Raw genomic sequence first — 72,089 nt, forward strand, 5'->3', positions numbered from 1 at the left:
TAATATTTCGACAGTATTCATTAGTGCCCCTCCCTGATTTTTAGGGTTTTGTTAAGTTTCCTGAGTAATTTTATTTTTATGTTTATTTTTCATGTTCCTTTTAACACCCATTTTTTGGTTTTTCTTAGGGGTTGTGGACTTCTCATAAGAATGTGATTTTGTAGATCAAGACACACTTGTTGGGGCTTGAAATGTAACAATCAATTTCCCAATTTGAGCAACAAGTTGGCTTATAGAATTAGAAATGGACCCAATCACACCATCAACATGTGGGTTAGGAGGAGGTTTGGGTGGTTCAATGGAAGGCATAGGAACATTAGGCAGTGCTTCAGAAATGTGTACTTGACTATGACTAAATAAAATCTAGTTGTTGGGAAGCTAAGATAGCTTTCTCCTTGGTGACAACCCTAAACATAGACACATATTTGAAAATCTGAGGTCATAAGGATTGAACGAACCATTTGTGCAAGATCTCATCAAGAATATTGGTTCTCACCAACCTCTTGTGATGAAGCCACTCATGAATATAATTAGAAATCAACATGGCATTATCTTGTTTAAAGTTAGACAAGAGGTCATAATTGATATCATACCTCTAAGTAAATCAAAGTGCATTAGGAAGGTTTGAACTAAGGAGGAAAAGTCACCATAGGATGTTGTGTCTAATTCAATGTACCATTTGGTAGTATTCCTAGTTAAGGTACATTGGAACAAGTTTAGATTAATCAATTTGTCCACTAAAGAGTTGGATGAACACTGTAGGTGATAAATGGTGTATGAGTAGATAGATTCTCTCTCGACTTTCCTTCAAATTTGCATATATCGGAAGGTAATTTTGTGAGCATAGGTGGCCATTAGGGGTCATGGAAAATGGTGTTTTTTGGTTAGCTTAGGCAAATCCAGTAAATCAAGAGAAGATATAAATGGATTATGAAGTTTACTGAATGCGTCATAGGCAGGAGAGATGTCAGACCAACTATGAGGTCCCCCTATATAAGGATTATGATGTAACAGTTGTTGGCTCTGGTAAGGGTTCACCCTAACATATATACTATGTGGGCCAACATGACTAGTGAGAGGAGTTCCCCCCGGGGTAAATCACCCCAAAGAGTGTAGGACCCCCGAGGGCATGGTTGATAATGAGGTTGTACTTGAAAGGTACAGATGGACCATCTTGAGAAGTAGCACAGAAATAAGGAGGATAACTCATAGAAATGGTAGTACTAGGAGCAAGGTTTCCCCCACGTAAATTAGACATTCGAGAAATAGTACTGGAAGTTGGCATCCCTCCAAACAACAAATTGTACCATGATTGTGATATATTTGAAGCAACCTTTCCCCCATGCTGACTAGGAGCAACAAAAGACCCCGACCCCCCACACATTTTTAAGAGTAACCACACCTAATTGAGGAACAAGAATCTTGGTTTAGAGAAGCTAGGTGAAAAGGCTCTTGATCCTACCCACTAACTAGGATTAAAGAACATGGTCACCATATATGAAAAAGTAGGCATGGAAGTAGATGGGAAATTTGTAGGAGTGTTATCTAGATAATCCCTTCTATGAATAGAAGCGATATCTCTAGTCCAATGAGTGGATATAGTAACAAATGAAACCAGTACATGCAAAACACTCCTAATTTAAATCAGGATGACATGAGAGAGGAAAGATGGCATACCTCACTCCTATGCATTCACTTTTAAATGTCAATATCGATCTCCTAACTTCCAAATTTGATCCTTGATATTACATGAGAATGAATACCTGCAAAAGAGATCAAACAAAGACAACAAAGGAAAAAAATAGCATATGGATTCTAATGTAAACCATATGACATATCAAGGAGAATCATACTAAGCAACTAGTCATTTACATACTTATGGAAAGTAAACATGCATTGTATTAATAATAAACATAAGAGGGAAGCATACAACCACTGCCTTGATGTTGGAAGCCTCCTTTGCAATGGGTTTCCAATTCCAAGACAAGACTTCTCAAGCTCTCATTTCTCCTTCACAAATTGGTAGCAATTAGGCACAATTTAGAAGCAACATGACCAATCTCGTCTGACCCACCATTTGAGAGTGTAAGGGAATGCATTTATAGGGAAGGAGAGGGAGTTAGGGATCCAAAAAAGGGGGAAGAAGGTCCACATCTTAAGGGGAAGATCCCTAAAGGTAGGATCAAAGAATAAAAAAGGGAGAACTCAACCATATCCTTATTCAACAATAAACATGTCATCATTCTCGAGGCTTCTAGTAGGAGAAACTCCTGCTCCATTTTTGGAGAAAATTTCCTGAAGAGGGTCAATGTGGATTTTCCTATCCAAAGTCATGCTACTAGTGCTAGTCACTAGTTAGACCAAAGGGTAACAACAGGGATTTTCCTTCTAAAAGTACTGGTGGTCTTGAAAATAGGGTTTTTTGAAAAGCTTTTCTAGAATTACTTCAAGGAATTTATTTTTCTTTTCTTCAAGGATTCTCTGATCAATGTTTTTCATGGTGAATTCATTGACAATTTTTTTCACTTTGTGACATTTTGGGCAAAGTTCGACAACTCAGGGTATGAGACAGGGAGTGCGACAAATTACTGTATAACAGATGCCCCCTAAAGAATGAAGTCAAAACATGAAGTGATCTACAAGTCAAGGAAAGGACTTTGGAGAACTACCATCAAGAGACCTGTAAATCAAACGTAATACAATATATATGACATCATTGAGTAGGCACAGTACATGAATCCACAACATGGGCACAACCATCCGACTAGAAAGGATCATGTGCATGGATCCATGACATAGATGCAACCATCCAACTAGAAATGACCATATGTATGGATCCATGACATGGATGTAGCCATCCGACTAGAAAGGATCATATGTATGGATCCAAGAAATGGACATAGCCATCTAACTAGAAGGGATCATGTATACAATCATGAATACTAAATAAATCCACGTAGCCTAGATTTATCAGATGAAATCCAGGGTCTTTATCTTTGTCCCGATCTAACCAAAGTACTAATCTAACCATGCAAATAGACGTGTTGAAATCGAACAATGTAGAAACCACTTGATTACCAGTCAATGATGTGAACTGTTAGCAAGCGTAAGAGAAACCACCAATAATGACAATGGATCTTGTTGGGTAGTGGAGGTCTCGCGTAACCATTTTGGGTCTAAGAGTCTAGAAGTTAGAATAAAAATATTGCAAAACTCCGAAATATGCGGAGCGCGAAATGTAAAAGGTCGAGTTGAAGGGTTGTCCGCCCAAGAAATAATGTAGAATAATAGGAAGTAAGTTGGCCTACCCATGGTTCGCGGACCATGGGAAGGTATAAATAGAGCGGGGCTCTAAGGGTAGAAGTCAGTTTTTTTGGGAGGAGAAGAAATGAGCTGAATTGTAATGGGTTCATGAGCTAGAGGTTTTGGAGCATCTGTAAGTCCGAGTCAAGGGTTTTGGGTAATAGAGGCTCTGCAACTATGCGCAGAGGCTTGGTAGAGTCCGCAGCTGTGTGTGTGCACCCCTACAGCTAAGTGCGTAGGGTAGATCTGGATGTATCGAGGATAAAGTGGAAATAAAGATAAGTTGATATTGAAACTCTGTGTTAATCTGGGTTGTTGCAGATCTGGTTAATTTATGATTGATGTTTCTATTGATTCCTTATGCGCATGATTATGTTCTGGGTGAATGCAAATCTATATTTTTGTGAAGTACGCGCACCGGGTATCTTGATTAAATGCTTGCTTAAAGACCATCACAATTAAATCTGATCTATAATAACATTCTAAGTAATTAACATTGCGAAGTAGTCCTGTTCTGGACCTGCGCAGAAGTAGAGCAGTGTGAAGCTGCAGAACGGGGCACGAAGTCTCCAAACCACATCTAGACGTCCCAAGGGTGCGGAAACCTGGTTCCAGCACCCTCCCCTACTACCTCGGGTGAGACCTCAGTCCGCGCTCCGCTGGCTATTGCTGAAAGGGCTGGTAGTTCTGGGATTTGTTTAGCTAAATAACTCTTCTGAACCTGGGTCAAGCCCATATAAGCGAACAAATGGTTCTGTTACTAGGACCGAAATTTGGCTAAGGGGTGTCTAATGTGGGAACACTAGAACGTGATAGAGAATAAATTTGAAGATCGAAGAGATTAGGAGCAGTGGTATTACATAGATGCGCAAGCCGGAGGTTGAAAATGACGAGTGCGATCCAGTTGCCGGTATTCAAAGGAGGAGGAAATGAAGATCCAAAAAAATTTTGGTTCATGGTAACATCGGTATGGGATGCATGCAGAATTACGGATGACAATATCAGAAAGGCTACCTTAGTTAGTGCACTGCAGGACCGAGCACTGACTTGGGACATAAAGTACTCAAGTGATCATCCGACTGCGGGAACAACAGAGATCCAGACTGAGCTGAAGAAAGAATTTGGTCGGCCGAAGTCGAAAACACAGTTAATCATAGGGTTCAAGGAGATTGTGATGATTCCTGGTGAAACACCATGGGATCTAGATCAAAGGCTGAAAAGTACCATCCACAAAGCAAACCTGACATTGTCAGATGTGCAACACTGCGCTTGGTCTGTAGCATCATTAACACCACATCTGAGGATGGCATTGTCACAACAAAAGATCTCAACCTAGGCCAAAGCATTGGAAACAACAATGAGGTTCCACGAGACCCCGTTACAGGACCCGGAGTTGGGAGTTTAGCAGATCCAAGCGCAGATACAAAGCTTGTGTTTGGAAATGAAGAAAATAAAACAGGACCAGGCATTTCACCTAGAAGTCCGAGAGGAAGTCTAGTGTGTAAAGTGCAGAAGCCAAGGTCATGATAAAGATCACTACCTAGTCTTTATGAATTATGTGGCAATGGGGGGACCAACACTGTTGCAACCAGAAGCACAAGCAAGGCTAAGTGTGACGACTCCGCTCTGGTGCGCAATCTGTCAGGTGGGAGAAAAGCATAACACAGTTAACTGTCACCTATTGCCAAAATTTAACCAGACCCCCCAGCAGCTCTTTTGCAACTTTTGTAGATTGGTGGGCCATGAGGAATGGGACTGTCGTAGCTATCAATTTTTGATGGACCAGTCCCCTGCCTACAGAATGCAGACTGAGGCGCGAGGTCAGGATCCAGCCATGGCGATCACGTGTGGTGGGTTTTAGGGGCACGAATGAGGACGGGGCGGAATGGGGCTAGGAAGGGGTCGCGGACAACTAATCTATTACAACTGTGGAGGACCAGGACATTATGTGTAGGATTGTACCAACCCAACAAAATATCATGCACTTACTATGAGCAGTTCGATCATGCTGATAGATTGCCCCACATTGATAGCACAGATTTGGGAAAAAAGGGCAGCGCCACCCACGACGACGCAAAATGTGCAGATGATGAGGTCCGAACCCTGCGATGAAGACCCCAAAGTTAACATGGTACTGAGAAGTGGTGCGACCACAGGAGAAGAAAGAGGGAATTTAGCTAAGGAAGATGCAGGGGTTGGCAGGGAGACATATCTGGAAGCTAGGGAGAGCTTCGTGGAGGTCTCTACCCCGGGAAGTAGGGATTGGCCTGAGCCGGGCAGGGATCCCTCGATGCTAACTACCTTCTTAGAGACATGCATAAAGTTGCTTCGCGACAACAGGGTAGTGAAAGGTTTACAAGAATTGATAAATAGATGCGCTGGGTGGAGTGAACCTCGCGTAGTTCGAAAATTGGGAAGAAATGTGTCATGGACTGGGCGGGAAGTGCACTTAACAGTGAAAATTGGCGATTATGAGATGTATCAGATCATTTTAGACTTGGGCTCAGATGCAAACGTACTGCCTAAATAGACCTGAGAGTGAATGAGTAAGTTGACACTATAATGGTCTCCTATTCAATTGATGATAACAAACCAGAAAAAAATCCTGCCCATGGGAAGGCTGCAAGGAATCACGGTAGATATCGAAAGTGTGAGTACTCGGATAGATTTTGAAGTTATTGGAATCGTGGACAAAAATATCCCTTACCCTGCGCTGTTAGGGATAGACAGGGCCACTGACATGAATAGGGTTATTAATTTAAAGTAGTGGAAGATGATATTTGAGAAGAAGTCACTTCGCGAAGTTGTTCTGCTAGATTTGACTGAGAAACAACGCTACATGGAACCGGTGCACAACGAAGAAGAAGATGGTGAATTGGATTGTATCTACAAGATCACTGCATATAGGCCACAAGGGGACAAGCCAACGGAGGAGAGGAGACTATCACAAAGCTATGCAAATTCTTGCACCAGCGATTCAGATGAAGAAGACGAGTGGTGGCATACTAGGTTGAATGGAGTAACCACGCTACACTGCAATATGATGACCAAATCCCTGTATTGTGTTTGAGCTCAGGACTGTGACTTATGATGTATGATGGGCTGACAATAGTAGAGGAATTCCTGACTAAGTTTGAAAGCACGGTACGAGAGCACCAATGGTTTGATGCATTAAAATGGACACTGTGCGTGACACCTGTGCGATGGTGGGGCACCCATGAGGGAACTTTCGAAGACTGGCGCAACTACAGGCGCATGATGAAGATAAGATTTGGGAAGCCAGAACTACAAATGACAGAGAAGTACGATGGATGTGATAATCCGCCCATGCACCTTACTAGATGGACCAAAGCGTGTGACGAGGAGCCTCAACCAGAGTGGGTCCACTTATTTTATCATACCCTGGAGGACATCTTAAGAAACTGGTATACTGAAACAGAGCTCCAACATGGCACAAGCGAATGGGATATCTTGCGTGAAGGGTTTCTCGCAACGTTCCTCTTTGAACACCAATGGATGGATACCATGGATGATGTGTTACAACTGGTGAAAGCTACTATTTTCAAAATGTCACCGGAACCATAAGAAATTGGGCAGCTGGACTGGTCGTGACAACTAAGCCACGCCTTGGAATGTTACAATGTACAGGTAGAAGATGATGAGGACGACCCGCGAAACATCAATATTCTAGAATCAGAAGGAAGCCGTGAGGTGCGTAGACCCGAAATCGAAGATCCAGACATCACGGTGCCGTTGAAAACAAAACAAGTAAATATCGGAATAGAAGAAGAGCCGAAGTATGCAATGCTTGGGGACTATTGGGATGACGCCATGGTGGAAAAGGTCGTCGAGTTGCTTTGGGAATATCAAGATTTATTCCCAATGAAAATCACGGAGTTAAAAGGGATCCTTGGAGACCTGGGAGTGATGAAGATAACGTTGAAGCTGGATGTGAAGCTAGTTAAGCAGCGACCCTACTGATTGAATCCAAAATACAAAGCAAAGGTCCGCGAAGAATTGGACAAGATGCTGGTGGCGGGAATCATTGAACCTGTCAAGGAATCCGACTGGGTGAGTCCCATGGTTGTGCATGAAAAGAAACAAAAGGGTGGGATTCACATCTGCGTGGATCTCAGGAAGCTCAAAGATGCCTGTGTTAACGATCCGTTTCCAATGCCCTTTACAGATGAAGTACTAGAAAATGTGGGTGGGCAGGAAGCGTACTCCTTCACAGATGGGTCACCAGATACCACAAAATCAAGATCGTGCCAAAGGACAGGAGTAAAAAAACATTTGCCGCTAAATGAGGTTGTTTTCAATATATGGTGATGCCTTTTGGACTGAAGAATGCGCTGGCGATATTCTCGCGCATTATGGTAGCTGCATTCAAGGAATTTATACATAAGTTCTTAGAGGCCTATATTGATGACTGGACTACATTCAGACTGGTTAAGAAACATATCGTGAGCCTAAGGTTAATGCTGGATACTTGTTGATGACACTAGTTTGTGCTAAACCTGAAGAAGTGTACTTTCCTCATCCCCTTCGGGAACCTGCTTGGCCATGTGGTTTGTAAGTAGGGTCTGATGGTAGATCCTACAAATATCGTTGTCATACTCAATCTTCAAGTTTCACAAAGTGTCAAACAACTACACACTACATTGGGAGACACAAGCTACTATTGGAAGTTCATAAAAAGCTATGCCCAGATCACGGCTCCAATGGAACAGTTGCTAAAGAAGGATGCTACTTATTGCTGGAATGAGGAGTGCAACAAAAGTCTAGAAACGCTTAAGGAAAAGATGGCATCTGCCCCTATATTGGTCTTTCCGAAATGGGATGTCAAATTTCATGTGCAGGTCGACGCCTCGTATATTGCGTTGGGGATGGTACTTACTCAACTAGGAGCAGAGGGAATTGATCACCCGATTGCGTTCGCAAGTCATCGGTTATTAAAAGCTGAGAAGAATTACTCCACTACTAAGCGAGAGGGACTAGCAATGGTATATGCGCTTCAAAAATATCGCGACTATCTGCTCGGAGGCCATTTTAAGATGTATACTGATTACTTTGCGCTCAAGTACCTAGTGAATAAGCCTGTGTTGGGGGGGTGCACTTGTAGATGGTTGCTGTTATTCCAAGAATATGACTTCGAGGTCATCATAAAGCTGGGGCATCTAAACGCAGGCTTGGATCACCTATCCTAAATTGAGACTGACGAAGAGCCCACAAATTTAGAGGACGGAATCCCGGATGCATAGCTATATGCAGTGCGCATAGCGGATGGCCACTTTTAGGATATAATCCATTTCTTAACTACAGGAACCACGCTGTAGGGGTATTCAGTTCAACAGAAGAAGGAATTAGTGATACGCACGGCAGACTTTACCGTGATTGCAGGGCACCTCTACAAAATGGGCAATGACGAAATATTACGCAGGTATGTCCGAGAGTTCGAGCGAGGACAAATCCTAGCTGAAGCAGATGGAGGGGTTGCTGGCGGAAATTATGCGTGTTGTGCCACAACCCAGAATATTCTTCACGTAGGATTATGGTGGCCTACTCTGCATCAAGATTCGAAAGCATATTTCCGAGCCTGCGACATATGTCAATGGACGGGGAAACCATCGCGGAGAGATGAAATGCCTCTCAAGCCACAGATGACGCTGCAACCATTCGAGAAGTGGGAAATCGACTTCATAGGACCTATCATGCCACGACGGAAGACAGGCATGCGCTATATCATCACCATGACAGAATATTTAATTAGGTGGGCAGAAGCACAACTAGTTAAGGACTGCACGGCTGCGACAACTATGAAGTTTTTGTTCAAGAACGTGCTAACAAGGTTTGGCTATCCCAAAGTTCTCATGAGTGATTGGGGAACGCACTTCCTAAATGAAACGATCAACACACTTACTGAGGAATTCCAGATATATCATCACCAGAGTACGCCTTATCACCCATAAGCAAATGAGACCATTGAGGCATTCAACAAAATTTTGGAGACTATGTTGACGAAGGTCTGTAATGCGCAGCGAAACGACTGGGACTTGCTCATCCCTGCTGTGCTATGGGCATACCGCACCACGTGTAAGAAGTTGATGGGCCAGACACATTTTCGGTTAGTCTATGGCAAGGAGGCCATGATGCCTATGGAATACATTGTGCTTAGTCTGCGGATAGCAGCAATAATAGGTATGGCAGATCGCGGAGCTTTGGAGGAATGGCTCGCGTAGCTAGAAGAACTGGAGGAGGAAAGGTTTTTGGTTGGATTTCATCAGCAAGTACAAAAACAACGGGAAAAAGCGTGGTATGATCACCATATCAAGGTGCACATTTTCAAGGAGAATGATCTAGTATTACTATATGACAGCAAGTTCGAGAAATTCTCTTGCAAACTTCGAATGCATTGGTTGGGACCCTATGTCATCAAATAATTTACCGATGGGGGCGTGGTTCAGCTTGTTAAACTCAATGGAGACCCCTTCCTGGGAAGAGTGAATGGCAGTCGCCTGAAGCTGTACATGGGTGGGCCGACTGCCTGACTAGCTGTCCGAAGGATAGTCTCACCGCTCCATCCAGTTGAAAGGGAGCGCGGGATGATAAAGTAGGCACGGGGATGGATGTGTGATTGCAAGGGTGCACGTAGATTTGGCCAAGCACAAGGATCGCAGCTGCATGGAAAGGATTGCGTTGTTGCAATAATAAGAGGGGATGTGACCATTGCTGTCACTATTCATGACAATATGTCCGCACTATGGCAATAGGGAGCGGGCGGCGGGAAATTAAGAGAAAAGGTACGAGCCTGATATGAAATGATCTACCACATGTTTAACACAAGGCTACTAGAACAGGCGATAGCTTGCAAATTTGAAATTTGGAATGAATATAAATCACAGGGTGGCATCCACCAGGAGAGCTATGCTTCTAAAGAAAACAAGTGGGTTATCGATATGGAACTGTTCTTTATGTCTGCTCTAGGAGTAAGCCCAAGGGTCGTGATATGGCCGATGGAGGGGCAGGGTTCTCTGAAGAAAAGGGTGTTGACCACTGCAGGCACCATGCAGAGTTCAGCATCACCAGGAGGGGATGTGCCAGAAAATGGGAGACACGAAGCAGAATTGGTCCGGATGCCGATGCCTCGCTCGGGGGCAGGCTGGTGAAACATAACAAGAAGGAGAAAACATGGAAAGATGGAGACCACTGGTAGAAATATAGTTATTACAACCTCTCTAATGAACATTGAGGATTGGGATCTCACGGACAGCAGCAAGGGTCTTGCAAAATTGCAACACAAGCTACAGCAGATAGTGCGAAGAGCAGATATGAAAGTTGGAAGTAGCTGTGGTGGTATAAGGAGGTCCTGTATGTGGCTCGCCTACTAGAGCTAAAATCCTATGGGGGGGTGTTCTATGTTAACTGAGAAGAGCAAAATGAGCATTATCGGTTAGGTGATTTGGTAGAAACAACAAAGCTGGAGCCAGACGAAGCATTGCAGGAGACAACGAAGGGGCAGCAGGATGACGAGCGTCACTCAAAGGGAGGTGAACTGTGAAGCCAAGGCAGCGCGTCTCGCCACATCGACGAGTGACTCGGGATGAGTCACGATGATTGTGTTGGGGGAATGTTGGGTAGCGAAGGTCCCACATAACCGTTTTGGGTCTAAGAGTCTAGAAGTTAGAATAAAAATATTGTAAAACTCCGAAATATGCAGAGTGTGAAATGTAAAAGGTCAAGTTGAAGGGCTGTCCACCCAAGAAATAATGTAGAATAATAAGAACTAAGTTGGCCCACCCATGGTTCGTGGACCATGGGAAGGTATAAATAGAAACGGGCTCTAAGGGTAGAAGTCAATTTTTTTGGGAGGAGAAGAAATGAGCTAAATTGTAATGGGTTCATGAGCTAGAGGTTTTGGAGTGTCTGTAAGTCCATGTCAAGGGTTTTGGGTAATAGAGGCTCTGTAGCTGTGTGCACAGAGGCCTAGTAGAGTTCATAGTTGTGTGCGCGGACCCCTGCAGCGGAGTGCGCAAGGTAAATTTGGATGTATTGAGGATAAAATGGATATAAAGATAAGTTGATATTGAAACTATGTGTTAATCTGGGTTGTTGCAAATCTGGTTAATTTATGATTGATGTTTTTATTGATTCCTTATGCGCATGATTATGTTCTGGGTGAATGCAAATCTATATTTTTGTGAAGTACACGCACTGAGTATCTTGATTAGATTCTTGCTTAAATACCATCACAATTAAATTTGATCTATAACAACATTCTAAGTAATTAACATTGCGAAGTAGTCCTGTTTTGGCCCTGCGCAGAAGTAGAGCAGCGCAAAGCTGCAGAACGAGGCACAAAGTTTTCAGACCACATCTAGACATCCCAAGGGTGTGGAAACCTGGTTCTAGCACCCTCCCCTGTTACCTTAGGTGAGACCTTAGTCCACACTCCGCGAGCTATTGCTGAAAGGGCTAGTAGTTGCGAGATTTGTTTAGCTAAATAACTATTTCAAACCTGGGTCAGGCCCTGTTAGTTCTGCTATGCAGCACTGAATTTCTAAGGTCAGAAAGAAGCATGGTTCGTTTGGTTGTGTCTAGAGGGGGCTTACATTGGTCACTTTTCTATTTTTTCCTTCACCCCGCTCACCTTTAAACCTTTCCCATTCCCTAAATGAACCTTCTAAAATCCGACAAAGTCCCTTTTGGCCCCAGCTCCAAGCACAAAGCCAAACCAACCATAAAACCTTACCCATACGCCCTCATGTTCTCATAAACCCCTCATCGCTTTCCCGCCATTGATCATTCCCTAACAATCTAACAGCCCACATCGCACCCGATAAAGGTGATCTGTTCAACCAATTTTCACCGTCAGATTCATCTCCGCCAGATATGATGGTCTTCGCACACATCGCGCAGACAACTTGATGGAGTGACAGCGCGTAATGAGAGCGGATTTTCTCTCTCATCCACTGCTATGTGTCGATCATTGAGTGGAATTGCTCGGCCCTGGGCATTTACCACCTAGTGCGTGAAAGTGGTGTGATAAAAACCGTTACTGCCCAACCAAACCGCCCTTGCCCATTAAATGCCCGTGCAACTCCATTTCCCAAGGACCGTCCGATCTATCCACTGAAGGTCCAACGGCCCTAACACACCCCACTCCCATCTCGGCCGATAGCCTCTGCCAGGCCATTTGCGCCGTCCATTTCCCCGATCTGACGGTCATCTCTCCCTCTCATCCCAACTGTCCACTTGCTCATGCGTCCCCGCTATGCTCGACTGACAATAGTCGGACCCCCAACAACCATATTTAACATAAAGCATGGCCAAAAGAGAAAAGGACATAGCACGACTCTATAACTAAATTTATCAATCATGGACTCCACTGGTACGAGCACTCCGATTGCCTAAAGGACAGGACAACACCTAAATAGGTCAAATTCACCCACTAAAACAAGCAACCTCATTCAGAGACTCCATCAGGTAGTTAAATGCAGTTGGTGGTCAATTATGACCCCTCCATACCTAAATGGCCAAGTGCCATTGTAACGAAAACTTATAAATATCTAGGAGCAAGATGTAATCAAGGTTGGCATTTGATGTAAGGTTCAACTTCTGGAGACCGTAGACATTTTGTCACTTGCAGCGTCTCATCTTCATTTTTAGCAAATACAAGCTTTTTTTGTTGTTAACTGCTCACTGTCTATTTTCCTCTGTTCTAAGCTTATACCTAATATGCTGTGTTCTTGATATCTTGATGTTTAGCACTAGATAACTATCATCTTATCTCTGTGTTAGAATCTTGAATGCATCACTGAATAGGTTGCTCAGGTTTCTTTCTATCTAATGTAGGAGAGCTATCATCCTATCTTTACATTAATAGATTAGATTTTCAAGTTTCTGTACTAGTTGCAGCCAGCCATCACATGGTCTTGTGTATCTGCTGGTGTGGTTAGTATTCTCCATATTAACCCAACATCTAAACTGTGAGCATTGGTGGTCTAAAGCGTTGTAGTCTGAGGGTGTTCATGCATGTCTGGAGTGAAACAAAGTAGAAGTGGTTATCTGGCTTAAACCAAATCATCATTCTTTCCATTAAACCTTGCAACAATAGTTGAATTTATATGTTACCGGGCATCTCCAAGCTACATCCTAGGAGAGTTTCTTGGAATCCTAACATAATTTGCACTGTTGTCGAGGAGAGGTGTTATGAAACCAACTCACAAAAAGATAGAAAAGAGAGATCCACGCCTTAGAATTCAGCCTCTTCGAGGGGGCAACCTCCTTTACATTACATAAATGAACAATTCTTGGATGATTCAAATGAAAAAACCTCCCTTCTATATATAGGAGTCTAAGGAGTCACAATATAATCCAGTCGACCTAACAATAATAATATAAAGCCACAAAAATAACAATAGAGGGATTCTATGGGGCACAGAAATAACAATAAGGGGGTAATAGGGGCACAACAATCTAAATAAGGGGTATAACTATAATAGTAATGGGGTAATCACTAGTATTATAGGGACCCAACATGCCCCTCTCCTTCAAAAAAGTGTTGTCCTCAACGCTTGAGTAATTCTGGATACTTCTGCATAAAATTCTCATCCTCCCATGTGGAATCTTCAGCGGATAAGTTCTTCCACTTGATAAGATACTCTGAAATTGATCGATTTCGTAGCTGTCGAGTTCTTGTTTCTGTGACTGCTTCCGGTTCCAATATAATTTTTCCTTCCTCTTCAAGTTCTGGCAATATTGTTTGAATTGGGAGCTTGTCGCCTATAACCTTCTTTAAACATGAAACATGGAAAACTGGGTGCAATCGAGAAGCTGCAGGAAGCTCCAATTTGTATGCCATAGTACCAATCTTTTGCAACACCTTGTACGGACCATAATACTTTGGTGATAGTTTATTATCCTTCTTAGCTTGCTTTAGGGACATTTGCTTATATGGTTGTAGCCGTAGGAATACCCAATCACCTACATTAAAACTTCTTTCACTGCGATGTTGATCTGCCTGTTGTTTCATTCTATTTTGTGCCAACACGAGGTTATCCTTTAAGAGTTGGAGGACTTGTTGTTGATGTTCGATGTGATGTTCCACTACCTGAACCTTAGAATTTTCTCTTAAATATGATGTGATGGATGGTGGTTGATACCCATAAAGTGCCATAAATGGGGTCATTTTTGTTGCTGTATGGAAGGAAGTGTTATACCACCATTCAGCCAGAGGCAACCATTTGACCCATTGTGTCTGTTTATCAGATACAAAGCAACAAAGATATCCTTCCAAGCATTTGTTTACTATCTCAGTTTGCCCATCAGATTGAGGATGATAAGATGAGCTATGAGCTAACTGAGTACCAAGACAAGAAAATAATTCTGTCCAAAAATTTCCAGTGAAAATGGGATCTCTGTCACTTACAATAATCTTTGGGTTTCCATGTAGCTTTTGAACTGTTTCCATAAATGCAGTAGAAACTGTACTGGCTTTAAATGGATGTGATAATGCACAAAAGTGTGCATACTTGGTAAGTCTGTCAACTACCACCATGATGACACTCTTTCCCTCAGACTTGGGTAAACTTGTGATAAAATCCATTGAAACCTCCTCCCAACGTTGGCTTGGAATGGATAAAGGTTGTAATAGACCCGGTGTCTTAATTGTTTCAACTTTATTTTGTTGGAAAACCAAACATTCCGCCACAAACTTTTGAATATCTGATTTAAGGCCATCCCAAAAAAATTCCTTCTTAACCTTGTGGTAAGTTTTTAAAAATCCTGAGTGCCCTCCTAAGGGAGAAGTGTGCAATTCCATAAGAATCTTTTGTTTTAGCTGGGAATTCTTACAGAGGTATAAGCGATCTTTGTACCATAACGAATCATTTTGCCAGCTAAATGTATCAGAAGTACTGGAATCTTGTTGTAGCTTTTGAATAAGTGCCCACACTTCTTCGTCATTCTTCCATTCCTCCCTTGCTTCGTTTATCCAATCTGGTTGGATAATAGAAATGGCACACAACAATGCTTCCACATCCTCATCCTTTCTTGAGAGTGCATTTGCCACCACATTTTGCTTCCCTTTTTTGTAGATGATTTCAAAGTCATAACCCAACATCTTTGTGACCCACTTTTGTTGCTCTTCAGAGGATAATCTTTGTTCTAAAAAGTATTTAAGGCTATCATGATCCGTTTTTACCTTGAAGTGTCTTCCCATTAGGTAGGGTCGCCATTTCTTAAGTGCATGGAGTATTGCCAACATTTCCTTCTCATAAATAGCTTTGCTTAAAAACTTTCCCTTGATTGGACGACTTTCAAAAGCAATGGGTCTTTCATCTTGCATTAGAACAGCACCAATTCCATTTCTTGAAGCATCACATTCCACAATAAAGGTTTTTGTGAAGTCCGGTGTAGCTAAGACCGGTGCTTGGCACATTGCCTCTTTAATATGTTCAAAGGCCTTTGTTGCTTCTGGAGTCCATGAAAATGAATCTTTCTTCAATAATTTTGTTAGAGGTGCTGCTATTCTCCCATAATTCTTAACAAACTTGCGATAATACCCTGTCAACCCAAGAAATCCTCGCAGATGCTTTATGGATGTGGGGATTTTCCATTCCTTAATGGCTTTAATTTTGCTAGGGTCTACCTTAACTCCTTCATGAGATACAATATGACCCAAATATTCCACCTCCTGGACTCCAAAGAAACATTTGGATCTTTTTGCATATAATTGTTTCTCCTCCAATAGTTGTAGCACCCTGTCAACATGTTCAACATGATCCTTCCAAGACTTGTTGTAGATTAGTATATCATCAAAAAATACTAACACAAATTTTCTAAGGAATGGTTTGAAAATTGAATTCATCAAACCTTGAAATGTTGAAGGTGCATTGGTAAGGCCAAAAGGCATGACCAAAAATTCATAATGACCCTCATGAGTTCTAAATTCCGTTTTCGGAATGTCTTCAATCTTCATTCTGATTTGATGATATCCCGAACGAAGATCCAACTTGGTGAAGTAAATTGATCCATGCAATTCATCCAGTAATTCATCAATGACAGGAATGGGGAACTTATCTTTAATAGTGAGCTTGTTGAGCTCCCTATAATCCGGACACATGCGCCATGATCCATCCTTCTTGTGCACCAATACTACTGGAGCTGAGAAAGAACTTTGACTTGGTTGAATTATACCAGCCTCTAGCATTTCTGTAACCATACATTCAATTTCACTTTTTTGGACATAGGGATATTTGTACGGCCTGATGTTTGGAGGAACACTTCCTGGAATCAGATGAATAGCATGATCATGATCACGCATAGGTGGGAGAACTTTGGTAGTTTCAAATACTTGGAATGATTGTCCAGGACTTTTTGGAGATCTGGAGAAATAGATGATTCCAATGTGGAAACATCTAGCGAACATAATTGTGCAATTACACCTCTTTGCTCCTTTTTTAGAAGCTTTGTCATGCCATTAGAGCTAATTATCTTTCCTGGTTTCCCTGCAATACCCCTTAATTCAACTTCCTTTCCTTCCACAGAAAATTTCATGAAAAGTTCTTGAAAATTAAAAGATATTGTACCCAAGGATTGTAGCCATTGGACTCCTAGTACAACATCGGCACCTCCCATTGGAATGGAAAGCATTGGGCTAGTCAATACATATTCTCCCATGGATAGCTTGATATTATGGCACTTTCCAGAGCAATTTATTGTTCCTCCATTTGCAATCATCACTTGACACTCTGGTGCTGGATATAGGAAGCAATTCAATTCTTTTGCTACCCTACAATGAATAAAATTGTGGGTGCTTCCTGAATCAATCAACACTATTACCTTTTTTTTCTTGATTTGTCCTTCTATCTTGATGGTTTGAGGAGTGGTAATTCCCGCCAATGCATTACAAGATATGGTCAGATTTATTTGTTCTTCATCTAGGCTTTGTTCCTGGAATATATCCTCTTCTTTTGACCTTTATTGCTCCTTTTCTTCTTCCTCTTCACAATCTATGTAGAATAATTTCTTCTCAGCACACTTATGACCTTTTGTGTATTTGCTATCACAATTGTAACAAAGCCATTTTTCTCTTTTTTCTTCCAATTGTTGTGGTGTCAACCTTGTAGGTTGTGGAAGACTATGGGCAACAACACTTCCGTCTTTATAGTTGTGAATGGTATGCTTCCTAGTTGCCATAATTTTGCTTTCCATTTTTCTTGCTAACCTGAATGCCTTCTCTAATGAATCAGGTTCTCAAAGGCGCACATCATGTTGGATATTATCCTTTAAAGACCCTATGAACACATCAATCCTATGCTCCTCTGGAATATCTTTTACCCTTATGTTCAATTTTTGGAACTCCTCAATGTGCTCCATTATTGAACCCTTTTGTTTGAGACTTATCAATTGGCTAAAAATAGTGTTGCTTTTTGTATCCTCATAATGTGCTATCAATTCTTCCGTAAAAATTGCCCAAGTGATAAATTGTTTACGAGAACAAAGCCATTGATACCATACAAACTGATTTGGTTCCAAATATAAAGTTGCCATACGTACCTTTTGTGTGTTTTGCACATTATTGAGATCGAAGAATTGCTCCATCTGTAATATCCATGTGGCAGGATCCTTGCCATCAAACTTCCTCATATCGATTTTTGGAACATGGTGAGTCTTCAATCCAACATTAGAGTATATGGAATCATGATTAACATTTCTTTTGTTCTCATCATGAGTTTCCTTTAGTACTCTTTCACCCTTAGTGACCATTTCTTGTAGCAACTTATTCATATTTATCTTCAATTCTTCCATCTTATCATCCATGCCATCAATTTTAGCGTCCATGCCATTCACCTTAGCTTCCATGCCATCCATCTTATCTTCTACGCCTTTCTTTAAACAATCCATCTTAGCTTCTACACCTTTCTTTAAACCATCCATCTTAGCTTCTACATCTTTCTTTAAACCATCCATCTTAGATTCTGTTCCTTTTTGTGCAAGGGACAGTTGTTGCACTTGGTCTTGTAATTTTGATATATCATGTTGCATTTCTTCCTCTTATTCATGAGTCATGCTAGAGCTTTTAGGTTCCTCACTAGGTGTTTTCATTTTCTTTCCTCGGGGCATCAGTTACCGATAATAATGCTCTACTATGCCCTTTGAATTCCGTTAAACCAAGCTTACACAAAAATTTAAAAAAAACTACACACCTTTTTTCACTTTATAGAAGCCTGATATTGAATCTGATGTATCTCTGTAATTTTGGATCATCCAGTTCTTAAATTGCTACTTGTAGTAGCCTTCTGTATCCTCTTTCCAATGCCACAAGTCTGAGCCAAATTGGATTCTCCAAGGAAGAGTTATGTGAAATCTCCCACAGTAACTTGCTTTTAGACTGGTTCAGTAGAGCGAACTTGTACGACGTGCCACGAGTCACTGTTTCAACCTTTAAATCTGAAACAAACACACAATAAACTACAGTCTGTCCTCTTTCTGTAACGTTTTACGAAATTTCAATCCGATCCTCAGAGAGAGAGTTATGACGATTTTCCGCAGGTCACCTGTTTTGAATGTAATTCAGGAGTCTGCAGAAAGGCCAACTTCCTCAGATCATATCTCCAAAAATATCGCGCAAAAAGCTCTGAAATTCGGACCCAAGGTTCAGCGCCAATTCTTCTCAAATGGGTATTTTTTGTGACTTCTGAAACGTCACAGAAAAAAAGTTATAGCGAAAATTCCACGATGACCTGTTTGGAGCAGCGAAACCCTAGAATCCAAAGCTCTGATACCAAATGTTATGAAACCAGCTCACAAAAAGATAGAAAAGAGAGATCCACGCCTTAGAATTCAGCCTCTTCGAGGGGGAAACCTCCTTTACATTACATAAATGAACAATTATTGGATGATTCAAATGACAAAACCTCCCTTCTATATATAGGAGTCTAAGGATTCACAATATAATCCAGCCGACCTAACAATAATAATATAAAGCCACAAAAATAACAATAGAGGGATTCTATGGGGCACAGAAATAACAATAAGGGGGTAATAGGGGCACAACAATCTAAATAAGGGGTATAACTATAATAGTAATGGGGTAATCACTAGTATTATAGGGACCCAACAAGAGGAGATTGAAGCTCAGCTTCCCTGGGAGAATGACACAGATCCAACTTTGATGATAGACAAATTCTGGACACATTTTTGGTTGTAATCATCTATCTGGTGACTCTACTGGAGGACTAACCTTTTGGTAACTCCACATCGAAATTTTGGCTTAGTTTGTGAGAGTTAGTTTGTGAGACACACTAGGAGAAATCCTTAGAAATCACTAGCTGACCTAGTACCTGACCCTGAGAATATTGTCAAGTAGAGAAAGACGTCACAAAAGGGAGCATTAGGATCAGGTAAGCCTAAAAAATCTTATGTATCTCTGCCAGAAAGGCTTGTAACAAAGCAGCTACATGTTGAAAATATAGCCTCTAGTACTAGCAGTGAAGAAACATTTTTAGAGAATCATAAAGCTCCCATTCCTTTAGGTCCTCCTTTGGATCTCAGCCCAAAGAAAACCTCCTCTATAGTCCATCACTTCCCTTCAGCCCTGTCATTCATTTCTTAGCTTTGTATCATCCAAACTGCCAGTACCATTCCATCCACCCCAATCATGGTAGGTCCATAAGCGCCCACGAAAATGGAAAGAATCATAGCTACTAGGTATGGACATTTGGTCCTGCCTATTCCTTTGAATGCCATGCTTGCAAGAGAATATCATAAATACATGCCTAATTTCACTTGTATAGAGGGAGTAACAATTGAAGAACACCTTGACTCTTTTTATAGCTATGCTGACAACCTAGATATCAGTGAATATGATCTGTGGATGGGAGTATTCGTCCAAAGCCTTGATGGAGAGGCTAGAAATTGGTTGAGAGAGTTGACCCCTAGTTCTATAGTAGACATTGAGGCATTAGACGATGTGTTTTTAAAGCATTGGGGAGATAAGAAAGACATACTATACTACCATACTAAGTTTGGCAACCTGAAAAGGGAAAGTGGGGAGTCATTGTCTGATTTTAATAAGAGATTCAATCATATGTATAGCAAGATATCAGCTGAAGTGAAGCCTACCCCCACCTCTGCCAAACTCACCTGTGCCAATGCCTTTGATTGTAATTTCTGCCTGCTGTTAAAAGAGAGAAGATGTGCTTCTCTAGTTGAAATGCAAGATGCAACCTTGGAGGTGGAATCCAATATCATGGCTGCAGAGAAACTTAAAGGACATACCGATAGAAGGAGGTAGAGAGGTGATTCTTCCTCTTCTTTTGCATCTTCAAAACCCAAAATAGACAAAATGACAAAAATGATAAAGTCATTGGCTGCTGAAATATCCAAACTGAAGGTTGAGCAAAGATCTAGGAAAGCAAGGATTCCTAATACATTTGCTCCTAGAAATCCAAATCCATTCAGAAGAGCAAATGAACAATTGCAGATCACTCAAAGGGGCAAAGAGGCCAGTGAATAACAAAGGGTTAAGACTCCTTTCTAGAACGTAGTCATGTAGGAGGAGCAATTTGATTAAGAGGATGAGATTCATTGCATGGAAGACAAGGGCAATGCTACCTTTTTGACATTAACTACCTACGAGGAGTCAATAATCAGGGACCAGACTAATCAAGAGTGGGACAGAGAAGTTTTTTTATAGACTGAAGACCAGGAAAGATATAACTTTAGGTTAAGAACGAGTAATGTCAAAGAGAATCCTGCCCAAAGAGCCGTTGTCCCCACATAGCAGCAGATCAACAAGCAGAGGCAACAGATAGCTGATCCCATCATCCTCAAAACACCGGCTCAAGAGGTAAGAGGTCCTGACAAGTCCCCTTCCCCTTTCAGTTTTGAATCAAAAGTCCAAAAGTTAAAAATATATGTACCTCTCATAGAACTTGTAAAGAGTGAGGTCTTTAAGAAGCCCATCCTTGATGCCCTTGAGCTGAAAGCCACAAAAGCATCCAATGACTATGTGAATTTACAAGATGATGAACCTGCAGTTGTGCTTAGTCCAATGACTGAACTTGCTAATGATAATTCCCCATCATTTTATGTCTCCTTGACCATTCATGACGAAATCCTCCACAATTGTTTGCTGGACACAGGCGCCAGCCATAATCTGATGCCCAAAGTTGTCATGGAAGAGTTAGGCCTTGATATTACCAGACCTTATCATGACTTGTTCTCCTTTGATTCGAGGAAGGTGAAATGTATGGGGTTAATCTGTTATGAAACCAGCGCAAGAAAAAGATAGAAAAGATAGATCAATGCCTTAGAATTCAACCTCTTCGAGGGGGCAACCTCCTTTACATTACATAAATGAGCAATTCTTGGATGATTCAATTGACAAAACCTCCTTTCTATATATAGGAGTCTAAGGAGTCACAATATAACCCACTCGACCTAACAATAATAATATAAAGCCACAAAAATAACAATAGAGGGATTCTATGGGGCACATTAATAAAAATATGGGGACAATAGGGGCACAACAATATTAATAAGGGATACAACTACAATAGTAATGGTGTAATCACTAGTATTATAGGGACCTATCATGCCCCTCTCCTTCAAAAAAAGTGTTGTCCTCAACGCTTGAGTAGTTTTGGATGCTTCTATATAAAATTCTCATCCTCCCATGTGGAATCTTCAGCGGATAAGTTCTTCCACTTGATGAGATACTCCAAGATTGATCAATTTCGTAGCTGTCGAGTTCTTGTTTCTGTGACTGCTTCCGGTTCCAATATAATTTTTTGTTCGGTCCCTATAATACTAGTGATTACTCCATTACTATTGTAGTTATACCCCTTATTTATATTGTTGTGCCCCTATTACCCCCATGTTGTGCCCCATAGAATCCCCCTATTGTTATTTTTGTGGCTTTATATTATTATTGTTAGGTCGGCTGGGTTATATTGTGACTCCTTAGACTCCTATATATAGAAAGGAGGTTTTGTCATTTGTATCATCCAAGAATAGTTCATTTATGTAATGTAAAGGAGGTTTCCCCCTCGAAGAGGCTGAATTCTAAGGCATTGATCTATCTTTTCTATCTTTTCTTGAGCTGGTTTCATAACATTTGGTATCAGAGCTTTGGATTCTAGGGTTTCGCTGCTCCAAACAGGTCGTCATGGCATTTTCGCTATAATTTTTTTTTTGTGACGTTTCAGAAGTCGAAAAAAAAACCCATTTGAGAAGAAATCACGCTAAACCTCGGGTCCGAATTTCAAAGCTTTTAGCACGATATTCGCGGAGATATGATCTGAGGAAGTTGGTCTTTTTGCAGACTCCTGAATTACTTTCAAAACAGGTGACCTAGGGAAAATCGTCATAACTTTCTCTCTGGGGATCGGATTGAAATTTCGTAAGAAGTTACAGAAAGAGGACGGACTGTAGTTTCTTGTATGCATGTTTCAGATCCAAAGGTTGAAACAGTGACTCGTGGCACGTCGTACAAGTTCGCCCTACTGAATTAGTCTAAAAGCAAGTCACTGTGGAAGATTTCACATAACTCTTCCTTGGAGAATCCAATTTGGGTCAGACTTGTAGCATTGGAAAGAAGACACAGAAGGCTACTACAGGTCGCAATTTTAGAACTGGATGATCTGAAATTACAGAGATACATCAGATTCAATATCAGGCTTATACAAAGTGAAAAAAGGTGTGTATTTTTTTTAAATTTTTGCCTAAGCTTGGTTTGAAAATTTATTTTGAAGGAATTCAAAGGGCATAGTAGAGCATTATTATCGGTAACTGATGCCCCGAAAGAAAATGCAAACACCTAGTAAGGAACCTGAAAGCTCTAGCATGACTCATGAAGAAGAGGAAGAAATGCTACATGATATATCAAAATTACAAGAACAAGTGCAACACATGTCACGCTCACAAAAGCTAACAGATGCTAAGATAAATGGCATGGAATCTAAGATAAAGGGCATGGAAGCTAAGATGGATGATTCAAAGACAGAACTGAAGAGAGACATGGCAGATTTGAAGACAGACTTGAAGACAGACATGGACGAATTGAAGGTAAATATGAATAAGTTGCTACAAGAAATGGGCACTAAGGGTGAAAGGGTACTAAAGGAAACTCATGAGGAGAATAAAAGAAATGCTAATCATGATTCCATAGACGCTAATGTTGGATTGAAGACTCACCATATTCCAACAATCGATATGAGGAAGTTTGATGGCAAGGATCCTGCCACATGGATATTACAGATGGAGCAATTCTTCGATCTCAATAATGTGCAAAACACACAAAAGGTACATATGGCAACTTTATATTTGGAACCAAATCAGTTTGTATGGTATCAATGGCTTTGCTCTCGTAAACAATTTATCACTTGGGAAATTTTTACGGAAGAATTGGTAGCACATTATGAGGATACAAAAAGCAACACCTTTTTTAGCCAATGGATAAGTCTCAAACAAAAGGGTTCAATAATGGAGCACATTGAGGAGTTCCAAAAATTGAACATAAGGGTAAAAGATATTCTAGAGGAGCATAGGATTGATGTGTTCATAGGGTCTTTAAAGGATAATATCCAACATGATGTTCGCCTTTGGGAACCTGATTCATTAGAGAAGGCATTCAGGTTAGCAAGAAAAATGGAAAGCAAAATTATGGCAACCAGGAAGCATATCACTCACAACTATAAAGACGGAAGTGTTGTTGCCCCTAGTCTTCCACAACCTATAAGGTTGACACCACAACAATTGGAAGAAAAAAGAGCAAAAGGGCTTTGTTACAGTTGTGACAAAAAATACACTAAAGGCCATAAATGTGCTGAGAAGAAATTATTCTACATAGATTGTGAAGAGGAAGAAGAAAGGGAGCAAGAAAGGTCAAAATAAGAGGATATACTCCAGGAACAAAGCCTAGATGGAGAACAAATAAATCCAACCATATCTTGTAATGCATTAGCAGGAATTACCACTCCTCAAACCATCAAGATAGAAGGACAAATCAAGAAGAGAAAGGTAATAGTGTTGATTGATTCAGGAAGCACACACAATTTTATTCATTGCAGGGTAGCAAAAGAATTGAATTGCTTCCTATATCCAGCACCAGAGTGTCAAGTGATGATTGCAAATGGAGGAACAATAAATTGCTCTGGAAAGTGCCATAATATCAAGCTATCCATGGGAGAATATGTATTGACTAGCCCAATTCTTTCCATTCCAATGGGAGGTGCTGATGTTGTACTAGGAGTCCAATGGTTACAATCCTTGGGTATAATAGCTTTTAATTTTCAAGAACTTTTCATTAGATTTTCTACAAAAGGAAAGGAAGTTGAATTAAGGGGTATTGCAGGGAAACCAGGAAAGATAATCAGCTCTAATGGTATGACAAAGCTTCTAAAAAAGGACCAAAGAGGTGTAATTGCACAATTATGTTCGCGAGATGTTTCCACATTGGAATCATCTATTTCTCCAGATCTCCAAAAAGTCTTGGACAATCATTCCAAGGTATTTGAGACTCCCAAAGGTCTCCCACCTATGCGTGATATCCCTATGTCCAAAAAAGTGAAATTGAACGTATGGTTGCAGAAATGTTAGAGGCGGGTATAATTCAACCAAGTCAAAGTTCTTTCTCTGCTCCAGTAGTATTGGTGCACAAGAAGGATGGATCATGGCGCATGTGTCCGGATTACAGGGAGCTCAACAAGCTCACTATTAAAGATAAGTTCCCCATTCCTGTCATTGATGAATTACTGGATGAATTGCATGGATCAATTTACTTCACCAAGTTGGATCTCCATTCGGGATATCATCAAATCAGAATGAAGATTGAAGACATTCCAAAAATGACATTTAGAACTCATGAGGGTCATTATGAATTTTTGGTCATGCCTTTTGGCCTTACCAATGCACCTTCAACATTTCAAGGTTTGATGAATTCAATTTTCAAACCATTCCTTAGAAAATTTGTGTTAGTATTTTTTGATGATATACTAATCTACAGCAAGTCTTGGAAGGATCATGTTGAACATGTTGACAAGGTGCTACAACTATTGTAGGAGAAACAATTATTTGCAAAAAGATCCAAATGTTTCTTTGGAGTCCAGGAGGTGGAATATTTGGGTCATATTGTATCTCATGAAGGAGTTAAGGTAGACCCTAGCAAAATTAAAGCCATTAAGGAAAGGAAAATCCCCACATCCATAAAGCATCTGCGAGGATTTCTTGGGTTGACAGGGTATTATCGCAAATTTGTTAAGAATTATGGGAGAATAGCAGCACCTCTAACAACATTACTGAAGAAAGATGCATTTTCATGGACTCCGGAAGCAACAAAGGAATTTGAACATCTTAAAGAGGCAATGTGCCAAGCACCGGTCTTAGCTACACCAGACTTCACAAAAACCTTTATTGTGGAATGTGATGCTTCAGGAAATGGAATTGGTGTTGTTCTAATGCAAGATGAAAGACCCATTGCTTTTGAAAGTCGTCCAATCAAGGGAAAGTTTTTAAGCAAAGCTACCTATGAGAAGGAAATGTTGGCAATACTCCATGCACTTAAGAAATGGCGACCCTACCTAATGGGAAGACACTTCAAGGTAAAAACGGATCATGATAGCCTTAAATACTTTTTAGAACAAAGATTATCCTCTGAAGAGCAACAAAAGTGGGTCACTAAGATGTTGGGTTATGACTTTGAAATCATCTACAAAAAAGGGAAGCAAAAGGTGGTGGCAGATGCACTCTCAAGAAAGGATGAGGATGTGGAAGCATTGTTGTGCGCCATTTCTATTATCCAACCAGATTGGATAAACGAAGCAAGGGAGGAATGGAAGAATGAGGAAGAAGTGTGGGCACTTATTCGAAAGCTACAACAAGATTCCAGTACGTCTGATACATTTAGCTGGCAAAATGATTCGTTATGGTACAAAGATCGCTTATACCTCTGTAAGAATTCCCAGCTAAAACAAAAGATTCTTATGGAATTGCACACTTCTCCCTTAGGAGGGCACTCAGGATTTTTAAAAACTTACCACAGGGTTAAGAAGGAATTTTTTTGGGATGGCCTTAAATCAGATATTCAAAAGTTTGTGGCGGAATGTTTGGTTTGCCAACAAAATAAAGTTGAAACAATTAAGACACCGGGTCTATTACAACCTTTATCCATTCCAAGCCAACGTTGGGAGGAGGTTTCAATGGATTTTATCACAGGTTTACCCAAGTCTGAGGGAAAGAGTGTAATCATGGTGGTAGTTGACAGACTTACCAAGTATGCACACTTTTGTGCATTATCATATCCATTTAAAGCTAGTACAGTTTCTACTGCATTTATGGAAACAATTCAAAAGCTACATGGAAACCCAAAGATTATTGTAAGTGACAGAGATCCCATTTTCACTGGAAATTTTTGGACAGAATTATTTTCTTGTCTTGGTACTCAGTTAGCTCATAGCTCATCTTATCATCCTCAATCTGATGGGCAAACTGAGATAGTAAACAAATGTTTGGAAGGATATCTTCGTTGCTTTGTATCTGATAAACAGACACAATGGGTCAAATGGTTGCCTCTGGCTGATTGGTGGTATAACACTTCCTTCGATACAGCAACAAAAATGTACCCATTTATGGCACTTTATGGGTATCAACCACCATCCATCACATCATATTTAAGAGAAAATTCTAAGGTTCAGGCAGTGGAAGATCACATCGAACATCAACAACAAGTCCTCCAACTCTTAAAGGATAACCTCGTGTTGGCACAAAATAGAATGAAACAACAAGCAGATCAACATCGCAGTGAAAGAAGTTTTGATGTAGTTGATTGGGTATTCTACGGCTACAACCATAAAATAAAATGTCCCTAAAGCAAGCTAAGAAGGATAATAAATTATCACCAAAGTATTATGGTCCATACAAGGTGTTGCAAAAGATTGGTACTATGGCATACAAGTTGGAGCTTCCTGCAGCTTCTCGATTGCACCTAGTTTTCCATGTTTCATGTTTAAAGAAGGTTATAGGCGACAAGCTCCCAGTTCAAACAATATTGCCAGAACTTGACGAGGAAGGAAAAATTATATTGGAACCGGAAGCAGTCACAGAAATAAGAACTCGACAGCTACGAAATCGATCAATTTCAGAGTATCTTATCAAGTGGAAGAACTTATCCGCTGAAGATTCCACATGGAAGGATGAGAATTTTATGCAGAAGTATCCAGAACTACTCAAGCGTTGAGGACAACACTTTTTTGAAGGAGAGGGGCATGTTGGGTCCCTATAATACTAGTGATTACCCCATTACTATTGTAGTTATACCCCTTATTTATATTGTTGTGCCCCTATTACCCCCATGTTGTGCCCCAAAGAATCCCCCTATTGTTATTTTTGTGGCTTTATATTATTATTTTTAGGTCGGCTGGGTTATATTGTGACTCCTTAGACTCCTATATATAGAAAGGAGGTTTTGTCATTTGTATCATCCAAGAATTGTTCATTTATGTAATGTAAAGGAGGTTGCCCCCTCGAAGAGGCTGAATTCTAAGGCGTTGATCTATCTTTTCTATCTTTTCTTGAGCTAGTTTCATAACATTTTTCCTTCCTTGTCAAGTTCTGGCAATATTGTTTGAGCTCGGAGCTTGTTGCCTATAACCTTCTTTAAACATGAAACATGGAAAACTAGGTGCACTCGAGACGCTGCAGGAAGCTCCAATTTTTATGCCATAGTACCAATCTTTTGCAAGACCTTGTACGGACCATAATACTTTGGTGATAATTTATTATCCTCCTTAGCTTGCTTGAGGGAAATTTGTTTATATGGTTGTAGCCTTAGGAATACCAAATCGCCTACATCAAAACTTCTTTCACTGCGATGTTGATTTGCCTGTTGTTTCATTCCATTCTATGCCAACACGAGGTTATCCTTTAAGAGTTGGAGGACTTGTTGTTGATGTTCAATGTGATGTTCCACTGCTTGAACCTTAGAATTTTCTCTTAAATATGATGTGATGGATGGTGGCTAATATCCATAAAGTTCCATAAATGGGGTCATTTTTGTTGCTATATGGAAGGAAGTGTTATACCACCATTCAGCTAGAGGCAACCATTTGACCCATTATGTCTGTTTATCAAATACAAAGCAACGAAGATATCCTTCCAAACATTTATTTACTATCTCAGTTTTCCCATCAGATTGAGGATGATAAGATGAGCTATGAGCTAACTGAGTACCAAGACAAGAAAATAATTTTGTCCAAAAATTTCCAGTGAAAATGGGATCTCTGTCACTTACAATAATATTTGGGTTTCCATGTAGCTTTTGAATTGTTTCCATAAATGCAGTAGAAACTGTACTGGCTTTCAATGGATGTGATAATGCACAAAAGTGTGCATACTTGGTAAGTCTGTCAACTACCACCATGATGACACTCTTTCCCTCAGACTTGGGTAAACCTGTGATAAAATCCATTGAAACCTCCTCCCAATGTTGGCTTGGAATGGATAAAGGTTGTAATAGACTCGGGGTCTTAATTGTTTCAACTTTATTTTGTCGGCAAACCAAACATTCCACCACAAACTTTTGAATATTTGATTTAAGGCCATCCCAAAAAAATTCCTTCTTAACCCTGTGGTAAGTTTTTAAAAATCCTGAGTGCCCTCCTAAGGGAGAAGTGTGCAATTCCATAAGAATATTTTGTTTGAGTTGCGAATTCTTACAGAGGTATAAGCGATCTTTGTACCATAACGAATCATTTTGCCAGCGAAATGTATCAGATGTACTGGAATCTTGTTGTAACTTTCGAATAAGTGCCCACACTTCATCATTATTCCACTCCTCCCTTGCTTCATTTATCCAATCTAGTTGGATAATAGAAATGGCACACAACAATGCTTCCACATCCTCATCCTTTCTTGAAAGTGCATCTGCCACCAAATTTTGCTTCCCTTTTTTGTAGATGATTTCAAAGTCATAACCCAACATCTTTGTGACCCACTTTTGTTTCTCTTCAGAGGATAATCTTTGTTCTAAAAAGTATTTACGGCTATCACGATCCATTTTTACATTGAAGTGTCTTCCCATTAGGTAGGGTCGCCATTTCTTAAGTGCATGTAGTATTGCCAACATTTCCTTCTCATAAATAGCTTTGTGTAAAAACTTTCCCTTGATTGGACAACTTTCAAAAGCAACGGGTCCTTCATCTTGCATTAAAACAACACCAATTCCATTTCTTGAAGCATCACATTCCACAATAAAGGTTTTTTTAAAGTCCAGTAGCTAAGACCAGTGCTTGGCACATTGCCTCTTTAAGATGTTCGAAGACCTTTGTTGCTTCTAGAGTTCATGAAAATGCATCTTTCTTCAATAATGTTGTTAGAGGTGCTGCTATTCTCCCATAATTCTTAACAAACTTACGATAATACCATGTCAACCCAAGAAATCCTCGCAGATGCTTTATGGATGTGGGGATTTTCCATTCCTTAATGGCTTTAATTTTGCTAGGGTCTACCTTAAATCCTTCATGATATACAATATGACCCAGATATTCCACCTCTTGTACTCCAAAGAAACATTTGGATCTTTTTGCATATAATTGTTTCTCCTCCAATAGTTATAGCACCCTGTCAACATGTTCAACATGATCCTTCCACGACTCGCTATAGATTAGTATATCAACAAAAAATACTAACACAAATTTTCTAAGGAAGGGTTTGAAAATGGAATTCATCAAACCTTGAAATGTAGAAGGTGCATTGGTAAGGCCAAAAGGCATGACCAAAACTTCATAATGACCCTCATGAGTTCTAAATGTTGTTTTTGGAATGTCTTTAGTCTTCATTCTGATTTGATGATATCCTGAATGAAGATCCAACTTGATGAAGTAAATTGATCCATGCAATTCATCCATTAATTCATCAATGACGGGAATGGGAAACTTATCTTTAATAGTGAGCTTGTTGAGCTCCCTATAATCTAGACACATGCGCCATGATCCATCCTTCTTGTGCACCAATACTACTGGAGCAGAGAAAGAACTTTGACTAGGTTGAATTATACCAGCCTCTAGCATTTTTGCAACCATATGTTCAATTTCACTCTTTTGGGCATAGGGATATATGTACGGCCTGATGTTTGGAGGAACACTTCCTGGAATTAGATGAATAGTATGATCATGATCACGAATAGGTTGGAGACCTTTGGGAGTCTCAAATACCTTGGAATGATTGTCCAAGGCATTTTGGAGATCTAGAGAAATAGATGATTCCGATGTGGAAACATCTAGCGAACATAATTGTGCAATTACACCTCTTTGTTCCTTTTTTAGAAGCTTTTTCATACCGTTAGAGCTGATTATCTTTCCCGGTTTCCCTGCAATACCCCTTAATTCAATTGCCTTTCCTTCCGCAGAAAATTTCATGAAAAGTTCTTGAAAACTAAAAGCTATTGTTCCCAAGGATTGTAGCCATTGGACTCTTAGCACAACATCAACACCTCCCATTGGAATGGAAAGCATTGGGATAGTCAATACATATTCTCCCATGGATAGCTTGATATTATGGCACTTTCTAGAGAAATTTATCATTCCTCCATTTGAAATCATCATTTGACAATCTGGTGCTAGATATAGGAAGCAATTCAATCCCTTTGCTAGCTTACAATGAATAAAATTGTGGGTACTTCCTGAATCAATCAACACTATTACCTTTTTCTTCTTGATTTGTCCTTCTATCTTGATGATTTGAGGAGCGTTAATTCTAGCCAATGCATTACAAGATATGGTCGAATTCATTTCTTCTTTATCTAGGCTCTGTTCCTGGAGTATATCCTCTTCCTTTGACCTTTCTTGCTTATTTTCTTCTTCCTCTTCACAATCTATGTAGAATAATTTCTTCTCAGCACACTTATGACCTTTAGTGTATTTTCTATCACAACTGTAACAAATCCCTTTTGCTCTTTTTTCTTCCAATTGTTGTGGTGTCAACCTTATAGGTTGTGGAAGGCTAGGGGTAACAACACTTCCATCTTTATAGTTGTGATTGGTATGCTTCCTGGTGGCCATAATTTTTCTTTCCATTTTTCTTGCTAACCTGAATGCCTTCTCTAATGAATCAGGTTCCCAAAGGCGAACATCATGTTGGATATTATCCTTTAAAGTACCTATGAACACATCAATCCTATGCTCCTTTGGAATATTTTTTACCCTTATGTTCAATTTTTGGAACTCCTCAATGTGTTCCATTATTGAACCCTTTTGTTTGAGACTTATCAATTGGCTAAAAAAAGTGTTGCTTTTTGTATCCTCATAATGTGTTGTCAATTCTTCTGTAAAAATTGCCCAAGTGATAATTTGTTTACAAGAGCAAAGCTATTGATACCATACAAACTGATTTGGTTCCAAATATAAAGTTGCAATACGTACCTTTTGTGTGTTTTGCACATTATTGAGATCGAAAAATTGCTCCATCTGTAATATCCATGTTGTGGGATCCTTGCCATCAAAATTCCTCATATTGATTTTTGGAATGTGGTGGGTCTTCGATCCAACATTAGAGTCTATGGAATCATGATTAACATTTCTTTTGTTCTCATCATGAGTTTCCTTTACTACCCTTTCACCATTAGTGACCATTTCTTGTAGCAACTTATTCATATTTATCTTCAATTCTTCCATGTCTGTCTTCAAATCTATCTTCAAATCGTCCATCTTAGCTTCCATGTCATTCATCTTAGCTTCTATGTCTTTCTTTAAACAATCCATCTTAGCTTCTACGCCTTTCTTTAAACCATCCATCCTAGCTTTTACATCTTTCTTTAACCCATCCATCTTAGATTCTGTTCCTTTTTGTGCAAGTGACACTTGTTGCACTTGGTCTCGTAATTTTGATATATCATGTTGCATTTCTTCCTCTTCTTCATGAGTCATGCCAGAGCTTTCAGCTTGCCTACTAGGTGTTTGCATTTTCTTTCCTCAAGGCATAAATTGCTGATAATAATGCTTTATTATGCCCTTTGAATTCCTTCAAACTACTTTTTCAAACCAAGCTTATGTAAAAATTTTAAAAAAACTACACACCTTTTTTCACTTTGTAGGAGCCTGATATTGAATATAATGTATCTCTATAATTTCAGATCATCCAGTTCTGAAATTGTGACTTGTAGTAGCACTCTACTTCCTCTTTCCAATGCCACCAGTCTGATCCAAATTAGATTCTCCAAGAAATAGTTATGCACAATCTCCCACAGTGACTTGATTATAAACTAGTTCAGTAGAGCAAACTTGTACGACGTGCCACGAGTCATTGTTTCGAATTTTGGCTTTGAAAAATATATACAAGAAACTACAGTCTGTCCTCTTTCTGTACCTTCTGATGAAATTTCAATCCAATGCTCAGAAAGAAGGTTATGACAATTTTCCCCAGGTCACCTGTTTGGAATGTAATTCAACAGTCTGCAAAAAGACCAACTTCCTCAAATCATATCTCCGCAAATATAGCGTGAAAATCTCTAAAATTCAGACTCGAGATTCAACACGATTTCTTCTCAAATGGGTTTTTTTTTAGCTTTTGAAAAATTGCATAAAAAAGTTATAGCAAAAATGCCACGATGACCTGTTTGGAGCAGTGAAACCCTAGAATCCAAAGCTCTGATACCAAATGTTATGAAACCAGCTCAAGAAAAAGATAGAAAAGATAGATCAACGCCTTCGAATTCAGCCTCTTTGAGGGGCAAACCTCCTTTACATTACATAAATGAGCAATTCTTGGATGATTCAAACGATAAAACCTCCTTTCTATATATAGGAGTCTAAGGAGTCACAATATAACCCAGCCGGCCTAACAATAATAATATAAAGCCACAAAAATAACAATAGAGGGATTCTATAGGGCACAATAATAAAAATATGGGGACAATAGGGGCACAACAATATTAATAAGGGATACAACTATAATAGTAATGGGGTAATCACTAGTATTATAGGGACCTATCATAATCAAAGACTTAGCCATCACCCTAACTTAGCTACCCATGAAGAGCATGATGATGGATATTGTGGCAACAGATGTTCCCCCTAAGTTTGGCATGCTACCTTCTAGAGGTGGATTAAGAGGTTGGGTGGGACATTGTAAAATGACTTGTCTTATGCCACCATCCCAGTTTTTGGAGGAGAAAGCAAAAGACTATACATGGAAGCCCAACTGGCCTATATCATTAGTGATGAGAAGAATCCCACTAATCATCACATTTACGCTATGGACACTGATTTTGGAGCATGTATTCTCCAAATTGAAGAATCCCATAGGGCCTCAGTGCAGGTTAAGAAACTAGTATGCCAAGCCTTGGAAGAGGAAGGGACACATGCTTGGGATATGTTCTTTGATGGAGCCTGTTCAAAGGAAACTGCAAGAGTAGGAGTGGTGCTGGTGTCTCCAAAACAAGAAAGCACACATCTGCCTTTTAAACTGACTTTTCAGGTCACCAACAATATAGCAGAGTATGAGGCTCTGATATTTGGCTTAAACGCTACCAAAGACATAGGAATCAGAGACATAAAGGTGTTTGGAGATGCTGATCTCATCATTCAACAAGTGAACAAAATGTTCCAAGAAAGGCACCCAAGGCTGAAAGCATATAGAGATGAGGTATGGAGACTCAAAGAATCTTTTGATAGCTTTTTTATCTCATATATTCCTATAGTTAAAAATCAGCTTGCTGATTCCCTTGCTATGTCTGCTAGAATGTCCATCCCTCCCACGCCCCCTAGATTGTCTTATGAAGTCCAAGTAAAATATAGACCATCCTTGCCTGATAATGTTCAACACTGGAAAGTTTTTGAGGATGATGATGAAGTAAATAGTTTTTTTCAAGTCATTGATGAATTCTCTAAAATGCGAATTGATCAAGAGAACAAAACCTTGGAGGAATGTCCCTTGCCCTAGCTAAGGAACAGAATTGGCCAAGACAGTATTGTACAATTTCCTAGCAATCATATACCTAAAGGGCTAGTGCCTCTAGAGAAGTTGTTTGACCATAATGATGTGCCTCATAAGATTTCCCAAAAACAAAATCAGTCTGCAGTCTATAGGCATAACATAGGAAGTCCAGATCATCCAAAGTATATAAATCTGTCCACCCATTTGTCTGCTGCCCAAAGTTCTGAGTACTGCACCTTAATGAAGCAATTTGCTGATGTTTTTGCCTAGGAATACAATGATCTTAAAACTTATGACAAAAATATCATTTAGCATAAGATCCCATTGGAGAAAGACACTATTCATTTCAAGCAAAAGATAATACCCATTAATCCTTTGCTCCTCCCTCTAATTGAAAAAGAAATCGAGAAATTGTTGGCTGCCAAAATCATAGTTCCCCCGAGATATTTTAAGTGGGTAGCCAACTTGGTAGTGGCGAGGAAGAAAAGTGGAGAAATTAGGTTGTTTGTTGATTCCAGGAACGTGAACAAATTTTCTAGAAAGGACAACTATCCCTTGCCAAAGATGGAACATTTGCTACAGAAAGTCTCAGGAGCGAAAGTTATGTCTTTCCTAGATGGATTTTCAGGATATAACCAAGCTGTTGTACACCCAGATGACTAAGAAAAGACTTCTTTCACCACTGCTTGGGGCACTTTTATGTACTCCAAGATGCCCTGTGGGCTGATGAATGCTGGGGCTACCTTTCAGAGAGCCATGGATATAGCGTTTGTAGGAGAGAAGGATAAGTTTGCCCTTGTCTACTTAGATGATATAACAGTATACTCTAGCAGCCATCAAGATCATTTGCAGCATTTAAAGAAAGTGTTTCTGAAGTGCAGAAGGTTTGGGATATCAGTGAATCCTAAAAAGTCACAGTTTTCTCTAGAAGAGAGCAAGCTTCTAGGACACATTGTTTCTGCTGCAGGTGTCAGAATTGACCCAGAGAGAGTGAAAGTGATACAAAACTTGTTTGTCCAAGATCAAGGAAGGACGTCCAATCTTTTCTGGGCAAAATAAATTTTGTAAGAAGGTTTATTCCTAATTTTTCAGAATTGGTAAAACACATCACCTCTATGTTGAAAAGTGGATCAGAGATTAAATGGACTGATGCAACAAGAAGGTCTTTTGAAGCCATCAAAAGAGCTATTATGGAAGTCCCCACTTTGATCAGCCCAGACTATAGCAAGGAGATCCATATCTTCTCCTTTGCTTCCAGTGACACCCTTGTAGTAGTCTTATTGCAGAAAGATGATGGGGATTCAGAGCATCCAGTGGCATTTTTCAGCAAAACCTTAAGGGATGTTGAACCAAGGTATGATATTATCGAAAAACATGCTTATGCTCTTATCAAATCCTTAAAAGCTTTTCGAATCTACTTTCTGCACTCCAAGGTAATTTCATATGTGCCCTCTGCTTCAGTAAAGGATGTCCTAACGCAGCCAGATGTTGATGGAAGAAGGGCTAAATGGATTGCAAAGCTTATTGAATTCAACATAGAATTGAAGCCCACCAAGCTTGTCAAGGGTCAGGGCCTTGCTCAGCTGATTGCTGAAGAAAATTGCAAAATGCCTGACATAAACTACATGGGTACAAATTCAGAGGATGGACATATAGAAGAAGCACCAGTAGGACATGACCGGTTGTTGGATGAGAATCTAGCTTCTTGTGAATGGTTTTCTAGAATAGCTCAATTTTTGTTGAAGCTAGAAGTCCCTCCAGGCCTCAGTTCAAGCCAACCTAGGACTATTAAGCTCAGAGCAGCCAAGTTCTGTATTCATGAAAACTTGATTTATTGGAGGGATCTATTTGGAATCCTTTTAAGATGTCTGGACAAAGAACAATCTATGGAGGTCATGCATCAATTTCGTTCCAGCATCTGTGGAGGACATCACTATTGGAAAACCACAGCCCAAAAGATCCTCAGAGCTAGGTATTATTGGCCCACTATGTTTTCTGATGTCTTTTCATTTGTAAGGTCCTGTGAAAAATGCTAGAGGTTTGACGAAAAACAATAGTTGAAGTCCTTACCCTTGAAGCCAATATATGCCAATGGCCCTTTCTAGCAGTGGGGCTTGGATTTCATAGGGGAAATTAATCCACATTCTAGTGGCTAGCACAGATGGATATTAGTAGCCATTGACTACTTCAAGAAATTGATTGAGGCCATCCCTACTAGGAAATTTGATCACCATGTTGTCATGAATTTTTTGACATAAAACATTTTCACCAGGTTTGGTTGTCCACACAAATTGGTTACACACAATGCAACAGCCTTCAGGGAAAAAGAGTTTGTGGACATGTGCGACTCAATGGGCATTAAGCTAGTGCATTCCACCTCATATTACCCTCAAGGTAATGGTCTAGCAGAATCATTCAATAAGAGCCTGATAAGGATAATCAAAAAGCTATTGGAAGATAACAAAAGGAACTGGGATTCCAAACTGAAGTTTGCATTGTGGGCTGATAGGGTGACCACCAAGAAATCCACAGGGAATTCTCCATTCAAGCTAATATATGACACTGAGGTTGTATTCCCAATCCAGTTAACTCTCTCGGTGGCTAAGTTATTGTAGGAAGAGCAGAATGAGGAAAATGACATGGCAAAGAGGATTAGTGACTTGGCTGAAGTGCATCAAATCAGAGATCAATTGATTGAAAAGTCTGCAACACATCAAAAGAGAATCAAGGAAGCCTTTGACAGAAAGGCAAAGATGGACAATTTTCAAATTGGAGACTTGGTTCTTAAATGGGATGCACTGAAGGAAAAGAAAGGCAATCATGGGAAGTTCGATGCTTTGTGGACTGGACCTTTTGTCATTGCTCAGGTCCAGGGGAACAACACTTTCATGCTGTAAAGTATGGAAGGAGAAATAGTTTTTGATGGCCTAGTCAATGGGTGGTTTTTGAAAGTTTATGTTAATTAAGGCCTTTAGGCCTCATCATTGTAAACATGTTTTTTTTACAAGTATTAGTGTAGGCTTAATTAGACTCCATGCCCAATGGAACACTAGGAAATATTGCTGATCTTATTTTAGTATGAAAGGTAGTGGTCTATGGTTTTTGAAACCTCACAGGGAGGTTTTCATCCCCAGAAGGAGCCAGTGTTAGCTCTGATATGCAACACTGATTTTATAAGGTCAGAAAGAAGAATGGTCCATTTGGTTGTGTCCAGAGGGGGCTCACATTGGTCACTTTTCCCTTTCTTCCTTCACCCCGCTCACCTCTAAACCTTTCCCATTCCCTAAATGAACCTTCTAAAATCCGACAAAGTCCCTTTTGGCCCCAGCTCCAAGCATAAAGCCACACCAACCATAAAACCTTACCCATGCGCACTCACGTGCTCATAAACCCTTCATCGCTTTCCCGCCATTGATCATTCCCCGACAATCTAACGGCCCACATTGCACCCGATAAAGGTGACCTGCTCAACCAATTTTCACCGTCAGATTCGTCTCTGCCAGATCAGACAGTCTTCATACACATCGCGCAGACAACTTCATCGAACGATAGCACATAATGAGAGTGGTTTTTCTCTCTCATCCACTGCTACGTGTCGATCATTGAGCGAAATCGTTCCGCCCTAGGAATTTACCACCTAGAGCCCAAAAGCGGTGTGATGAAAACCATTACCACCTGACCAAACCACCCTTGCCCATTAAATGCCCTGCAACTCCATTTCCCGAGTACCATCCGATCTGTCCACTGAAGATCCAACGGCCCTAACACACCCCACTCCCATCTCAGCCGATAGCCTCTGCCAGGTCATTTCCGCCATCCATTTCCCTGATCTGACGATCATCTCTCCCTCTCATCCCAACTATCCACTTGCTCATGTGTTATAGACATTTCTGGGCACTGCAACCCCAATCAAACATGTCCATAAACTAAGGCTCCTAAGTCCCTAAAAGTTTTGTTCCATCCCCTAAAAGACCAAGGCTAGCTGATTACATCATCTCCCATAAGTTCTCCATGAAAAACTACTCAGAACTGGTCAAAACTGGACCATCTCACCTACTCCATGGTCAAAGTGCGATGCATCCCACCTAAATGCACACAGGAGGTGCGATGGGTGAGAGTGGACAAATGGCAGAGGCAGTGTGTGAGGTGGATGATAATGGAATCTTCCAGAAACTTCTCCTGTGACACTTGCCTCTCTAAATTCGCCTAGGGATGAGTAAGAGATCATCATTCTCCAAGTGGAACCAAGAACTATCAGAGAAAGGACACTAATCAGATCCCAGAAGCTAACTCACCCCCGCCCCGCAAACATCTAATATGGATCCCTCATCCCAGAGATCCAGAGGCTGGAATTTTATATCTTGTAAGGAAGTGCTGTTGGTTTCTTGTTTCAACATCATAGTGTTGGGTGATCTAAGCTTTTCATGAGGTGAAGAAGGGCTTCTTGCTGAGAGGATGATGCTGGGTCAAAACAATTGGTTATAATCCTCTTTTCTCATTCTTGATATTAATGAAGCTATTCAAGCTTTCCTCCACATTCTTGTATGTTTGATGATATATGCTTTTGTGTGGTCAATATACATCTAGTCCTATATTGTTTATGATTGTATATCTCTGTTCTTCGATAGTATTATGCTACTTTTATTCCACAGGTGATCTTTGAAGTTGTGTTGACGAGAGAGGAGCAGCAAGGATCTGTCAGAAGAAGGGAGAGGAACTGAGCAAGGAACCAAGCGCAAGACAGAGGTTGGTGTCCTTCATTCCCCTCTTATCTACTTCTCATAAAGGAAAATGAAAGTGGTTTTAGTTTGTTTGTTTCTAAGATAGCTACCCGTCTTAATGGGACTAGCAGCTCTGCATAGACACTAGATTTCATGATAACAAAATGGTGACTCCACTGGGGTCTGAATTGTTTGTTTACTTTTCTATATTTGTTAGTTTTATAAACTTACAGATGGAGCCTGAAGTCAAGCCAGCTAGCCTTCGAACTGCATTTGCTATGCAAGCGCAAAGTAGATCAATGCTTCTTCAGTCAATCTCTGGGCTTTGTTTATAAACTAAACAATTGATTTGTAAACATCCTAATTGCCCTTGTGGTGGCTCTACTAACCTCCTTAGATCTACCCCTGTGATTTGTTTACTAATTATTACTTGCTCGGCCTAAATCCCTGAACTGTGCTGCAAACTATGATCAAGAACTGCATCAGAAGTCTCGCATTGTACCATCGCACCCTCTCTTAAAGGATATCAATATGCATCGCACTTCCCGTGTGCTGTAGGTGGGATGCATACTGGAATACCTGTGTAATAGGTGCGATGGTCAGAAAAGGCTAATTTTTTCTCCAGACTTTGGTTTTTCTTCACTTTTCTCAGCTCTATTCAAGAGTTTTGTTGTCTGTAGTTAGTATACCTCTATGTAAACCCCCTTCCTTTCCATTATTCTACGTCTATTGTGCAAAGAACTGTAAATTTTTTTATGTATTGTGAGCCATTCTCAGTTCTCTTTTACAAAGAAGTAGCGTAATTGAACTGTCGTTTCTTGATTTGGAAGTGTTGCAAGTTTCGTTTTCAGTCATAGAAGAGAATCCGATTTTTCTTGATAGTCGATTACACTGTTACTCTTGTATTTGATTTGAATTAGTAGTTTTTCAAGTGTCGAAAGCAAGTTTTCAATTCTAAATCGCAAAGTGTCATCATTGCCTTCATTTTGTCTTGAAAAGAAGCTTGTTAGTAATGTCACTGTTGGGACTCAGAAATGTCATATTTTCATCCACCTTTTTCCTTACATTTCATCATCCCATTAACCTTTTATCATATCATTTTTATACATACATTTGGGTTTCACCTTCTTATTTTCCATTTTATTCATTTTTTATTACAAGTGAGTTTATGATTAAACATTAGAAAATATACATATTTTTATATATATCTCAAGAATATGTGAGTTTTGTGATGTGTAGGAAATATGTGAAGAATTAATATCTCCTCCACCATATTAAGGAGATAATTATGCAAAGGAGAAAATCATGGAGGCATATCTTATCCTAAGGAGAAAATCATGGTTGGCATATCTTATCCAAGATATGTGAGAGATTTATTGAGAGATTTGTGGGATCATATTTTGTAATAATGGGAAAGCAGTCAAAAATGTTTGAGAGATTTGTGGGATCATATTCTGGGAAAGTACTGGATGATTATTATGATTTTGTCACTCATCCCATTGTATAAATAGGAGTACAATCTCCTCCATTTGTAATCTTGAAGTTTTTGTAATCTGGAAGTTTTTGTAATCTTAGAATTTTGGAGTTTGTAATTGAGATTTTGAAATAAAGGATCATACTTCAATTTTGCTTCTACATCTGAGTTTCCATTGAAGTGGTATGCTTGTGGAGTTATGGAGGGCCCCCATGGCCTCACTTGCATGCCTATTTGTCTATTTTAGGTATAATTTCTTTTATGTCTTTGTTTGATTTCAACGTTCAAGTTTTGTTAAATGATCTAATATTGGAAGAATCTTATTTGAAGGTGTTCTTGTAAGAGAACCGTAAGATCTCATACAATTATTAGATCTAGGTTTATTTCATTTCAACGGTTAATTTCTTATTAGATGTTCTAATGTTGGAAGAGATCTTGTAGAAAGTATCCTTGTAAGAGAATCATAGATCTCAAACAATTGTTAGATCTAGGCTTGATTAGTTAATAGGAATCTTTCTAGATCTATATATTTTAGATAAGCACTTCTAAGTTTACCTTCCGGGGTTGACATTAAATTAAGCTCTAATTTGCATCCACATTTTAGACCACACATTTTGGCACCGTTGCCAGGGAAGTGCAACTAGAAGGATTTAGTAATTATTTTATGCATTTGTTTCTATGGACTAATTTGTGGAACTTGGTGACAGCAGGTTTGTAAAGGAGTTCAAATTTTGGAGCATTTTCATTTTCGCACATAGATAATTTAAATTCAATTTTTATTTTAAACCCCCCATTTCTCACTAATCCATCTATGGATGAGGGCTTTGACAATGTTGAACAGGTACTTTTTGGAGAGCAAGGACAATCACCTTGAGCCAACTCTAAGACAGGATTCTCACATACTTGAAAAACATATTGTAAAATTTTTAAATCTTGATGTGAGCATGTTCAAGTTTTTAGTCCGTAGATGGCTTCACTGGAAGCATGCTTTTACTTAGAAAATAAAACATCTTTTAAGTTAATGTAGAATAGATTAGAAAAATAAAAATAAGATCTCATTAGAAGTCATTATCATTAGAAGTTTTTAGTTTTTTTTTCCAAAAATAAATCATCATAAATAAATTCAGTGGCACATCTTTGCATTTCTATGTCTTGCTTATGTATGACAGGTGAGCCAGGAGCCTGATTATCGGAAAGATTATGTCTTCCAAGAGTCTAAACACCCCCGTGACATTGCAGAAAGAGTGTAGATAATGCAAGGTTTTGTCACAGATCTTAATTGTGTTTTATCCATCCATGCTAACCTGCATAAATTAAAAAAAAAATCAAGAGATTAGTATGCTCTCTTCTTGCGCTTCGTGCAATCTGGAAGATCAGAAAATCTATTGATTTATTCCATTTATCCATCCATGCTAACCTGCATAAATAGAAAAGCAAGAGATAAGTATGCTCTCTTCTTGCGCTTCGTGCGATCTGGAAGATCATAAAATCTATTGATTTATTCCAATAAAAATACTCTTGCTGGAGAACTAATCTGCAATGCGACAATAAAGAATTTTATGAACGAGAAAAAGATCATTTTCAAAACGCAACCCCTTAACAATTTCAGTTTTGAAAAGACGTTTTTGATCAAACCAGGGCAAATCTAGACAAACGAAGACATGGGTTTTTTCCATAATAGAATGAATTATATAACCCAGAAATCGTTTTCTTAAATTCTTAATGGTCTAAGAGGAAATCATGGTTCTTCAGGACCCTATTTTGGTAACTACGTGAATAAAAAAGGTTTTGTACATCTGTCTTTTGAAGGCTTTGTCAGGTGGATAGGCTGATTGCCATTTGCTTTGTGTGTTGTTGCATGTCAAGTATCATATCTTTGCAGCTGTGTAAATCCCCCTCAAGCCCTACATGATCAACGATCTCTGACTCCGGCGTTTTGAGAGCCACTTTACCACACTGCTTGGTTTTTGGTGTATTTGCAACGTACTTTCAATGCAGTAATTTCCTGAGGATGATGCACAACTATGCTTATTACTTCTGCCTATTATCAATAAAATGATTCATGTGATGTTGATGTTTCGAGACTGAATGCAAAGCCTTTTGTTGACGGATATAATCATATCCTCCATTGGCAAGGGTAGCGTTGGCGCTGTCTCTTTTTACCACGGCTCCTTTATATGGTCATGTTCAATGCTTTAGCGCAATCCCAATGCCTCCTTACACTCTCTAGTACTCTCATTTGAAAGCTGAATTTACTCGTCAAGCTGATAGTAGAGATGATGGTTAATTTTAGTCATGTTTGCGGTGATTCAAACCAGCGTGCCATTTTGACATTTCAGTGTTTACATTCCTTATACCAGCATTTAAAGAACCTTTCATCATAGTATCATGCCACTGATCTTGCATGGATGCCAACAACAATGGCTGCTATAATGTCCAGACCACAAGTTCTCAGAGAATCACGACTACTGTACTAGTCTCATAAGATAAAAAGGCTTGGCTTGACTTCTTTTAGGGCATGGTTGTGTTTCCAATGAGTTGATTGTTATTGTTATGTTAGGATTGTTATCAATTAAAACAAAAAAAAAAAAAACAAAAAAACAAAATAAAAATAAAAATAAATAAATAAATAAATTTGTTATGTGTCTTATAACAATTATAGTTTTGAAAGGGTATGTGAAGGATATTGGCACAAAACAAAACTTTGGTGGCATGAAAATTGAGAGAATCATAAGAATTATAGGAATTGGTTGAAATTGCAAGAATTGGTACAAGTGCAAAATTAAAAAAAAAAAAAAAAAATCTCACAAAATTCATGCAAATCTGAAAATAAATAATGGAACACTTGGAAACAAATTTCAAACATTTGGAGGATTCTATAGATAGCTTCAAGTTGGCATAACATATTTCTATTAAATGCTTTTATATCACATACTAATATGCAGAACACAACAGATCTTTCTAATGCCAATCTTTTTGCCAAGCATATTTCATCTGACACAAACAGAGAGTATTACTTTTCATGGTTATTTTAAGAATGGATTGATTTTAATATCATGATTAAGTCAATTTCAACACCTTGATTGTCCTTAATTTGTTTTATTTGGTATGAACTTTTTGCGTAAGAATCATGAAGGAAATGGCCGTTTCTTCTTGAACACACTTATGTTTTCTTTCTGCCAAGTTTTTTTACAGGTTACAGGATAATGAAGTGATCATAAGGAGATTACATTGTGACGACAATTGGTCTTCCAAAGACTAAATTCATGAAAAATTCTAAAGACAAATCCAACTCCACAACCACTACCTTGCACCTCCCTTTTTGAAGCAGATTTTGAATTCCACCAATTATAAATCCATAAAGCATGACATTTCCAAATCCATTTTTCACAGCAAGAGTTCATCTTCATACACCATGAATTTCCTTACATCCATTTCCTTGCATCTAGTTTTCCTTTTGAATAAAACTCCTTCCCTTTCCATGATTACATTACCCTGTTTTCCTCGCCATGCTGATCCACACTGCTTGTCCGTGAGTTCTTTCCATTTATAGTCCTACCAAATCTTTTTATACAAACTCGCGTTGACTGATGTGGGATTCCTTAAGGCCCACCTTTCAACAAGTCTTTTCCCATCGACATCAGCACCTTATCTGGGGAATAGACTAGAGTTCCTTTTGAGTACCTAGAGGCTTGCATGCCTTAATGGCAAGTTCTCTCGCTGGCGATCATGGGAATACATCAATGTCCCTTGATTTTCAGATCTTGCAAGTGGCTCGACCTCGACACATCCATTCGCACTTCGCAAGATGTACTCTGGTACCTTGGCACTCATTGACATCAATGGTGAGTTGCCTCGCATTGGTTAATGGCATGCATCAATGGCCGGTAATCCAATGATTTCTATTCATGCTCAACATCGACACATTCATTCGCATGTTTAGAATTGTACCATCGAGTTTGTAGTGGGTGAAGACTATACACTTTTTCACGACTCCCTCAGCAGTTACAACAGCATGCATTCTGATCTATGAGAGTACCACAGTTCCACTTTCAGCATTTATCTTTTCCACGATTCAGCATCAGCAGTTCAGATTCCTTCATTTCCCAGGATCCATTTACAACAACATCAGTCACATTTTCCTGATCCAGCAACAACAGCTACATTCCTATTGCAAAGTTCATCATTCTTGGGTAAGTAGAGGTATGTTGTTTTCTAATCTTTAATCATGCAATTCCTTATATGCTAACTTGAATATTTTGGAAAATTCTCTCACCATGCTACATTTCCTTTCATGAGCCATGTTAAGTTGCATGAGGGCATGCAACCACTTCAGTTGAGGGGGGGAGAACTATATTCACTAGATATTCACTTCCATGATTCCATTTCTTCACCACTATCACTCCATTTACCATTCACCAACATTTATTTCCCAATGATACTTTGTTGCACTTTGGCATGCTTCATTAATATTACAAAAGGGCTTTTCTTATGCACATTGATAGCTTATGATTTCCAGTGAGTGTTTACATTATTATTGAAGAAAAGAGAACAGAAAACGAAATGAATGTTGTTAACACAAGAACCAACATCCTTTGTATTCATGGTTGTCACACAAGAACCAACCATAAGAAAATGTAAGTTGTTCACATATCCTGGAAACATTCATTATTAAAGACATCATCATGTAAAGCCAAAGTTGTTCAAAATGCCAAATGTTCTTAAAGAGACCCACGCATGGTTGCATGAGGACATGCAACAAGTTCAGTTGGGGAGGATTTTGGGACTCAGAAATGTCATATTTTCATCCACCTTTTTCCTTACATTTCATCATCCCATTAACCTTTTATCATATCATTTTCATACATACATTTGGGTTTCACCTTCTTATTTTCCATTTTATTCATTTTTGTATTACAAGTGAATTTATGATTAAACAATAGAAAATATACATATATTTATATATATCTCAAGAATATGTGAGTTTTGTGATGTGTAGGAAATATGTGAAGAATTAATATCTCCTCCACCATATTAAGGAGATAATTATGCAAAGGAGAAAATCATGGAGGCATATCTTATCCTATTCCTAAGGAGAAAATCATGGTTGGCATATCTTATCCAAGATATGTGAGAGATTTATTGAGAGATTTGTGGGATCATATTTTGTAATAATGGGAAAGCAGTCAAAAATGCTTGAGAGATTTGTGGGATCATATTCTGGGAAAGTAGTGGATGATTATTATGAGTTTGTTACTCATCCCATTGTATAAATAGGAGTTCAATCTCCTTCATTTGTAATCTTGAAGTTTTTGTAATTTGAAAGTTTTTGTAATCTTAGAATTTTGGAGTTTGTAATTGAGATTTTGAAATAAAGGATCATACTTCAATTTTGCTTCTACATCTAAGTCTCCATTGAAGTGGTATGCTTGTGGAGTTATGGAGGGCCCCCATGGCCTCACTTGCATGCCTATTTGTCTATTTTAGGTATAATTTCTTTTATGTCTTTGTTTGATTTCAGCTTTCAAGTTTTGTTAAATGATCTAATATTGGAAGAATCTTATTTGAAGGTGTTCTTGTAAGAGAACCATAATATCTCATACAATTATTAGATCTAGGTTTATTTCATTTCAACTGTTAATTTCTTATTAGATGTTCTAATGTTGGAAGAGATCTTGTAGAAAGTATTCTTGTAAGAGAATCATAGATGTCAAACAATTGTTAGATCTAGGCTTGATTAGTTAATAGGAATCTTTCTAGATCTATATATTTTAGATAAGCACTTCTAAGTTTACCTTCTCGAGTTGACATTAAATTAAGCTCTAATTTTCATCCGCACTTTAGACCACACAGTCGCTTTGAAAAATAATTCAGTTTTGCGCTTAGCTTTCTTTTTATCATTCACACATTAAGAAGGCTGAAAACAAATACATGCATCTGCATTTGCATTTAGACTGTTTGTTGGTTTGATTTAGGACAGTGCATGTAGTGTGTGCTCTCTGCTCTATATTGAAAGAATATCATCCCTCTTTCTTTAGTAGCTAGGATTTCCATTGCAAAAAGAAGATTAAACGATTTTTTATCATCTTAGATTGCATTTTAGGAATTGTACATCTACATCACGCGGTGAAACTAAAAGGAAAATTTCTTAAACAAGATCAACTGTAAAATAAATTTAATGAATCTAAAAACGCTTTGGAACCTAACACACAACATTTAGAAGTCAAGGCTAGAGACGTGTTTTGGTGTCATAAAGCCTGGTAACTGTTGTTTTCATTGTTGGTTGGGTGATTCCTCCACTTTGAGACAAGTGCCAGTACGGACTTGTGCTCCCACGTATCGTCAAGTATATATTGGGAGACCACAATAGGCTATATCCTTTATCCATAGGAAGCCGTGTCTGCCGCCCTATTGATCATAATGCACTGAAAACAACATTCGGGAAGATTGATTGCCGTACAATAAAAAGTATTCTGCACTTTTGCGATTGGTTTGGTAATCCCTCTATCTAGATTTCCAGAGTAGTCTCTTTCATTCCTTTTCAGACTCCTTAAAGGAAAAGGTCCATTTGAGCACTTGTCACTTCAGTCTCATTAAAAATCAAAGGCGACTAGAGTCATCTTTTGTTTTTTCTCGACTCTTAAAAATTGAAAAAACAAGAAGTGTCAAAGCGTCTAAAATTTATTTTAATCTGAATAACATCACTGTTCCCTTGTTGGTCCTTAGGTTGAGAAAAATGGAGTTCGCCAACCAAGGATTTCCCCTTGGAGGAAATCCTAGTCCTTTCTCCTCTTGAGGAGATGTTGGTGCACCCCATATGGCCACATTATCGCTTCTAGGATTGACGATTGGCTTGCCCATATGGCTCTTCTCTACCTCTATCGTTCAGAGTACCGCAATTCCTAAGCAATCAAGTCAGCAACTAAATGATACCAAAGTTACCCCCCAACCTTCCACTTCATCCGTTCCTCCCTCTCCTCCTTCCTCTTCGCTTGATGAAGCTGGTAAAGCCAATAATCAAGTAACTGAGAAGAAGAAGTTGAAGAAGAAGAAAGAGAAGAAGAAGAAGGAGCCAAAGGAGAAAAGGGGCAACCAGGCATCATCTAGTGAAAATCCACACACTGCACCATCCAAGCCTAAATCTCCATGTGCCATTTGCAAAGGAGACTACTATCATCGAGATTGTCCTTGCATCCCTCGTATCTTAAGGGACTGGTCTCCTCACTTGCACAATCCGATGTCATCAACCTCTGATGATCATGTTGAGAATACACCGTCAACTAGTGAAAATGAAGTCTTTGGACAGAAAAGGAATTGCAAATTTCCTTGTAAACTATGTGAAGGTGATCACATCGTCCACTGTTGTCCCTTCCTACATGAGGCTAAAAGAGTTTTGGATGACCGTCCGATTTCACCGTCACGGCTTCCTCCTGGATATAAGAAACTCTTTCCAAGTCCGTCACTAGTTGAAAAATCCAGCTGACACACAATTGTGGTCGGCTGAATCATCTACCATTGAAGATGAACCTTCTGAATCCATACCAGACAAAAGTCAAAAGGTCGAGACGACAGTTGACCCGGTCTTGCCTTCAGAAGATCCATCTCTGGATGTTACAATCACCGAGGAGAATAAGAACAACACCATTCAAATTCTCTTCGTAAACACAAACTCCGATGAATATGGGGACAGTCTATCCATTCCTTTACCACAGGAAGGAAGTTCGTTAGAGTCATATCCGGCCGTCTATGCGGTCCCACCTCCAAGAAACCTAGTTGTTTCATTCAACTGGAATCTACTAGGCAGACCCCATTTACCGGCTAGTTTACCATTTCAAATCATCGTACAAGCATACAAAATGATCATGGTCGGTACCATCATAGATGAAGGGGCTTCTATGAGTATCCTTTCCTCAATAGCTTGGGAAGCGCTTGGTTCACCATCGCTTCTGCCTGAGATGAGAAATCTGACAGGCTTTGACAAAGGAACCAGTCGACCGTTAGGGATCCTTCCCAATGTGCCCATAACATTGAGAAGGAAAACCATTTACATGAACGTAATGGTAGTCCAAGGACCCCTGGATTATAATCTACTCCTTGGGCGTGACTATATTTATAGCATGGGAGCCATTATCTCCTCACTCTTTAGAGTAATGTGTTTTCCGCATGAAGGCAGAGTGGTCAAGCTCGTAGACCAACTGTCATTTCCCAGCTCACACATAGCTAGTAGTTAGATGTCATCCCTAAATGGTATTTTCACGCAAGGAATGTCTCATCAATTCCCAGTCTGTCCACCCGATGAGCTCAAGTGATTCGCAAGGACATGACTGAAACCCAGGGATCATGCACCCTGGTTTGTTTCGGCAGGAAAATCTTGGGTATAGGGTAGGTTTCCATGAAGGATATATGACTAGTCCATGAGATTAGACTAGAATAAGATTCCTCCATCAAAGTTATGTGAGTGGAGGCAAGTTGCGCCGCTCACCTTTGTCTATTTCGGTAGACATCACCGAGGAAGTGTTTTGTCTAAAGTGTGGATAGAAAAATCTTTGGTAACCTGGAAATTCTTCACTATGCCTGGGGGCATGCAAACCTCTTGTAAGAAAGTGAGAAACGACCAACTAACATTATCTCTATGATTCTGCTGACTTCAACTGGCTAGGTTGGGTGAGTGGTCAAATCGACCATTCATCTTCGCAGGAGCCAAGTTGGCACCGACAAAGTAGAGGAGAAAGTTTGTTACCTAACCTTGGTGGTGATCTTGGTAGTTAAGTGGAGAGGCATAGTTGGTCGTTCCTAGCTTGCATGCGAGAGGCGCCAGAGCAAAGCTTTGTAAGGTGCAAGCTCCATAAAAAATGGCATCTTAGATGAGACATCCTTATTATACGACTGGATTGAGCAGTTTTTATGTGGAGTTCAAGCTAGTTAAAAATTAAACATAAGCAATAAGCAAATGTTTCCCCTAGAGTTTAAGCTCATTCGTTAAAAAATGAACCAATTTCCGGTAGATAACCATTGTGATTATATTATCATCAGCTTTCGAGCCATGGTCGTGTTCTCGTCATCACCTCTACTTTGTTTTAGCCAATCATTCACCTCCATTTGATTGTTTACCCCTTTTGAGGAACAGCTGCGAAGAGCGATCCTGTTAGCCATCCTTGTAACACTGTCATGATTGGAAAATTCCAATCCTTACTTGGAATCATCTGCTACCCGAATTTATCACTCATTCCTTGAAAAGTGAGTCTTCTTTAAGCTCTTTTCATCTGACTCGTAAAATATGAAAATATTGCTGAGCAATTGGCCTCTGCAGCTCGTTAAAGTGACCGAAAGTGCTATCCCTCCTCTAGATTTTAATCTTTTTGGATCTGAGGGATTAAAACACAAAAATATCAAGCGCTTGTCTTGTTTGGCTCGTTAAAGTTACCGAAAATTCACCCCTTTCGTATTATTTTATACTTTTTCAAACCTAAGGGATTATATGACAAAAAAGGATTATTGGAGTTTTCTTTACATCCCTTTCAGACTCTCTAAAATTGAAAAGGACCGAGTTATCTTTCTCGTTAAACTCGTTAAAACCTAATAGCGACAAACTTGTCCATACAGACAAGAACGAGTTTCACTATTGCTAGGCTCGTTAAAACATAGTGATGGGTTTGACCGAAGGGAAAATTATAGAACAAGCATATGTTATCCTCCTCAAGCTTGAAAAAAATAAAGAGGTACTGGTCAGTAATGACTGGGGAAAATTTGGGAAGAAAACTTGAAGAAACTTTATTGGTAGCAAGTCGCTCTTGAACATGACACTTTCACTCCGCATCCGAGTGGGGTTGGGTTGTTCCGTTCACTGGTCATATCACCATTGGTCCATCACACCATCCACATTTGGGGTTAACGGTACCAATCCATCATATCAATGTCCCTGGTATGTTCAAGAGAAGTCACTCAGATAATTCACCTGTGTCTCATCCGCTACAATACATTCACGCTCCATTCTTTCATGACCACCACCCTGAGCCTTATATCGTCAGATCGTTTTCACCTCCATTACAATAATTTGCTCCATTCTGTGTCGTAGATGTGGGATTCATTAAGGCCCTCCTACGATGGATCGCTTCTTGTCAACATTAGCTCATTATCCAGGAAGTCGATTTAGGAACAACCCTTTCAGTACTTTGAAGCTTGCATGCCTCAATGGCAAGTTTCTCACTTTCGGTGATAGGTTTACATCATTGGCCTTTGACCGAAATATTTTGCATGGTGTTCGATGCCAAGTCCCTTTTCACACCATGCGAATTGTACTGCAGTACCTTGAGGGTCATCATCATTATCGGTGATTCCTCTCGTGCCTGTTAACAGCTTACATCATTGGTTGGTAATCAGACAATGTCTTTCTATGTTCGACTCCAGAACATATTTCACATGGATCGACTTGTACTATGAGTGAAGATCGAACAAGATTGAAGACCCTGGATCTAGTTTCATCCATCCGGGCAGTGATGTATATTCAGGAAAATAAAGACATCAAATGTACATCATTACTGCACAGATAATCATCCAAGATAAGGGATGATGGATCTACCAGAATCATCAGTTTTCACACAGACGATTGTCTGTCCTATGTACATGAAAATGAATTTATAAAGCTAAGCATGGGAATGCCTGACTTAGCCAGGCCATGAAAAATATTATGAAGATAATGTATTGTATTGTATCTTATTACAGGTCGCCTTCCAACACGAAAAACTTTGGATCCTCATGATAAAGCATTTCACTCGACATCAAAAGATTAACGACCTCATGCTTTAGGGGGAAAATGTTATAGACATTTTTGGGCACTACAACCCCAATCAAACATGTCCATAAACCAAGGGCTCCTAAGTCCCTAAAAGTGTTGTTCCATCCCCTAAAAGAACAAGGCCAGCTGATTACATCATCTCCCAAAAGTTCTCCATGAAAAACTACTCATAACTGGTCAAAATTGGACCATCTCACCTACTCCATGGTCAAAGTGCGATGCATCCCACCTAAATGCACACAGGAGGTGCGATACATACTGAAAATCCCTTCTATGGGGCACGATGGGCAAGAGTGGACAAATGGCAGAGGCAGTGTGCGAGGTGGATGATAATTAAATCTTCCAGAAACTTCTCCTGTGACACTTGCCTCTCTGAATTCGCCCAGGGATGAGTAAGAGATCATCATTCTCCAAGTGGAATCAAGAACTATCAGAGAGAGGACACTAATCAGATCCCAGAAGTTGACTCACCCCCCTGCAAACATCTATATATGGATCCCTCATCCCAAAGATCAAGAGGCTGGAATTTTTTATCTTGTAAGGAAGTGATGTTGGTTTCTTGTTGCAACATCATAGTGTTGGGTGATCTAAGCTTTTCATGAGGTGAAGAAGGGCTTCTTGCTGAGAGTATGACTGTGGGTCAGAACAATTGGTTGTAATCCTCTTTGCTCATTCTTGATATTAATAAAGATATTCAAGTTTTCCTCCACATTCTTTTATGTTTGATGATATATGCTTTTGTGTGGTCAATATACATCTGGTCCTATATTGTTTATGATTGTAGATCTTTGGTCTTCGATAGTATTATGTTGCTTTTATTCCACAGGTGATCTTTGAAGCCGTGTTGACGAGAGAGGAGTGACAAGGAATTATCAGAAGAAGGGAGAGGAACTGAGCAAGGAACCAAGCACAAGACAGAGGTTGGTGTCCTTCACTCCCCTCTTATCTACTTCTCATAAAGGAAAACGAAAGTGGTTTTAGTTTGCTCGTTTCTAAGATAGCTACCCATCTTAGTGGGACTAGCAGCTCTGCATAGACACTAGATTTCCCGATAACATCATGCGTCCCATGTCCTATGACCATTCTGTTGACCGAAGAAGGAGATAACCTACTATGCTCGACTGACAACAGTCGGACCCCCAAAAACCATGTTTAACATAAAGCATGGCCAAAAGAGAAAAGGACATAGCACGACTCTGTAACTGAACTTATCAGTCATGGACTCCACTGGTACGATCACTTTGACCACCTAAAGGACAACATAGCATCTGAATAGGTCAAATTCACCCACTGAAACAAGCAACCTCATCCAGAGACTCCATCAAGCAGTTAAATGCAATTGGTGGTCAATTATGACCCCTCTATACCTAAACGGCCAAGTGCCATTGTAACGAAAACTTATAAATATCCAGGATTAAGATGTAATCAAGGTCACCATTTGATGTAAGGTTCAACTTCTGGAGACCGTAGACATTTTGTCACTTGCAGCATCTCATCTTCATTTTCAACAACTACAAGCTTCTTTTGCTGTTAATCGCTCACTGTCCATTTTCCTCTGTTCTAAGCTTGTACCTGATATGCTGTGTTCTTGATATCTTGATGTTTAGCACTAGATAACTGTGATCTGATCTCTGTGTTAGAATCTTGAATGAATCACTGAATAGGTTGCTTAGGTTTCTTTCTATCTAATGCAGGAGAGTTGTCATCCTGTCTTTGCATTAATGGACTAGATTTGCAGGTTTATGTACTAGTTGCAGCTACCCATCACATGGTCTTGTGTATCTGCTGGTGTGGTTAGTATTATCCATATTCACCCAATATCTAAACTGGGAGCATTGGTGGTCTAAAGCCTTGTAGTCTAAGGGTGTTCATGCATGTCTGGAGTGAAAAAGAGTAGAAGTGGTTATCTGGCTTGAACCAAACCATCATTCCTTCCATTAAACCTTGCAATAGTTGAATTTATATGTTACCAGGCATCTCCGAGCTACAACCTAAGAGAGTTTCTTGGAATCCTAACAGGCCCATATAAGCCAACAAATCTCAAGGTACAAAAACATAATCCACAAATGTGAATAAGGAAGCTTGAAGTTGAACGCTCGTAGAATTATTTGATCAAAGGTCAATGATGTGAACCTATAATCAAATACGAAGAACCTGCCATTGAGGCATGCAAGCTCCAAGGTACTGAAAGGGAGTTTCTAGATCATCTTCTTCTATAATGAGTTAGAGTAGACAGGAGGTGATTCATTGAAGGAGGGCCATAATGTTTCCCACATCATTGACATGAAACAATGAGCTTTGTAAATTTGGTGAGAGTGATTCAAGATTGTAGCAGAGAAGGTCAAATGGGGTATAAGAGGTGTGAATCTGAAGATGGAAATTCTCTTTAACATATCGATGACATGACTCCAGAGTTTGGTAGCATTTGACTCAAAAATAGGATAAGAGGTCATGGTGACAATGTAATCAAATGAGAGGCAAAAGGATTTCCCAAAACCCAGTAAGACAAGTGACGAAGTGAGGATAACTCAAACCTGACACGAGATATAGATAAATGTCATGTTCAATAGCGACATGTTGCCTTTATACAAAATACAAGATATATTTTTACTTCTATTTTCCCCCACTATCTCTAGCAAGTACCTCTTTATTTTTAATCCCAAGTTTGAGGAGGATACCATATGGTTGTCGTATAAGTTCATCCTTCGGATGAAGTCATCTTAGTATTTTTAACGAGTCCTAGGAAGGGGTAACTCACCCTCATCTTGGTGACAAGTACTGCATCATTTTAAGTTTTCTGAGTCTAACAAAGGGATAACTCTAAATCTTTTTCATGTTTAGAGAGTTTGAAAAAGAGGCAAAAAGGAAACTCAAAGGGTCCCTTTTCATGTATATTCTCTCAAATCTAAAAAAGTAGAAAACAATATTCAAGAGAAACTATTAACCATGTGTGACTAATGTATTCCTCTTTCGTACATTAGTCTATCTCAGCCTGGAAGAGGGTTAAACTTATATTCAGTAGACACCTTTTCATTTACTTTTATGAGTTTGAAAAGATAGGTGATCAAAAATATTTTCATATTTTTGGAGTCTGAAAAGAGTTGAAAGAAGACTCCACCAAGAGGAACGAGTAGTATAAAAGGATAGCAACTAGTTCTGGTCATGATGGAACTGCTCAAAACATGTAAAGGTTAAGAGGTTAGCTAATAATACCACTCATCGCAGATGTTCCTCGGGTAAGGGTAAAACAACCAAGTGAGAGTGTATGATTGGCCAAAGAGATGGTGATGATGGAATGGTAAAAACCAAGGCTCGTCTGGAAAAAACAGGCTGATAGAAATATAAATCTTGAGAGGAAATATGAAAATGGTTTCATTTTTACACAAGCTTGAAACATAGGAAACTCTTCTTGAAATTGGTTTCATTTTAACACAAGCTTGAAACATGTAGAAACTGTGCTTGAGATTGATTTGCATGCCCCCAACATAATGACTCAATTCGAGGTACATACCCCCCAAGCTTAATTTCATTCACCTAAGTAGATTATAGGTTACTAACAGGTGGATGGAATGAAGTTTCATATACAATATCAAGTGAAATACTCGACTATGAATTTACAAGATCTAAACAATGACTTGAATTGAAAGGGGATATGTTTCATTTTTAACGAGCTTGACACAAGAAAATAACCATGCTCATCACACCTTATTTCATTTTTTACTAAGCTTGACACAAGGAATTCTGCTCCAGGAACCTTGATTCATTTTTTAAGGATCTTGACACAAGACAAAGAACTCTACCCCGAGGACCTATTTCATTTTTTAATGAGGTTGACATAGTAAAATAACTATCCTCGTTACCTTGATCAGGGACTATAAGAGAGCATGGATTATAATAGGTTCTCATCAGATAGGATAACAACGCTATAGAAGGGATATATGTCAAGGGATATAATGGAAATATTAGGCTGCAATGTTTGCAGTACATGATGTACTATATCACTGACTAGATTATCAGTAGATGTAGGCATGGACCAAGTGGCCACATAATTAACCTATGGCGGGGATGATACCCTTGAAATAAAGGAATATTTAGGGAAGATGGTTGATCGAGAGTCAAATTAGGACCAAGGAACGAAAGCCAATCAATGGCCACAATTCTTCCTTCATGTGGGAAACATATGACATGAAAGACAAAAGAGAAAATAGCTCCCATGAGATAAACATAGTCCCAACCAAGGAGTAAATTAAAATCCAAAGGGCCTTGGACAACCATCACATTGAGATAGACAAATTTCCTCCCAAAGTAATAAGTAACTTAGGAAGGATCCCTAATAGTTGACTAGTTCCTCTGTTAAAAGCTAACAGATTCTGGGTAACAGACACAAGCTACGGAGAACCTAAAACTTGCCAAGTATTTGAGGATAGAGTACTAACATATGCACCTTCATATATGATTGTGCTAGGTATGGATATATTATAAGCCTGTATTGTGATTTGAAAAGGCACATAAGAAGGAAGATGATAATTTGCCAGTCGACTCTAATCAAAGAAAGTGACTAAACTACTTGGATAGGGTGCCATCGGAATGGGAGGAATGCCCTCTTATGTTACGGGAATGGGAGGATTCCCCCCCCCCTCCCTATACCGTAGGAATAGGAGGATTTCCCCCTAATTCTTTGGAATCTGAAGAAACCAAAAGAAATTCAGCGGTATGAACTTCACTCTCTACAAGATAAGTACAATCAACTAAAGGTGGAATCGGGTCAACCATTTCCTCAACCAATGGTTGGTTGGAAATGGACTCATGAGATTCATTTTTGGAGAGATTGAGATTGACCAAAGATGAGTTCTAATCAATCACTTGATAAACTAGTGGAGGATCAATGGAAAGCTTCTGATAACCAGTCAGAAGACAAGATTGAGAAGTGGTAAGGTTATCCAACACTTTAGAGGCTTCATCCATATAAGGAAAAAGGTGAATAGGATGATTCCTTTCACATAACCTACAGGGAAATTTCACTTTTCCCTTTGTCCCATGGAATTTACTGACACTAGTTGAAGGTTTGTCACTAGCATGATCTCTAGAGGCTGACGACAAAGGTCGATGTGAACCTGTGGACCACACTTCTAAGACCTTGGGAATACTAGGAAAATCTCTAAGAAGGTGGTCACCCTTACATAACATGCAAGGGAATTTCACTTTCTGAAAACTTGGTAGGGAATAGATCCTGATATTCGCGAAGTAACTTAGCAACTTTATCCACATTAGCATCATCCCAATAATCTCCAATATTTACAAACTTCAGTTCTGCTTCAGTCCCAATGTTTACATGCTTTTTTTTCAATGATGCGGTGATGTCTGGGTTGTCTACTTGTGGGCCCTCAAATTCATGATGCCCTTATGCCTCTATAGTATTAATTTTTCTCGGATCGTCATCCTCCTCTTCATCGGTCAAATTATAGCATTCCAGCGCATGGTACATCTAGATGCTCCAATCTGGTTGGATCCACTCCATAGATTCTTGTGGTGTTTTGAAGATAACCACCTTAATCTCCTGTAGGGCTTCATTGATGCTCACAAAGCCATCTTCAAAACTGAAGGAAACCCTTCCCTCAATATATCCCACTCTGCGATGCCATGACGAAGCTCCATCTCCAAATACTAGTTCATAGGAATTGTATCGAGAGTATGGAAAAATGTGTGTACCCACTCCAATTGTGGTTTTCTCCCCCATGCTTTAGTCCATTTCACTAAGTCGTCGTGAGGATCATCCTTCCCACTATATTTTTCAGTCACTCGAATGTTAGGCCACCCAAACCGTAACCTCATCATTCTTTTGTAGTCCCGCCATCCGTCAAAGCTACCATTGTGCATACCCCACCATCGTGCAGGCGTAGCCCGTAGTGCTAAATCTAATGCTTGAAAGCGGTGATCCTCAGGGACTTCATGCTCAAATGCATCCAAAAATTTATCCATGGCAGTTAAACCATCATAATAAGGTAAGTTCCTTACCTTCGACGAAACTGTTATAGGAATAAGTACCTTAGGGCTTTGGGTTGGAACCCCAACAGAGCAAGAGCAATCTACATAAAGAAACACTCATACAACTCAGGAAACATGCTTATATAAACAAACTATGCGAGAGGGAACATACTCGGATGTCCTTCATTTGGGTAGTTCCAGCAGGGTTCAGACCCTCTACAACTCCTGATGATCTTTGAACCTGTAAATCAACCAATTCGAACATACATAATAGCATATAGATAAAGCATTTTAATGAAATTAACTTTGTATCATATAAGCAAATGATTAGTTATACATCAAAATAACATTCACATATGAATTACAACATTATCTGATGCATAAACACAGTTAATCTCAAGAGCAAGACAACACTTCTTTTTATTGTAGAAAGCTATAACTAACACGAAGAGAATTCACCTGAGTCTTCTTCTTCTGGCTCCAAGTAGAACCATCCTCCAGATCCGTCTAGTCCCAATCTTCAACAACCTCCTTCCATAACCAATACCATGATATCTCAAGCAAGTGGGAGAATATCAACAATCAAGGAAACAAGGGTTTCCTGAAACATGGGGAAGTGCATGAAGCACATGGATATTTCAAACTCAGTTAGGGGATAACTTCAGTATAATAACTCTATCTCTTCTCCTCCTTAAGGACTTCCCATATAAGTCTATTTATACTTCTCCCAGTTAGTTTTTTAGTTGGGAAATAGTTGGGCCACGGGCACTAGGAGGTAATCAACAGGTAAAACCCATGAACTCTACCCAAAATTAAGGAAATTTATTTTTTTTAAGTGTTTTAACACATATACGTGGGTTGGGTATTGACTAACCTGTGTGTACACACTTTTATCTCAGGGAAAAGTAGCGTACACGGAATAAACCATTGTTTTTAAAATATTTGGACCAAGTTTGGAAGGAGGGGTTGCCCTAGGCCATAAATGAAGCATCACAAATACCATGGATCTTGTGAAGAAATGAGGAATAGATGTTCGTCGGGGAAATTTTCCTCATAAACAATGTCTTCTTCACAAGGAAGCTCAGAAATTAATTCTGTAAAAACCAATGACTTCTTAGACTTGGCTGACAAGAACTCGAGATCAAATTCTTGCAAAGTAACAATCCAACGATTATATTTTCCCCCAATCACTCACCTACTAAGGACAAACTGAAAAGGATTGACAACCGCTAAGACGAACGTTTTGTGTAGCAAAATATAATGACGAAGCCGCTGGACAACATGGACAGCTGCCAAGGCCAATTTCTCGATAGGAGAATAGCGTAGTTTAGGGCCTACTAAGCCTCGACTCAAGTAGTAGATCACATGCTCAGTGAGAGCATCATCCTCCTGAACCAGAACCATACCTATGGTTGATTCTGCCACTGCAAGATACAAAAGGAAGTCTCTGCCATAATCTGGTGGACTCAACAATGGAGTAGAGATTAATGCCTACTTAAAGGCATCGAAGTATCATTGTGCAAAGTCATCCCATAAAAATGGAACTCCTTTCTTAAGAAAACGCATAAATCCTTTGGTTATCTCGATGTAATTTGCTATAAATCTTCTCAAGAAATTTGCCTTTCCTTGGAGACTTTGAAGTTGTCAAATGGAAGACGGGGGAGGCAACTGAATTATTTCCTTAACCATGAAAGGATATACTTGAATCCCTTTAGTCGATATGATGAACCCTAACAACCAACCGGATGTGACCGCAAAAACACACTTATTTGGATTCAACCAGATTTTGTAAAAATGACATCTCTCAAAAACTAACCGAAGGTGGCTGGGATGATCGATTCTCTTTTGAGAACGAGTAGCTAAGCCATCCAGGTATGCTTCAATAACACGTTTGATGTCATGGAAAGCATAAGACATGGCCCACTGAAATGTAGCTCTAGCATTTTTAAGACCAAAAGGCATCTTCTTGTACGCAAACGTACCCCAGGGACAAATAAAAGTTGTCGTATACTGGTCCTCCAGATGGATAGCAATTTGATTGTAACTAGAGAATCCATCCATGAACGAAAAAATTTGATCACCCGCACATTCATCAACAATTTGATCAATAAAAGGTGTTGGTTAATTGTCTTTTGAGCAAGCTTTATTCAAATCCCTAAAGTCGATGCACACTCGGATCGTTCCTTGCTTTTTATCTATTTGGATTGGATTGGAAACCCACTCCCTTAGAGGAACGAGGTATATGAAACCTACCTTAAGCAGCTTTTAAACTTCAATTTTAATAACTACCTCTTTACAAGGATTGACCGGTTGAAGCTTCTGTGAATAGGTTTAGCATTTTCATACATCTTGATCACATGCTGGACTATAGATGGATCAACTCCAGGCATTTCCTCATAAGACCAAGCAAACACATCTCAAAACTATTTAAAGAGGTTGGTGTAAATTTGAATCTGTTCAAGGGAACAATCAGCTCCGATGAAGACATTTTCTATAACATTAGGATTCCTAGACATGTTTATAGGTACATTTTTTTAGATAACTGAATATTACCTTCAACAATAATTGTGCTGGAGCCAAAGGGTTTGAAACTGTACAAACATCACTATTAAGCAGATTGGAGAACCTGAATTTGACTTCATGCAATGGAGGAAGAAAATATGAATGATGATGTAAATTTTCCCACGATCGATCTACACCCATCATTACTTCTAAAATTTCTTCTTCAAATGGGAAAACCGTATCTAAGCAATCCAGATCAGAAGTACAGTCAAGGGTCCAAGCTGTAGCCACATCACCATCTAACTCCTCCTCTGAAAAAGGAGTAGGATGGTTGTCTATAGATTTAACGATAGATTAATACCTAAGTTCTGCTGCAGACATGGGAAATGTCATTCCACCAACTTGCCCTCTATCTAATGTGGTAGTAGATGAAGGTAAGGTCCAAGGGTCTAAAACATAATGAGTTCGAAAGAAATATTTTCGTAAAGGGCTGTTGGAGGATGAAATTTCATTGATTCTAGCTACAGGAGGGGGGAGATCAAATATGACCATCAACAAAGAGTACATCCCAACTCCTAGATTCTCAATAGGTTGACGAGTGTTATCCACCAATGGAACGGTAGAATCCGAAGTTGCACGGGAGTCACCTGGAGAATAATCCAACTTATCAATTTTAACAGTTCTCCCCTCATGAGGAAAACAGAGGACGCGGAATAAAGATGAAACTATGGCATCCATCTCATAAATCCAATTCCTTCCTAAGAGGAGGTTGTAATCCAGGTTGGCATCAACGATTTCTACCTCAATATTAACGACCTTTCCTCCAACACATATAGGAAAGGCTGAGATAATTCCATGTGGCCTATGAGAATGTCCATCAAATGCTATCAAGAGAGTTGGTGAAGGAACAAATGAAGGTGATCCAATGGCCTTCCAACATGACATAGACATTATACATGTGGAAGCTCCCTCATCTATAATTGTCTGAAAAATATTGGTTTTTCGGTAAGTAGACTTTATCTGGCAAGCCATATGGTGCGGAAGTCTTTTTTTGAAATTCAAGATATCAAAAGTGAGCACTAAAGAATTCTTTGGATATATCACCATGAGTGCCGAAAGAAGAGTGCTTCTTTGAGCAGGACATGACTAGAGTACCTCCAATGTAGACATAGCGCAAGGACTTTGATCCATATCTTCTAAAATCAAGTAGTTCTAGGCTACCCTAGCATTAGGGTTAATAGTTGAGCTCTGTGCGGAACGTTTTGGTATCAGAGGTATAGACTCAACAGAGGTGTTATTGGGAAATCTAGTGTCTCTGCAGAGCTGCTAGTCCCACTAAGGCTAGTAGCTACCTTAGAAACAAACAAACTAAAACCACTTTCATTTTCCTTTACGAGAGATAGATAAGAGGGGAAAGAAGGAGACCAACCTCTGTCTTGTGCTTGGTTCCTTGCTTGATTCCTCTCCTTTCTGATAGACTTTTGCCACTTGCTTCCTCATTTACACAGCTTCAAAGAGTACCTGTAGAATCAAAGCAGCATAACACTATCCAAGAACAAAGATCTACTATCATAAACAATATAGGACCAGATATATATTGACCACACAAATGCATATATCATCAACCATACGAGAATGTGGAGGAAAACTCGAATAGCTTTTTCTATAATCAAGAATAGCAAAGAGGATTACAACCAATTGTTCTGACCCAGCGTCATCCTCTTAGCAAGAAAGCCCTTCTTCACCTCATAAAAAGCTTAGATCACCCAACACTATGATGTTACACCAAGAAACCAGCAACACTTCCTTACAAGATACAAAATTCCAGCCTCTGGATCTCTGGGATGAGGGATCCATATATAGATGTTTGCAAGGGGGTGAGTCAACTTTTGAGATTTTATTAGTGTCTTCTCTCTAATAGTTCTTGATTCCACTTCGATATTGATGATCTCTTACTCATCCCTAGGCAAATGCGGAGAGGCAAGTGTCACAGGAGAAGTTTCTGGAAGATTCCATGATCCTCCACCTCACAGATTGACCTTGCCATTTGTCCACTCTCACCCATCGCACCCCATAGAAGGGATTTTCAATATGTATCACACCTCCTGTGTGAAATTAGGTGGGATGCAATGCACTTTGACCATGGAGCAGGTGAGATGGTCCAGTTTTGACCAGTTCTGAGTAGTTTTTCATGGAGAACTTCTCGGAGATGCTGTAATCAGTTGACCTTGTTATTTTAGGGGTTGGAACAACACTTTTAGGGACTTAGGAGCCCTTGGTTTATGGAAATTTATGATTGGGGTTGCAATGCCCAAAAATGCCTATAACAGTTGCCCCCCAAAGCATGAGGTCGTTAATCTTTTGATGTCGGGTGAAATGCTTTATCATGAGGATCTGAAGTTTTTTTGAAGGTGGAAGGCGACCTGTAATAAGATACAATACAATACATTATCTTCATAATATTTTCATGATCTAGTTGAGGTGGGCATTCCCATGCTCAGCTTTATAAATTCATTTTCATGTACATAAGACAGAGAATCATCTGAGTGGCGACTGATGATTCTGGTAGAGCCATCATCCCTTGGATTGGATGATTATCTGTGCAGTAATGATGTACATTTGATGTCTTTATTGTCCTCAATATATATCGCAGCCTGGATGGATGAAACTAGATCCGGGGTCTTCAATCTCGTTCGATCTTCACTCAAAGTACAAGTCGATCCATGTGAGAGATGTTCTGGAGTCGAACATGGAAAGAAATCGCTTGATTACCAGGCAATGATGTAAGTTGTTAACGGGCGCAAGAGGAATCACCGATAATGATGATGACCCTCAAGGTACTACAGTACAATTTACGTGGTGTGAATAAGGGACTTGGCGTTGAACACCACGCAAAATCTTTCGGTCGAAGGCCATTGATGTAAACCTGTCGCCGAAAGTGAGGAACTTGCCATTGAGGCATGCAAGCTTCAAAGTACTAAAAGGGTTGTTCCTAGATCAACTTCTTGGATAATGAGTTGATGTCGACAAGAAGCGATCTGTCATAGGAGGGCCTTAGTGAATCCCACATCAATGACACGGAATGGAGCAAATGATTTTAATGGAGGTGAAAACGATCTGATGACATAAGGTTCAGGCTGGTGGTCATGAAAGAATGGAGCGTAAATGTATTGCACTAGATGAGACACAGGTGGATTCTCTGAGCGACTTCTCTTGAACATATCGGTGACACTGACATGATGGATTGGTATCATTAACCCCAAATATGGATGGTGTGATGGACCAATGGTGATATGACCAGTGAACAGAACAACCCAACCCGACTCAGATGCGGAGTGAAAGTGTCATGTTCAAGAGCGACTTGCTACCAATAAAGTTTCTTCAAGTTTTCTTCCCAATTTTTCCCCAGTCATTGCTGACCAGTACCTCTTTATTTTTATCAAGCTTGAGCAGGATAACGTATGCTTGTTCTACAATTTGCCCTTCGGGCAAACCCATCGCTATGTTTTAATGAACCTAGCGATAATTGTTGTGGGGGAAAGTATCCAATACGGAATGACCCTAACCCACTCTAAGGGTGACAGTTCCTTAGCAACAGCTGAAAGCAAAGCTATCTAAAGTTTCTTCTTTATGACATGCAAGAGATAAAAGGAAGAGATCCACTTACCGATGTCTTGCGCAAATGGTCGATCCAATCTCCTTTGATTGTCGCTTGCTCCCAGCTCCAAGTCTTTTCACGGGCCCAGCTACACGAGATCCTGCAAACAAGACAAAGAAAGGAAACTACAAGAAGCATGCATGCATAACTGATTCAAGGATTAGCATAAATCAAAGACGCAAGTAAGACAATACACTATTGAAACACATGCGAATAGAAGAAACCTCAAATGCTTTATTAATATATGGAAGTAAGGTTCAGGCGGTGATACAACCATGAGAGGTCCAATCCAGCATCACCTTCCCGACGGAGAGAAATCTATTCTTCACCTCCCTCAAGCAATCACCCAATACTCTCAACTGTAAACCAACAGCAATTCTCTGCACAAAATTCCGGCCTCCAGATCCCATGGGATGAGATCCTTATATAGAGTTTTGGAGTGAAGATAAGTCAGCTTGATGTGTGACTTGTTGTCCTCTTCAACTCCAGTTGTTCTTCAGTCCTTCACTCAGAGTTTCTACCTTCCACTTGGAGTTTTAGAAGCTCTTAACTCATCATTAGGCGAATCTTTTGATCACATGCTTTTCTGGAAGCTTCCTGGGCACTGGCACATTGAGAAAAAGATTCCTCCACATGTCCAAGTACGCCCAACGCAGGTAGCCTTTGTCCTACCTGCTATGCAACACAGGTAGCCTTTGTTGTACCTGCTATGTAGCACAGATGCCTAGTGGAGCAGCTGCTTTGATCCAAAACTGACCTGTTTTTGAGTGTTTTTCAGTGGAGAACTGATTTGTAGTGCTGTGGTTAGCTGACCTTGTTCCTCTAGGGGTAGGAACAACATGTTTAGGGACTTTGGATCCCTCAGATTATTGACATTTCATGCTCTATGCTGTAAGGCACAAAAATGTCTATAACAGTTGCCCCCTAAAGTATGAGGTCGTTTATCGGGTGAAATGCTTTATTAGGAGGATCCGAAGTTCATTCAATCGTCGGGAGGTGACCTGTAACAAAATACAATACAATACATTATCTTTTCATACTTTCTTTTCATGATCTAGCTGATGCGGGCATTTCCCATGCTCAGCTTTATAAATACATTTGTTGTACATAAACAGACGATCGTCTGATAATAGACTGATAATTCTCAGCTTTTAATTATCATCCTTTTAGTAGGATGATCATCTGCTGCACATGTCTATGTTTTTATCTCCTGAATATATATCGCAGCCCGGATGGATGAAACTAGATCCGGGGTCTTCAAACTTCCGATCTTCACACTAAGTACAAGTCGATCCATGTGAGAATTTCTTGAAGTCGAACATGGAAAGACATCGCTTGATTACTAGTCAATAATGTAAACCGTTAACAAGCGCGAGAGGAATCACCGATAATGATGATGACCCTCAAGGTACTGCAGCACAATTCACGTGGCATGAATATAGGATCTGACGTCGAACACCACGCAAAGTCTTCTGGTCGAAGGTCATTAATGTATACCTATCGCCGGAAGTGAGAAACTTGCCATTGAGGCATGCAAGCTTCAAAGTACTGAGGGGGTGTTCCTAGATCAACTTCTTGGATAATGAGCTGATGTCGACAAGAAGTGATCCGTCAAAGGAGGGCCTTAATGAATCCCACATCAGTGACACGGAACGGAGCTAGTGATGATGGTGAAAACGATCTGTGAAATATGATTCAGGGTGGCGGTCATGGAAGGATGAAAGATGATGTATGGTAGTGGATGGGACCCGGTTGACACTTTCTGAATGACATCTCTTGAACATATAACGACACTGATGTGATGGATCGGTAGCATTACCCCATGTATGGATGGTATGGCGAGACCATGGTGAAGGGACCGGTGAATGATAATAACCCAACCCGATATTTACGGAGGCAAAAGTGTCATGTTCAAGAGCGACCTGCTACCATTAAGCTTTGAGGTTCTTCCCAATTTTTCCCCAGTCATTTCTGACCAGTACCTCTTTATTTTTTTCAAGCTTGAGGAGGATAACATATGCTTGATCTATAACCTGCCCTTCGGGCAAGCCCATCGCTATGTTTTTAATGAGCTTAGCGATAGGGAAACTCGTTCTCGTCTAAAGACAAGTTTGTCGCTATCTAATATTTTTAACGAGCCCAGCGACAACGACAACTCGGTCCTTTTCATTTTTAGAGAGTCTGAAAAGGGTACTTAAAGTGGACTCCAGGGGTCCTTTTTCGTCATCTAATCCCTTAAGTCCGAAAAAGTATAAAACAATACAGAAGGGATGAATGTTCGATATCTTTATCGAGCCGAACTAGACAAGCGCTCGATCTTTTTGTGCACTAATCCCTCAGGTCCAAAAAGATTAAAATCTAGAGGAGGGATAGCTCTTCCGGTCCCTTTAACGAGCTGGAAGGCCAAAACTTGGCAAACTTTTCATATTTTACGAGTCAGTGAAAAGAGCTCAAAAAAGACGCGTCTTTTGAGGAACGAGTGATAAACAGGGATAGCAGCAGATTCCAGGTACAGGTTGGAATTTTCCAATCACGGCAGTATTACAAGGATGGCTAGGTGAAATCACTCTTCGCAGCTGTTCCTCAAAATAGGTAAACAATCAAGTGGAGGTGAATGATCGGCCAAATGAAAGGTGGAGGTGACGGTGCACAAACACGACCAAGGCTTTTATGGCTGATGATTTTAAGGTCTCAAATGGTTATTTACCGGTTCATTTTTTCCAGTGAGCTTGAACTCTGGGGGAAGCTTGCTCACATGCTTAACATTTATTTTTTAACGAGCATGAACTTCCGCATTAAAACTGCTCGGATCTTGCGTTTATTTTTTAACGAGCATGAACTTTGCCAAAACTGCTCGTTCTTACCAGTCATAAAGTAGTAAGGTCTCATGGAAGATTCCTATTTTTTAAGGAGCTTCATCTCCCTACGCTTTGCTCCATATCCTCTCTTTATGCAAGCTGGGTATCGGCCCATCCTATGGGTTAGAGGGGTTACTCCTACCTAAAACTAAAAAGCCGCCCGTGCTTGCATTCCAAGAGGTTTGCATGCCCCCAGGTGTAAGTCAAATTTCAAGGTTACCCCTCAATTTGCAGGTAAAACATTCGTTTTACCGGGAGAGGCCTACCTCTTTCTGGTTACCCAAAGAATGGTTTTATTTTCTGCCGCAAATGAAACTCTTTCTTCGGCGATGTCTATCATTAGGGTACACAAAGATGGTTACAATCTGTGGCAACAACAGCGTCTCTATCTTTGGGGGCTGCCCCTACTTATCCTTTAAAACATTTGTTTTAATGGGTGAGGCTGGCCTTTTACCCAAAGCCGGTACCTACTTGCTGCCACAAACGGATCCCCTTCTTTGGTAGAGCCTACCTATTTAGACAAAGGTGAATGACCTTTGTCAAACAAGTAACCTTGACAGAAGAATCCTTTTCCAGAACAACCCCATCCCTAACAGCCCCTTCTGAGAGTCCAACTCTCTCTTTGTCTTCTTGTCCTTCTTCTCCACGAAGATGGCTCAGAGGAAGATTCACAAAGATGAAGGAGGGGGACGGGGTACGGACTAGTCATATTCTTCCGCGGAAATTCTACTTTACACCCAAGGTTTTTTCTGCCTCCAGAGCAGACCAGGATGCATGCCCCCTGGGTTCCGGCCTTCCTTTCCCGAATCACTCGCATTCATCAGGAAGAAGAACCGGAGGGAGAGACCTTTCTTGATCAAATAGATCATTTAGGGTATGTATGCGACTATTGGCAATGCGTGATCCCGGAAATGAAAGTTGGTCTACGAGCTTGACCATTCTTCCTTCGTATGGAAAACACATTATTCGAAAGAGTGAGGAGACTATTGCTTCCATGCAATATATGTAGTCTCGTCCAAGGAGTAGGTTATAATCCAAGGGTCCTTGGACGACCATCAAATTCATCTTGACAGCCTTCCCTTTCAGTGTAATAGGCACATTAGGTAGAATCCCTAATGGTCGACTGGTTCCTTTGTCAAAACCCGAGAGATGCCTTGTCTCGGGCAAAAGCGCCGGGCAACCCAGTGCTTTCCAAGCAATAGAGGACAGGATACTCACAGACGCCCCTTCATCAATGATAGTTCCAGCCATCACCATTTTGTATATTTGGACTATAATTCTAAATGGTATATTGGCTGGTAACCGGGGTCTGCCTAGTTGGTTCCAATCAAAGGACACAACCAGGTTGCTTGGTGGTGGGACCGAATATACGGCCGGATATGATCCTGATGAAGCTCCTTCCTGCGATAAAGGAGTGGGCACATTGCCCTGATGTTCATCAGAATCGGTGTTGATGAAAAGAATATGGACGGTGTCATCCTTATTCTCTTCGGTAGGGGTGTCAACTGAAGATGAATCCTCAGTGACTGTGGTATTTGAAGATGAAACTTCTGAAGGGAGAACCGGGTCAACTGCCGTTTCGACCTTTGGACTTCCGTCCGGTCCAGATTCAGTAGGTTCACTTTCAGTGACTGACACTTCAGCTGGCCCTATGAGCGGGGCAGCTGTATTTTCGACCAGCGAAGGACTTGGCGCGAGTTTTTGATATCCAGGAGGAAGTAGCACCGGTGCCACCGGTTGATCTTCCAAAACTCTCTTTGCCTCGTCTAAAAAGGGACAACGGCGAAGGGTGTGATCGCCTTCACACAGTTCGTAGGGGAATCTCATCCCTCTTCGTCGTCTGCGACCTTCACTTTCGTTGGTCGACGGTAAGCATTCAACCTGACTGTCAGAGGTTGACGCTTCCGAACTGTGCAAGCGAGGGGACCAGTCCCTTAGTATCCGGGGAATACTGGGACAATCAGTGTGGAAGTGGTTCCCTCTACATATGACACATGGCGACTTGGGCCCGGTCCGTGCTGTGTGTGGGTTTTCGTTAGGTACCTTCTGCTTGCCCCCAGGCACCTTTGGCTCCTTCTGCTTCTTTTCTTTCTTCTTCTTTTCCTTCTTCTTTTCTATGGGAGCCGTGCTTTTGGCGGCTTGACCTTTCGAAGAAGAAGGATCGGAGGAAGGCTCATAAGAAGTGGAAGGCTGGAGGGTAGTTCTAGACTGGTCTAACTGTTGACTCGACTGTTCAGGAACCGTGGTGGTCTGAACTACAGCGGTTGAGAATAGCCAAACTGGCAGGCCAATTGTCAGTCTTGGAAGCGACAATGTGGCCATGTGGGGCGCACCAACTTCTCCCCAAGAGGAGAAAGGGCTAGGGGTCCCCCCCTGTGGGATCCCTTGGTTGGTGTGTTCCATGTTCTCAACTTTAAAGATCAACGTAGGAATCAAGGGTAATTATGTTCCGTTTAAGATGAATTTTATATGACGACGCTTTAGACACAACTTGCTTTTTCACTTTTTAAGAGTCGAGAAAAAGCTAAAGATGACTCTAGTCTCCTTCGATGTATTAACGAGCCCGAAGTGACAAATGCTCGGATGGACTTTTTCAGTTATAGAGTTTGAAAAAGGCCAAAAGAAACTACTCTGGAGTTCTAGGCAAGGGTGTGCCAAACCTTTCGCGAAACCACAGAATACGTTTTACGGTACGAGTGGTCGATCTTCGTGAATGTTGTGTTCACTGCATCGCGATCAGTAGGGCGGCCGACACGGCTTCCTATGGATAAAGGCTTTTTTCCTATAGGGGTCCCCCAATATACGCGACGGTACGCGGGGGCACAAATCCGTATTAGCGCTCTCGTCCCTCAGGAGGAATCACCCACCTTCGTAGAGATCGATAGTCACTATGTTTAACGACGCCGGTTCATGTCTCTACCTAGACCTCTAATGTGTGTCGTTATATTTCAATGCGTTGTTAGATAAATTTAGTTCTTTTTAGGTTGATCTTGCTTAGCAGTTTGCCTTTATGGATCACCACGTGATGTATGAGACAACTCCTAAATGCAGTCTAAGAATGATAAGCAAGCTTTTTCAATTCTTTCAACTTATGAAAACCTTAACTACTGAAGGAAAAGAAAGACATCATCTTTTCAAACAGATCATAGAGCACACACTGATGCACTTTTCCTAAATCGACATGCAAACTGTCAAAATGCACATGCACAATGCAAGTATTTCTTTTCTTCTCTCTTAATGTCTGGTGTATTACAAAAAGAAAGCTGTTGTACGATTTCGAATTCAATTTCAAGCGAAAGCAAACAAGTATTTGTCCAATAATCAAAAGAACACCTTAAGATTTACTTGTTTCTACACAAGAAATACTGAAATTCGAACCATATAATGAAAGCAAATGCTCAAGTAGCTATGAACAGCAATAAACTAGCTCTTAGAATCACAACGACACTTTCTCACAGGTCTAGATCCAAGAGGTCACAGCAAGACTAGTTCACTTTCGCTATGGGAAATTGTGAATGAAAGCAAGAAATACAATAAGAACAATCACGGTTTCTTCATACAACTGAGGCGGAATGAGGGCAAAGAAAGGTAGTTTCAGCTGGGTATACAGGTTGAAAACAGGCTGCAAAAACAATACTGAAAACTGGGCAACAGACAGTGGAGAATCCAAATTGCACAAGGCAAAACTGGATCAGCACAGGTGCTGCACTGTCAATCTGAGATGTAGCGCAGGTAGCCCCTTCGGGACCTGCGTTGCAGTGCAGGTAGCCTTTGTTGCAGCTGCACTGATGAGACAACTTACGTCTCTCTCAGATTCCGGGTCACAGTTTGCTCAAAAATGAGCGGTTTTTGGCCAAATCAGAAGCTATCAGACAAGTATACTCTAGAGGATGATTAAGGAAGATGAACACTATCACAAAGAGCTAAAAAGAGTCCTTATGGATCAGCTTTTTAAATCATGAACATGCCTAGCACTGGGCTAGAGTAGCTGCCCTCTACTTTGCATTCGAAGGATTCGAATGCAGTTCGATTCGGTACTCCCTTTGTTCAAGAGATAAATAGCAAGAATACACAAGCTACCAACAAGACACGATCCCCAGCGGAGTCGCTAGTCTGTTGTGGGGGAAAGTATCCAATACGGAATGACCCTAACCCACTCTAAGGGTGACAGTTCCTTAGCAACAGCTGAAAGCAAAGCTATCTAAAGTTTCTTCTTTATGACATGCAAGAGATAAAAGGAAGAGATCCACTTACCGATGTCTTGCGCAAATGGTCGATCCAATCTCCTTTGATTGCCGCTTGCTCCCAGCTCCAAGTCTTTTCACGGGCCCAGCTACACGAGATCCTGCAAACAAGACAAAGAAAGGAAACTACAAGAAGCATGCATGCATAACTGATTCAAGGATTAGCATAAATCAAAGACGCAAGTAAGACAATACACTATTGAAACACATGCGAATAGAAGAACCTCAAATGCTTTATTAATATATGGAAGTAAGGTTCAGGCGGTGATACAACCATGAGAGGTCCAATCCAGCATCACCTTCCCAACGGAGAGAAATCTCTTCTTCACCTCCCTCAAGCAATCACCCAATACTCTCAACTGTAAACCAACAGCAATTCTCTGCACAAAATTCCAGCCTCCAGATCCCATGGGATGAGATCCTTATATAGAGTTTTGGAGTGAAGATAAGTCAGCTTGATGTGTGACTTGTTGTCCTCTTCAACTCCAGTTTTTCTTCAGTCCTTCACTCAGAGTTTCTGCCTTCCACTTGGAGTTTTAGAAGCTCTTAACTCATCATTAGGCGAATCTTTTGATCACATGCTTTTCTGGAAGCTTCCTGGGCACTGGCACATTGAGAAAAAGATTCCTCCACATGTCCAAGTACGCCCAACGCAGGTAGCCTTTGTCCTACCTGCTATGCAATGCAGGTAGCCTTTGTTGTACCTGCTATGCAGCGCAGATGCCTAGTGGAGCAGTTGCTTTGATCCAAAACTGACCTGTTTTTGAGTGTTTTTCAGTGGAGAACTAATTTGTAGTGCTGTGGTTAGCTGACCTTGTTCCTCTAGGGGTAGGAACAACATGTTTAGGGACTTTGGATCCCTCAGATTATTGACATTTCATGCTCTATGCTGTAAGGCACAAAAATGTCTATAACAATAACGAAACTCGTTCTTGTCTGTATGGATAAGTTTGTCGCTATTCAGTTTTAACAAGTTTAACGACAAAGATAACTCGGTCCTTTTCAATTTTAGAGAGTCTGAAAAGGGACGTAAAGAAAACTCCAATAATCCTTTTTCGTCATATAATCCCTTGAGTCCGAAAAAGTATAAAACAATACAAAAGGGATGAATTTTTGGTACTTTTAACGAGCCGAACAAAACAAGCGCTTGATCTTTTTGTTTAATAATCCCTCAGGTTCAAAAAGATTAAAATCTAAAGGAGGGATGGCACTTCTGGTCACTTTAACAAGTTGGAGAGACCAATTGCTCGGTAATGTTTTCATATTTTACGAGTTAGTTGAAAAGAGCTTAAAGGAGACTCGTCTTTCGAGGAACGAGTGATAAATTCGGGTAGCAGCTAATTCCAGGTAAGGTTTGGAATTTTCCAATCATGGCAGTGTCACAGGAATGGCTAACAGGATCACACAGCTATTCCTCGAAAAGGGTAAACAATAGAATGGATGTGAATGATCGGCCAATATAGAGTGGAGGTGATGATGAGAACACGACCAAGGCTTCAAAGGCTGATGATAATGCATTCACACTGGTTATTTACCGGAAATTGGTTCATTTTTTAAGGAGCTTAAACTCTGGGGGAACATTTTCTCATTGCTTATGTTTATTTTTTAACGAGCTT

This window comes from Pinus tabuliformis, chromosome 1_1 (assembly GCF_031772625.1).
Source record: "Pinus tabuliformis cultivar Carrire ecotype Pingquan chromosome 1_1, CPIR1, whole genome shotgun sequence".
Taxonomy (NCBI): Eukaryota; Viridiplantae; Streptophyta; class Pinopsida; order Pinales; family Pinaceae; genus Pinus; species Pinus tabuliformis.